We start from the raw sequence: 71445 nt of genomic DNA on the forward strand, positions 1-71445 counted from the left end.
AACCTAAACAGGGATTGTCGAATCATTGGCGCCTCACACACAAAACAATTTTCAAAGTACAGTGTTTGATTGATTGATATATTGTAGGGTTTAACACGCCGACGCTACGCAGGCGATGAGGCGCGCCTTAGTGGAGGGCTCCGGATTAAAAGTGACCACCTGGGGATTTTTATCGTACGCCGTAATCTCGTACACACGGGCGTTTTCGCGCTTCCCCTTCATCAGAAAAGCGGCCGCCGCGCCTCAAAGTCCAGTGCAACGCACAGTGATTTGGTAACATTAATAAAGAAATGATTAAATTCATCACAAAGCTCTTTTCCTGTTCGAACTATGCCATATTTTTCAATCGAGGGTACAGAAACCCTTGAGCGCAGATTCAACACTAATTTATCCTACTGATCCCGGGCAATATTTTCCGATTATATGGGAGTACAGGTTGTTAAAGTAATTAATTTAGCTGTTGTTAGTTCTTTGTTTAATTTATTGCGGCATTTTTTGTACGCGCACCGTTTATCGGGATTTCGGGATTTTATAAACTCTGCAAATAGCTTCCCCTTTATCTTACTGTTATGAATTAAATCTGCTGTTATCCAGGGTCTTTTATTTTTGCATTTACGCGGGCGAGTAAGTGAGAACGATTTTTGATGAAGGGCCTTCAGTTTTGCTAGAAGAGCATTGTACGCGGCGTTAGCATCTGTAAGCAACTTTATCTTCTCCCAGTCGGTAGAGAGAATGGGTTTCTGAAAGGTTTCGAACCTATTCGCGTCAATGCTTCGATAGCATGTCCGTTTCATATTATAAACAGCATGCGAGCAAACGTTCTGAAGGAATGCAAACGTAGGCACATGGTCACTGATGCCATAAGAACCAGTTCCTGTTTTTTTGTTATGCTTACTGGCGTCCGTTATAACAAGATCAAGAGTTGCCGTCGAGCAGGTTACTCGCGCTGGAAATCTTATATTATTGGTGAAACCTTACGCATCCTGTAAGGATAAGAACTCTGTTGCTCCTGGCGATGAAAACCATAACTCTAAGTTCATATCTACCAACAAGTACAGAATACGATCATTAGTGAATGCGTAATACAGGAGCGCTTCCATAATTTAAAAAAAAATGGTTTATTTGCCCGCTGGGAGATCGGTACACCACACTAAAAATATCTTTCACTTTCAACTGTTAGTATTTCGAAATATGCAGATGATAAAGTAAACGTTGTAATCCGTACAGCAGTTTTTGTGTTACGAATTTGCTAGGACACTACTCTACCTCGACGACCAAGCCTATTAAGAAAAAATGCGTGCGACCACTGAGCACGGAATTCTGAGATTCCTCACAATACCATGTTTCGGTGAGCATTATGACATCAGAGAAAAATTCTAAGGAATGAAAGAATATTTGCAAGTCATCAAACTTGTTACTAGGGGAACGTAAATTTACGCGGAAAATACCTAACGTATGTACATCAGCAAAGCTTCTAAGGGCTAAAAGTTGCTAATACCATAGCTCGTGACAGACCATGACATTGATTCACTCACTACGGCATTTTAGCCAGGTCTTCTGTGTTGACGAGTTTCAATGCTCTCCCTCCATAGTCTTTGCACGCAAAGATGTTAACACACCGTACCCACTCAAAGTTTTACTTGACTTCTCGTTTTCTGTTGATGGCTTACCCGAGCAGTTGCTTTCGTTGGGCAGAAGTGCTCATTAACGTAAATTACAACATCCTTCCGAGCGAATATGAACCCCAACTTTCATCCCATGCGCAGGGCCCCGCGCAGCTAAGCCCACGAACGGATAGGCGGTAATCCCTCTGAGGTGTCCTACACTGATGCGGCGACCAACACCGACAGCAAAACGACGGTAGCTGTGGCAATACCCGGAAGCCATTTAATTTTAATCCCATTCATCCAAAGGGCATCCCATTGAGACGCTATATAACTCGACTTTGCCTTATCCCGCTTTTATACCTTCAGCAAAGTCAGTATTGCTGATTCAATAGCTGCCTGCCACAATTTACTCTCAGGCCGCGTGGTACCAAAGGCACCCCGAGTAATTCACCGCTACCGTAGAAGTGACCAAGTGAATATCGTAGGGATGTCGTGTCGCCTATGTCACTGTAACAGGCTACAACTCCGCATATCAATGGGCTCGCGAACTGACCCACCGATTCCCTGTGATCACTGCAGCTCCGTCACTACTGCTCAGGTACCAAAACATTACTAACTTTTACCGGACCACTAGGAAAACATTCCCAGATTCTCACCCACATTCAGCAAAAATCTTAAAATCCCACTGAGCAAATTACAGAGAGCCACGTAAGTACACCCTGTCAGAATGCATTTATTTTTCCAATAGAGTACACTGCTCTGTGCTAATACAGTCAATTAGATGACCAAAATTTGCTGCTGGAGCACATACAATCCATCTCTACTTTATCTCTCAATACGTTTCTTTCCGGCGTTGTTGGATACACTGTTGACCAGTTGTCGACTTGAGGTTCAGACTCTTCTGGTGACACGGAGGATGACGACGAAAGCAACACATCGATCCCGGACTATGGATCCACTCTAACTTTCCAGCTTTTTAAAATGTTATCTCATTTTCTCGGTTTGGAACCATGTAGCAGTCTCTATCTTCGTCCCAGATTCATTCTAGGGGCGGGCACCTTCCACTTCATCCGGGATGCTTGCAATCTAACACGCTTGAAGCAATGTACCAATGTACGTTATCTAGTTCGCACAAGTACTCGAAACTTCATCCGAGTAGTCAGCGCAGTCGCGATAACCATCACATGTCCAGTTACGCGGTATGCAGTTTCCAGTCCTGCAAGCAAACTCGCCTTCCGTGCACGTCTGATCCACGCAGTTACGTTCATCTGAACCGCCAAGGCAATCCTCTTTTCTGTTGCATAGCCAACTTACGGGGGCACATATAGCGAAATCATCACGTAGCTGGCAGACAAATTTCTTTAAAGGACAGTTGCTCGTATCCTTCGAGCAAACAGCCGGGACTTCGTCCGAGCCATCAGCGCATTCAACTTCACCATCGCATGTCCAGTTGCGCTGTATACACGAGCCATTCTTGCAAGCAAACTGGTCTTCCGTGCACGTAAGACTCCCGCAGTTACGTTCGTCTAACCCGCCCAGGCAATCGCTTTTTCCGTCGCATAGCCAGCTTACGGGGGCACATATGCCGAAATCATTAAGCAGCGGGCAGAAAAACGTTTTTGGAGAGCAGTTGGTGGTGCTATTCTGGCACATAACCGCGTTTTCATCCGAGCCATCCGTGCAGTCGCGGTCACCGTTGCATCGCCGTTCGGTTGGGATGCACTCGTTGGACGTTACGCACTTGAACTGATCCGACGAGCAAGAATTGCGCGCACTTACTGTCCCCAGCAGCGCAGAGGCCGACGCAGCATGGATGACCAACGCCAGAAAGACCGTCATGACCAAGAAGCGCGAGAAGGAGCTCGAACAGTTCATGTTTGCCAGAGAACAGCTGCAGCACGTTCGATAACTTGATCCGCAGGTTTGCAGCTCACGATCGACAACTCACTTGTTTCGAGAACGGCAGTGCTTCCAGCCTTGCTCCACTGTGGGCCGAGGAATGCCGACGATCACAGGGATGAAGCTTTTATATCCTCACCCCCACTGAGAAGTATATTGAAACAACAGGAAATTCGTTATTTTTGTAGCTGGCGCGACGGAAAGGGTAATAGAGTGTTTTCTTGGGAAGTGCGCTAAGACGTGTGACGGGTCACAGGAAATATGGCGGAACAAACCAAGGCCAGTCATATGACCGGGCGTGCGCAAATTGCTCCCATGCCGCAGGAAATGCCAAGGACCTGAGCAACGCCGATAAGCGGCTGATCGAGGCACAAAGGTTAAAGTCCTCGCTTGTTTTGGTCGGGCCCTTCCCGTTCGATCGGTTTCGCACGAACCAAGGTCCTTTAGCTGTTGCCATAAATGGATGAAGACTCGTTGCGGTCCACGGGAAGAGAAATGAGCAGACAGAGGCATGCAATTTTTCTTCGCGCTCCTGACATCCGCTATGGTGTGCATTTCTTCACTTTTCTTTGGACAACAAATTATTGCCCTTATCGGGCACGTTTGAAGGCCTGCAGCAGACAGGCCGCAACCTACGGAGATGGTGAGTAGCGCGCGCGTTCGCTTGTGAGCAGTTGTACTTACCCCTAGAAAAAGCTGCAACAATATGCTTTTCAGTGCAGAGCACTTTAGGGGCTTGCCGTGTCGTCGTAGCTGGCTCGCTGGACCCACGTAGAGCCGCACGGCGTTCCGTTGTCATGGCGTAACCCAGAGGCTTCGAAAGCCAAGCGGTTTATATAGTTCGAAACTTCGAAACTCGTGAACCGCTGACGGTTGTCATACATCTCCCCGTTGTTTAGCGCAAAAAAAAAAACTATAGGTACATTTCAGGCATAGTATAAATAATTACCTGGCAGCGCCAGCGTTTATTTATTTAGGAACGCTCGTTAGGTTAGTTCTTACGATAGTAAGTGAAAAAATTGACTGGCGATTACGATACTCCCTAATGCGATATTTGGGCGCAGCATCAGTGCTCTTAGGCAGCACTCACTCGTGGGTTCTCTGGACGGCAGCGATGATGAGCCTCTGCGTCGGCGTCGCGAATTGGGTCTTAGGAAGGGACCGCGACCCGCGAGTTAGGCAGGGAAGGCACACCATAATCCCAAGCACGCCGCCTCACGTTTTCGCCACCGTCGCACGGACGAGCGCCTCGTGCGGGCACAGCATACTGACCCGCCCCCCCCCCACCTCACACTTTCGGAGAGTGCTGGCGCCGCCACGGCGAACCGCCCTCCCCTCAAAATTTTGCGACTCTCCTCCTTCCCTTTCTTTTACCACTCGGTCTTGTCATCGTTCACTCGGTTATGAAGGCGACGCGGCTTAGCCCAGCGACAGGCGCCAAAGGGCTGCGCCCTGAAAACGTGGCAGTGCAAAGCCGGCACAGGCGGGAGGAAAAGCAAGCATAAAAAGAACGTAACTGCCGCTGGCGCAGTTCCGGGCAGGGGGCGCCTGGGCACTGCGAAGGCGGGAAATTTGAATCACATTGAGTGGTAGCCGTCAGCGGATAATGGCGCTACAGCCCATTATGGCGAATCACTGCTCTGCACTTCCAACAGCTTTCACATTGAGTGGAACGGCTTTAATTTTTATATGCCAGTGTGGAACCCTTAACTGCAATTATGTCTCAGATGATTTAATAAGGGACGTTTTGTGGATGTTTGTGTTTGTTTCTAATTTTATTTTTTCTGATTATATTTTTCTTATTTTATTTTGGAACCCAGTAAGCACACAACTAATTGCTCATATGGTGTGGTAGAAAGTTAATGAGTGTATGTTTATAGTATGTTTAATGTTCCAAAACTGATAAATAAATTAAAGTATTAATTTAGAAAATAAATATGTACAACATGTAAATAGAACAGTCTTATATTAGGATAAAGATATTTCAATACATAGCAACAATTTATAGTTATATATTCTTATATCAAGCGTGGTCGTATTTGCTCTACGAGAATAAAACAATTGTTCAAAGTAGTTTCAGTGCCAGTCGCGCAATTCCTTTCCTTCAAACACAAGCTTCGAAGAGCAGCCGATCCAGCCTCAAGCAGAAAAGATCATAGGCGTCTGGTGTCAAGGTATACGGGACGCCTACAAAGCCGTGGGGCCTGTACACGTTACCACCAACGCCACCAGTGACATCTTGTGCAATCATCTCACCTTCAACGGGCTCTGCGCAAGGCTATTCAACCACCTTCTGCGCCTATAGTAGAGCCGGTATCTACATCCGTACGGAATGGTGACCACCGACAGAAACCAAGTTGGTCATAGCGCTGAGGGTGAGCGAATGCAGTAGGATGTGAAACAAACTGTATTAATCCCATGGTGTGGCGGTTGTAGCCGTTTCTCTGGTTCTTGGTGGAGCTCATCCCACGTACACCTGGTACCTGACTTCCATTTACGCCCGGGAAACCAGATTTTTCTGCTCCTCCTGCTGGGAGCTGTCTAGAGCACCCTTCTGCTACTCAACCGTGGACGAAAGTTTTGAGTGGTGGAATGGGGTCTTTCTGCATTCCAATGTCATGTCATCCAAAGAGGCTAAGTCACACGTTTCTTAATATTAAGTTACAACGTGGGGTAGATGCTTGTTCCGTGGAAATAAAGCTTTCATATGCATGAGGTGTCAAGTGAGACTGGGGTAGGGGAGGGCGAGTGTACCACTTGAAAGGCGGTAATGATGGAATGGCGTGGTAGGGTGTGGTGATAGCTTGTAGCGCCTGGTTCGGGCTGCTGCCCTCTTTAGGGAATACACGTGGCATGCGCGCTCGGGGAGCGACGTGAACTGCGTCATTCCCCTTCAAAGAATCTTGTCCGTGGGTCCAGAGGACGTTACTCTCTGGAAGCAGGTGAATCGTCTAGGAGATCTAGATTGCGGGTTGGGATATCTTGCCTTGAATGATGACGGCAGGCGGTTTGAGAGTCGATGATTACTCTGACGGATTCCGTGCTTGTAGATTCTGCTATGGACATTGCAATATTTTCGACTGTTGCGACGTTCCATTTGGGCATAGCGAGGTAGCTGAACAGTTCTCCCGATGAACTAACGGGAGTTAACGACAGCTAGGCTTTGTGGTGGCTGTAATAGAGTCGAGTCCGCTTATAACTATACCGTTTATAACAATATATCGGATATAACGATGAACAGCTATGGCACCGTCACGTTTTCTATTCTTTCTATGGCAAAATAAACCGCTTATTACAATGCTCAAGTGCCACGTTATCGGATATAACGATTGAATACGGTTATAATGTGCACCAGAAGTGCAATAGTGATGACTCTGATGACACGGTTGCGTAGCGTACTCAGGCAGTGTCTTCGTAGGAGGCCCAATGCGTGGCACAGTCCCTAGGGGACCTTGTTTCCGTCAAGGACATTTACCTCAGCTAGGTTCTCCTACAGATGCACCTACAGATGCTCTTGGAAAAGATTTGCGCTAGCTTCACACGCGGCAAACAAAGCTAACCGACTGTGGCTTCTTTTCCGCAAATTAGTAGTAGTACGACCTTGCTGACACGCGAATAAAATGTTTTGAGCTCTGGTCCGTCTTCTTATTTTGCAACCCGCTTATAACAATTATCGGTTATAACGATGGGATTTCCTGGCACTTGGATATTGTTTGGGTGGACTCTGGCGTCAGTGACACGTGTGTCGCGTCTTCTAGGATATTCAGTGAGGAGGCTTTGACTCTCTTCGTGTAGCAACCTTTTGCTGCAGCTTGTATGCATGTTAAGTTGTGCTGGAGATATGGTCAGTTGCATTCTGTGGGAATTCGTGGTAAAGTGTTGTGGCTGTGGATGGGGTTGCCGTGCGCGTGTATCACGGGGCCGCCGGTGGTGTTTAGCTTTACACGTTCGAGTTTGCTGGCTTGATGGGCATCAACGAGTCCACTTCTATTATTTAGAACATGTATTTGGAGGCGTTTGCGTGGAGGTGTGAACTGGGAGTTGTAAGGCCAGCTTGTTACACAGTTTGATAGACCTTTCATGTGCGGACACAGTGGCTCAAAAAGCTTTGAGGTAGAGTTAATGCGCGAAACCTGGAGCTTAGACGGAAAGGTCATTTGGTGATGGCATTCGTAACTTCGCAGAGTCCTATGTTTCACGCCGCTTCACCAGATGGCTGTACCAACGACTGTCCGACGCACGGTCGTTCATAGGCACCAAGAGCATGCGTGTTAAGCAATCCTATTTTGGCGATTCGCCGAATTTACTACGTACCTATTTGAAGCACGTGTGAACTCACCCATATTTTTATAACAGCTGCGAGAGTGCGCGTGGCCTAAGAAGATCTAGGCGAACGCGGAAGCTCCGCTACACATGAGGCAATGCTGGAGGCTTCGACAATGTCGCTTTATCTTTGGCAGCTTCGTGTATGAACTTACCCAATTTGCAGTCATTCATGACTAGATGCCAGAGCTTTAGGCACAAAAAATCACGGTTTTAAGCTCCTGTATTAGGCACTGCCAAGTGTCAGTTTGGCGTATATAGGCATAAAAACTCCAGTCAGGCATATATAGATCCAATTCATCTTTGCTTCAGCAGCGTATTTTAGGACAACTGTTTTACTAACAATTGAAACAGCGGACACATCTAGTGCTATGGGAAAGTAATTTTCTTTTGTTCCCAAAAATGGGCCATACACGGGTCACCATTTCGAGAGATTTACGCGAAAGTTGGGTGATTCGGCACTAAATTTACGGCTTAAAACCCAACCAAATCCAGCCGTGACAGTGTTTACCCCCATGAAGCTGTATGTCCTTTACGTCGATATTTTTCGTCAAAAAAATTATCAACCAGTCTAAATGGCAATGCATTTCATGTTAGACGGAACGCCATCGGTCCCAATAAGAAAGCTTTCGCTTCAAAAAGAACAGGCAACGTCCACTTACCGTAGAGTTCCGAAAGAACGCCCACCCAAAGTACGGAGATGCCAAGTGAGAAATACGGCATGGGCGATTTTTCGGGTCAGGTGCGAAAAATAAAAAAAGTGGCCGCACCGCCAACCAAAAGCGCGGAGATATCAAGAACAAATTCCAGATGGGCGATCTTTCGGCATAGGTGCAGAAAGGACAAATAAGTGACCACCTAAACACATGAATAGATGATTCGCGTTTACTTTGTTCACACATCGGTGCTAAAGCCATGAATTCTAGGGGTGGACGATCTTTGGAGTCTTTTAGCAAATTGAATATTTCACTCCTAAATGGGGGGGGGGGGCAGTTGTTTTGGGGGTGGACGTTCGCTCGGAACTTTAAGGTAAGTTGGTGGAGCGTACTTGTACTCTGCAACGCTGAATGTTCTAATTCCGCCTGGAATATCAATGTTTGCCGCACAGGACCTTCGGAAGTTCTTTTAGCACAAAGTGTCCAATAAATTCATGTGATATGCCCGAGAGAGATATATAAATTGAAATGGCTGTAGGTCCTTTGGGAATGGCGGCGGACCTGTCCCGTACATTTGAAATCAGCTTAGCCTTCTGATTTAGAGAAGTGCCCAAGTTTTCCGGTGCTGAATTCTTTCTGCTCAGAATGCGAAATAAACACACGAATGTGGTATGTTGCCCTGAAGTGTAGCTTGGTATAGCATAGCGTGGGCTGAGACGCTCTTGTCTACGTCAAAGCTGTGGATAATCCACAAGTGTTTGTTCTACAAGCCTCGTGTTTCCACGACGTATTAACAGGCTCTGTGGAAGAGGCCCTATCCGTCACTGCCCCTTGACAACAACACCAATGCATCGCATGGATAGCGCAGTAAAGTAACAGAACTCCTGGTTAAATTTCAGTCATCTCGTCCTCGAGAAGGATGCCCAGCAAAGCTGCTGAGAATCAAACCACTCAGTAGCTATGCTTTTCATGCCAAATAACCACATTAGACAGTACGCAAGAATGTTTTCAACTAACCTAGAACTATATTAAAGGCCTTCGAAGTTACCCTGCATGGCAGATGGCATTTGTTTGCGACCAGACTAAAGAAGTGGTCAGATTCTAGTTCTATAACCTCTTTCGCCCGATCGTCCCTAGTGCTATACCTTCTGCGTCTTGACGGCTCCCAATGTCCCAGTGATCGGCTGCTGATTGCGCACGTGTTTGCAGCGTCGCCGTAAAGCTTTCGTGTGGTAGATGTCCACGTGGTTTTCCTTGGACAGCATCCTTGACCTTGAGCGTTACATGCGTGGTTGTATCCACGGGTTGTATCATGTTCATTCCCTTCGTTGCAAGTTTTTATTGCGTCAGCAACGGACAGGGCATGTCGGCAATCTTTCTCCATTGGTACCGGTACACTGCGCGACAGAATAACACAGAATAAAGATTAGCAATGGCTTAGCTCGGCTATATCAGGATATTAGTAGCGTGAGCTAAGGTCCAGCTGGTTATTGTTAGGTTTCCTGGTTGTCTAGGATTAGCTGATTATCATGATTACTGCTGCTGAAACGATTTCCAATCCAATACAGTCCAGTTCAGTCCAATCCAGTCAGGTCCAGTCTAGTCCAGTCGCTGCTCCTCCAGCATGCGCAGCACAGCTCTCCAGGAGCTGCGCGAAACGGCTATCAAGTGGCTCCGGCGCAGTGTAAGATTTGGATACTGCGCAGCGGAGGCGCACAGCTAGGCACGCGCCGGCGCCAGTGCGTCTGCCGCGGCTACTCTGGAATGCGCAGACCGGCGAATGGGCAGACCCAACTCTCTAAACACCCGCACTCCAATTGTATTGGATTTCCAATCCCATACAATCCCATTTAATCCTATTGAATCCAATCGAAAACCTTCAAGGCCCACGGCCCTTCAAGGTCCACGCGAAACTGCTCAACCTCGGCCAGTGTAGCTTACGCTACAAAAAGCTCATGCTGACACCCGGCGGCTACGTTGGCTGTGTTGTCGCTGCGTTCTGGCCTCTGGCGGCCCATTTTAGTCGCTCCGTGCCACCTGAAGACGCAATGGCGGTGGCTCGAGCACAGAAGTCTGTGTTTCGCCGTGCTTGTAACAGCGCGTGAATTCTCCTCGCAAACAGGGTGAGCCAAACGGCGAGTTTCACACGCCGTGTTTCCGCAAAACATAGGCGCGAAAAAGCTTGAAAACGAATAAATAACCCAAAAAAGGCATTTCTAAGCGCTGTAAAGCTCATATAGGCACGAACCTTTAAATAGGCACTTATATGCACAAGAAAGTATTGTTTAAAGTGTTAATTTCAATTATTTAATGCTTAGATATCAAATAGGCTTTATACGGACTCAAGGAAAAGATATGCATTTTGTCGAAAGTTCCGGTCTCTATTCATGGCAATGAAGCATTAGCGTGCATTAACGTCCACCACAGCTTCAGCTACTTTTTTCTGCATATCGTGGTGACTGCTTCGCTGGCACTGAGACTCAGTGCAGGAGTACTTTGTCGACGAGAAAATCGATGGCACGGCATCGTCTGCAACCGTGCGCATCTTTTGCATGCGGTGAGCACGGTTAAGGTAAAATGGGAGATCATGGCTGCCGGTTTTATCAGGGGTGCTAACCCAGAAGCCCCGAGCTCGAGCGTAACTCACGAGACATGAGCTCTGGCAATGCCCCTGCAACATGATGGTAATCTTTTGAGGCGGAGTTGAAATGCTTTAAAAATGCGATTTATGAAATTTGTTAGTTATGGAGGTGACGTAACCCGTAGAGAGCAGCGCGCTCGAAGGAGGCAGGGCTAGGGCGTGTCGCCATTTTCAGTGCATTCTCTCGCTCCACTGTTGACTCTGGTGGACCGCAGTGCGCAACAGCTACAAAAAAAAAGTGCAGATAGGAATTTGTACAAATATTAGAGCCAAATGGGTTACTTTTGGGGAAATAAACCCAGAAAAGAAAGAAATAAAATAAATAAACCCACCAACCGATTTTGCCGCCCATAGCACAGCCGGGTCTCCGACGAAGAGAGGGGGGTGCCAGCTGTGCTGTTCATCCAGCCTGCCACCACTTGTGCAAGCTGAGCCAGTTTTTTTTTCTTCCTTGTGGTTACTGTTTCTGCACTTTATTTTGGTCATAAGATATCCAGACTCTGTCTTTTTCATAAATTCTCCCATTCCCTGTAACCTCGAAATGAGTACACGCAACAAGCTCACCACATCTTCCGAACGCAGCCATCCAGAGCGTGTCCCACTAAGAAAGTCCAACACTCACTTTTCCTCCGCACCTCCCAAAGCTTATATGACCTACCGCGAGCCGCTGCGACCGTCTCTGGCCAGTCCAACTTCAAGCAGGCCATTGAAGCCGCGCCCCATAGTTGCTGAAATTCCATCTGTTGCTGTTACGATATTTGGAGCGTGGTTCTCTCCAGAAACTTTTTAGTAGTGGACATTTCAAGAACAAGGTGGGCAATATAATAAATTGAAGAATTACAAATTTTTGTTGCACAACTTGAACAGCTATGACAGAATACCGGGTATGTGGTGCTGCGGCATGGTAAAGAGTGGAAGTTCTGAAAATACAAAAAGTGATAAGCACAAGCATTCACTCCAAGATTTTCATGGAGCTTCCAACCTTTTAGGCTTCAATGCCACTTCTTCATAATCCTTTTCTTGTCACCTGGTGGCGGGAGGTCCGGCGAGCTGCCGTTGGTTCGAACAGTGGCCGTGTTTAGTTCCTCAGGTGTGTCTTTCAAATGGGTCAACATAGCAATGGGTGGTCTAAAGGAAGAAGTGGGCGTTGCAGTGAATAAGTAGGCGGCATTTCAGCGCTGCCCACCACGGGTGGAACCCTGATTTGTAGTAACGCAAATTTAAACTGTCCTTTAGTTCCTACAACTCAATTAATATACCAATGACACCTTTGAAGAATAAATAAATAAATAAGAAGTAAAAACTGCTGATTTTACTGTTACCAAAATTCTCTAATCAAAGATCTCCGTCAGTTTGTTTTAATTTTTATTTAACCCGCTTCCGCAGTAATGAAGCTGTATGTGCGTGGTTAGCGATCTGTCTAACAAATATATTGTAAAAGTAGGAACACGTTTCTTGCTATTGACACCGCTGAACCCATTTTATATTCTTTTCTATGGGGTCTATGCCAAGACTATCACTTTTTTGTGAATATTTTGCAAAAGAGACTTCGTTTCATGATTTCGAAACATTCTGCAACAAATATTTGCATCCTAATAGTTCATAGAACACGCGATTCTATACGAATAAATGTTCACTTATGCCAACTCCTAAGGCGTTAACCTTAACCGAATGTTTCCACTTGGCTGGTGCAGACGAATAACAGTGCAAAACCCAAGCGTGCTAACTAACGTTTGGAGTACGCGTCGTGGACTACGGGGGAAATTAAGCTTCAACGCAGAAAACCACGAACCCCGCTTCGTAGAATGCTTCAAAAAATCCCCGTCTTTATATTTGGGATACCTCGTTACAGTGCAAACAACAGTGGTAACATTGCGCGCTAAGCCATTATTTTAAAGGGCAGTCATCAAACTCAGCATCGGCTTCGTCGCCCAACTGACCGCATGTGCCTGGTCTCTTCTGCTCCGTCTTCGTCGTTTGCGCCCCGTGTCTTCAACGTGCGATCAAAGGAAGATTGTGCGCGGTGCGTCGCAGCCATCCTCGTCAGAGCCATCGGGGCAATCCTTTTCTTCGTCACAGTGAAACCTCATAGGCAAGCACATGACGCTGCCATTCTGAGGATTGCAAGCAAACTGCTTCGGTAGACAGCCCGTCGGTCCTTTCAGGCAGATGGTCGTATCCTCGTCCGAGGCGTCGGAGCAGTCGCGGTCGCCATCACACAAGTGTTCGTCCGGAATGCACTGACCGCTCTTGCAACGAAACTCAGTCCCAGTGCACGTCGCACTTTCGCAGTCCCTTTCGTCGGATCCGTCGGTGCAGTCGTCATCTGCGTCGCATCGCCACTTACGCACTATACAATCTCCGTTCTGGCAAGCAAATTGATTCGCTGTACATGCTTCTTTTTCACAGTCTCCCTCGTCTGAGCCATCGGGGCAGTCCTTCTCTCCGTCGCACAGCCACGTGATTGGCAGAAACTTGACATCACCTTTCTGGAGAGTGCAGGCTATCACGTGTACACCGCAGCCGTTCGTCCTGTTCTTGCATTTAACCGGATCTTCATCAGAGCCATCCATGCAGTCGTGGTAACCGTCGCATTCCCAGCAGTACGGCACACAACGACCATCGTCGCAAGCAAACTGCTTTTGAGAACAACCCTTGGCGTCCGTGCAGTCGGCTTCATCGGAGCCGTCCGTGCAATCCCGGCCACCGTCGCATCTATATCTGCGCCCCACGCAAAAACCATTGTCGCACAGAAACTGTTCGTCTGTACAAGGAGCCGCGCAGTTATGTTCGTCTGAGCGATCACTGCAGTCGGGATCTCCATCACATCGCCACTCCTTTAGGATGCACTCTTTGGACGAGATGCACTGGAACTGCTCCGCCGAACAGGATTCCTGGCCGCTGATTGTTTCCAACAGCGCGAAGGACTCAGCAGTAGCCACAACTGCGGCGAACAAAACAGCTGTGCCCAGGAACCGCATGAAAGCGGAGGTGCTCGACGAGGTCATGTTGTCAGGAAGCACTTCCAGGACGTTCGGTAAACTTGACTCGTAGGCTGTCCACTCACGTTTCAGGAGTCGCTTGTACTGAGATGCAGTCGAAGCTTAGAGACGCCCGTTGGTTCTCCGGGTGACCTGCCAGCTTTTGACACGCTCTCGCTGCAAAAGAAGGCGACCTACGAGCCGCTAAATGACCGCGCGGTATGATGCCTGCGCCTCCTCTGCCGCGAACAGAGAAATGCCGCTAATCACCAGGCTGGGACGTTTATGGCCCTGTCACCACTGCGCAGTAGAGAGAAACAACAGGAAATTAATTATTTTTGTAGCTGGCGCGACGGATGGGAGTAATGGCGCGCCTTTTCTGGAGATAGCCTGCTCGTTGTGGAATAGAATGATAGCCTGGAACGGAGCTTCCGGGCCAATAAGTGCTAATCGAGGTGCGGAGCACGCGGTTCCCCTTTGCATCCCACGCGCAGTTGCCACTTCGTTGAGCATGCACTTAGGCGACTTTGATGTCCAGATGAATGCATCAATGTTAGTTGTTGGATGCCGGAAGGAAACTGAGCCAATTTTCAAATCATCTCCGATATCTTTGCATCAGTTTGTGACACACATTTCTTCAGTTTCATTCTGGCAACAGAGAATACTGTGCATATTATACCCGTCTGAAGGTCTGACGAGGATTTCGCTTCCAAGTGTTCCGCTGAAAACCTATTGAAATGTAGTTTTAGCTTTTTTTAACGTCAAGAGGTCTCTTAATACAACCAGTCTGTCAGCACCTCTCTTTTTGAGAATACGGTAACATGAATGCCTAGTTGAACGCTAGAAGCTACTTCCCTCTTCTTAGCGTTGTATAAGAGCTTTGTACTGTTGCCGTTTGAGACGCTTTGCTATCTGATCCGTCTTAATGATTTCGAATGACTTCGATCTGTTTCCTACTCTTTGCGCCGCTAATCATTCCTGCACCGTGTAATAGAAGAGTTCACGGCAACAGTGAATTCCGCTGCTTGTCTGTTCCGTCGTTAGGCTGCCTTCTTCCGCTCCCTTAATGTACGCTGTAGTGCGTTCACGGTCACCTCTCGGTACAACCTAGTTTAAGCTCGCGCTATGAAACGCACTGTGCTACGGAACGCGTTCACACGAGCAGTTTTTTAAGAGGCGTTATAGGCCTCACTGATCGTGTCCAAAACGGGAATGCATGGCAGGGAAGTCAGCTTTACACAGTGGGTTTCATAAAAAGGATGATGACGGTAAGCGAAGGCGGATCCGGAGTCTCAAGAAACACACGCTTCCCGTTGTCGGTATCAAGCACGTGTCCCTCGCGTTCCGGAGACAGCGTATATTCGACTGCGGCAATTCCGGCACGGTCGAAGCCGTTTGGATTCTGGACTTTTAATGAGGTTGATGGGGGCAGGCTACACGCTTTAAGCATAATTTTCTTATGCCAGGCTGAATACGCCGGTTCTCTCTCTCTCTCTCTCTCTCTCTCTCTCTCTCTCTCTCTCTCTCTCTCTCTCTCTCTCTCTCTCTCTCTCTCAGGACAGGGACCTTGATATTCCTGCCTCCGGTTTTTTTTTCTCCGCGCGTCCCGTGTCGATTTCGCAATAATAAGCAAGCTAAAGGCCCAAACCGCAAGGGCTCAGAATTGTGCACCCATGTACATTTGCGTATATCTGGTGACGCCCAAGGACGCTGACCTTGAAGCAGGGCGTATAACACCGCAAAAACAACGTGCAGGAAGCAATTACGCGGCGAACTCTGCCGCGTTTACACGCCCTCTAATTGTCGTTTCGCAGCTTCCCGCCCTTTCCTGTATCTTGGTAACTCCAGACGCGTCCGTGGCTTGTATCAGCACTTGCGAGGCCGCTATATATGGAACGGAATACCCTTAATTCAAGCCCTCACAACAACCTCTTTGTCACAACCCTCCTTTCTGTAGAGCGGCGAGGACATGTAATTCTCTTATCTACGCAAGCTTCTTGACCGCCATAACTAGGTGTCAGAAATGCAAACAAATAAAGGTAGAGGAAAGTCACAGAGTCTTCATTAGCGCTGCTCATTATAGGGAAGTGCCCACCGGCGTACGCGGGAAACCTAACGCGCTTCCGTGCTTGCCCAGAGCCGTTCACTTTGAGAGGCCACTTTGCAAGTGCGAGTTTGCGGCCTGTGGACGTTTGTCCGAAGATTTGAGCATTCCTTTTTGGTAACAGCCAAATTCTGAAGATACCCTTTATTCGGATGTTCTGGCTACCATGATGCTGTGGTGCACGTCTTTCGTCTTCGCTGCGGTTCTCGCGGAGGCTGAATCTCTCACCCTGCGGGATACCGTGACTACTAGCAGTTCCTGTTCGACGAAGGAATTCAAGTGCGCCGCTCACGACGAGTGCTTGCCTGTGAGGTTTCGATGTGATGGCGACAATGACTGCAAGGATGGTTCCGACGAAGAAAACTGCAAGGATTACAAGTGTCCAGAGGATGACTTTACCTGCAACAGCGGCCACTGCATATCGGCCCTTTGGAAGTGCGACGGTGACCCGGACTGCGAAGACGGTTCGGACGAAGGCGCGGAAACGTGCAAGGGCCAGCCCAGGTGCGCTACAGGTCTGTTCGCCTGCAATCCAGAAGCGGAAGCGAAGGACGTCAAGTGCGTGCCTACCAGGTGGCGATGCGACGGAGAACAGGATTGCGTCAGTGGTTTGGATGAGGACAACTGCGAAAGCACAACTTGAGCAGGCGCAGGCTCTTTCATTTCTTTGTTTTTCTTTTTGCAAGCTGGCTGTGTGTATTTTGCCGACAGAAGACATAGCACGATTATGAATTGCAGGATCCATACAGCACAAAAGAAACTATTGTTATCGCTCCTTTATGCGTGCCCAGTACATCTTAAGTTTGGTCATGCACATAGCGCAACCAAAATAGTGGTAAGAAATTGAAGACCTATCTCCAAGTCTCAGCTGACTCTCTGAACTTTTTGACGTTCAACAGTCGAGCAAAAAACCTGCATCATTTGTCTTACGGGAAATACTGTGAAACGCGCAATTACGAGCTGGCAGTTTTCACGCTGCAGGTATCGGCAGAGTGGCCCTGGAGAAATTTCAGGTGTGCACCTCCGCGTGTAAAGATGACTATTTAAAGATGACCATTAGTAAAGATGACTATTCGGATGAGAATGACGATGCCGGTTGAGAATGAGGTTATTGATGGGGCCCAGTTTCCTCAATTTCCTAGCCACTAATGGCACAAAACAATGAGCCGCCTTGAAACTTTCTTAGACAGGAATGCATATTGCTCCGTTGAGCTAGATAACACATTACTGCATCCACTTCATGAGGATGTGGAAAGTACTCTTCGGGCATGAAGATAACTCTTGGATGTCATAGTTTTGTGCCGCTGTCCATGCATTCCATTCGCTCAGAAGCATCTGACTCGTGCTTCAACTCTGAAAAACCATCACTCGAAGAATCCACCACTGTCATGAGACTGCAGACGTATACCAATCCACACAGTACCTTCGTCCATGCTATCTACTACACTTAATATCCCTCTTTTTGCAATTTCTCTCCCACGCCGGCACCCCGTACCATCTGATGCAATAAAACTTCGGACGAACCTTCATTCATCCCCTCCTTCTTTTATGTGTACTGGGTGGCTCGTCTAGCCGATCTGGACTTTGGATCTCATCAGGACTTGGTAAAGAAGGCCTGGACAGGAAGTTGCAGCCTGGCTATCCCGAGATAGATATGCTTTCCTCCTGGTGAGTGTCCTGACTAGAACAGTTCTCACGCTCATCAATAAATGTTTATTCTCTCTCTCTCTCTCTGTCTATATATATATATATATATATATATATATATATATCCCCCCTCGCTCTCTTGCTCTCCCTCTCTCTGTTCGCTCGTTCGATTGCGTTATTCCATTAACTATCTGTGTTGTGCTCGCGTAGACGCCACGTGGCACTACTGCAGAGATAAAGGCCCCGCCATGGAACGCTTGTGCTTTGGAACACCTCCGAAAAAGCTGTTTCTTTTCTGTTGCAAAACCATCCTTTTCACTCACTGGGACATCTCTGGCTGTCGCAAAAATAAGCCAAAGGCTCACACCACATTCCGTTAGAGTTCTACACCCACGCCCATAGCGTCAGCGAAAACAACGAGCAGGGAGCAATCAGGCCGGAACCTCCGGCGCTTTGTTACGCCCTCCAATCCTGTATTCACAGCTTTCTGCCGTTTCCTAGAGCTTTGCTACTCCGGACGGAACCAAGCTCGACATAGACACTCACCAGACGGCTAGGAATGGACCAGAATGCACTTATTTCAAGCTCTCACGACAACCCCTCTGTTATTACCTTTCCACCGGATATGCGGCCAGGCCACGCAAGTATTGTCTGCAAGCATGTTTCTTGGTGATCGTCTCCTTATCAGTCGTGGTGCACGAAAGAAGTTGGGAAAATAAGATCTTCATTCGCGGCTCTTATTATTAGGACCGGAAAAGTAATATTATTAGGATTATTATTATTATAGTATTATTATTAGGATAGTATTAGGATAGTATTATTAGGATTACGATAATATTAGGATAATATTATTAGTAGGACCGGGACCAGGAAAGTGCACAGTATTCCGTTGTTTTTGCTATGTTTGCGTTGGCTCTCGTAATGTTTACGGGTTGTTGTGATCGGATATGTCTGGTAAAACGATTGCTGTACATATGTGTTATGTTATTGGCCGCACTAACAACTACGGAAACTCGTGGCCGGTTCTAAGGTTTAGTGCACAAACCTCGCTGTTAAGACCAGCTCTACCTTTTTGGGGCTTCTATGCCTGGCTCCACCCGCCCTCACTACAAATATCAGTTTTAAGCATACATTTCCATCAGTTCAGTTAGAACGGTTTAGCCACCACACTGAAGGGCGGGATAGCTAGATACGGGATGGAGGAAAAGAGAGGCACTTAGGTACTGTGCGATTGCTGTGTGGTTGTGGAAACGTTGCGCCAGTTTACGCCCCCTCCACCCCCTTTTAAATTTTGGTTCGAAAGTATAGCAACCCCTTCCGTCGCAGGAAACTAAAATGCACATAAAAATAAAGAAAATATCTTCAAGAGTAGCGGGAGCTTTCACTAGAGATGTTACTGGCGTGTCCGAACGACATCTTTAATTTTGAAGAAAATTTTATATATAGCTCCTTGTGCCCAGGGGAAAACGTTTCTGAAGTTATTTTGTGGGAAAAAAAATCCCTTCCTCAAAAAATTCCCAAAGCAGGCTCGTGTCACTGGCTTGTAAGAGCCTAGCGGAAAATGTGAAGCTTATACCGCTGTAAAACAAGAACTACTGCAGCTGTCGCGATAGCTTTTTTCCTGTAAATACTTTGCATACTCCCGAATGATGCAACATATTCGTGTTTGGATTGCAGAGAGAATTCTTTTTATTAAAAATTCTCAAATTGCAAACATTTTTGACAGTCGCCCAAATGTGGGGCCTTTTTCCTGTGAATTTTAACAAGCTAGTTACCTCAAAATGTTTAGTGTTATTCGTCTATTTTGGTTCTGTCTGCATGCCAATTTTAGTTTTTGTGGTAAAGGTGCTTAAATTTGAAAAAAAAGCACTGTACTGCCGCTAGGTAACCAATTTCGGTATGTTTTGAGAGGGAACTAAAAAAATGACATCTTCGATTTTTTTTGCAAACTTACACAAAAAAGCCAAGTTTGCTCACTACGACCTATATCAAAATCCTGCTGCACTAATTCTGTTGTTTTGCAGCTACAAAGCGACAAATATGGCCTTATTAGCAGTGTTGCAGTAACGTACTCAAATGGTTTGTAAGAAGGTCATGACCGCAATGTAGCACGAGAAAGGGCCGATACAAAGAGAACATCTTTAAAGAAACATTACAACTAGCATGCTTTGTTGAATTCAGATGCGTATAGAGACATTGCATCTAAATTTCACGTTGAAACTTCAGCCTCGAGGCCGTGTTTGGTCATGTATATAATTATCGACTGGTCGTATCTCAACCGCGCAATTCGAGACCTGGCCTTTTTAAGACCGCTGGTATTTAAATGATTGCCCTAATAGATTGAATGAAACACATCGGAGCCTTAGAGTATTACAAAAATGTTTTAATGAACCGAGACCGCAAATTATGTTGTTTCAACTATGTGCATTTCAGTTGTATAATCTGTTAGCCGCGCTATCTTCAAACTGCGGGAATAGCATACGTTCGGATACGCAGTTTACTGAACATTTGGGTCCATCAGAACTGGTTCCCGAAGATTTCTGTGGCACCATGCATATGTTAGTGCAGAGCACTTAGCACCGACGAGGCCGCACGGATTCACTGTCGTTCGTTTGAGTATGAAGCAAGATGGCAGTGAGGCTGATCCAAGAGGCCAATTGCGGTCTAGCGGCAACCAAAGTGTTTTAGTTGTAACAGTTTCAGGGTGGCAGCCGTCTAGTGACCTTAAATGTAGGTCAGGATGTATATGCTGGTTAGTCGGCTGAACAGGATCTTTTGTTCCAGTGTCCGATCTTTAACGCTGCAGAAGTTTATTCTTGAACCAATTTGTTTCTTATGCCCTCTTAAATAATCAGCTCAAAGCACGCGCTCCTGAATACTCTATGGCCATTTAGCCTTCTGGGGCTTGTGGATGTGTGTGAACCGCTGCAGCCGATAATCACGCAGAAACTCTTCCTAGCTGGGGCGGTCTTTTCAAGCCGCCTCCTCTTATCGCTCAGGGCGACTAGGGCGACTAGTTATATGTTTTGTCTGATACTTTTCGCTTTTCTGGGAAGCATGCTACAAATATCTAACTGAAACTAAAAAGGTAGTTCAGCCACCGTCCTTCAATACTTATTTATTTCCGCAGGAATGCTTATTACAACGCTGCAAGTTAGGCTGGGTGCAGACTATTGCCACAGCTGTAGTAATACCTTAAAAGAATGACGTCATTTGACGTCTCAGACAAATGAACTGCGTGCCACGCCGTTTTCTGACCTCCATTGATCACGATATGGCTTTTGCGTCTGTAGTCTGAACATAGCCTTAGACTCAGCTCCCGCATACCCTATAGCTCCCGCATTGCCTATGCTCCTAGTTCGTTTCCCATAGGTCCGGATCTCATCTTATCACCTCTGTATATCGACGTAGGCCTACACAGCACACACACAAAAACAGTGAGCAGTGCATGAAGAGATGCATCCGGGAGAGCACGTGCGCTAGCTAGTACGATCCAGTTGGGATGCTTTTACACAACTTAGTTGAAATGCTGGGTACTATGTTCACACTTAATTTCAACAACAACGCATGCTCACAGCAGTGTTTCTTTAATGATGTTTCCACCGCCGCGGTGGCTCCGTGGTTAGGACGTTCTGCTGCTTAGCACAGGGACGCGGGTTCGATTTCCAGCCGCAGCGGCCGATTTTCTGGGGAAGGTGAAAAGCAAAAACACCCGTGTGTTCAAGATTTCGGCGCACGTAAAGATCCCCTGGTGGTCCAAATTAATCCGGAGCCCTTCACTACAGCGCGCAAAATAGTTTGCGTGCGTTAAACTCCGTAATGAGTCAATCAATCAATTTTATGATTTTCTCTTTGTAGAGGCCATTTCTCGCCCTACAATGCGGTCATAAGCTTCTTACAAACCACATGAGTGTGTCACCGGAATGCTGCTAAAAAGGTCATATTTGTAGGTTTGCAGCTGCGAAATAACAAAAAAAGTGCGTCATGTCTTTTATGTGAGGGCATAGAGCAACCTTGGCTTTAATTTGCAAAAGTTTGAAAAAAGTTGATCACGGCCTTTATCAATTGGCTTTCGAAATAGAGCAAAATGCGTTGCCTAGCTTTAGTACAGTCCATTTTTCAGATTCAGCCGTCTTGACCACACACAATAACTATGGCGTGAAGATTGCACAAAGATGGAATAATAAACATAATAATAATAATAATAGTAATAATAATAATAATATTAATCAATCGATCAATCAGTCATGTTTATTTACGTGCCCAGGAACAGCCAGAGGCCTGAGTGCTGGCGCACGGGTAGTTACATGAAAACAAACTACAAGAAACATATAGCAAGAAACAAACAAGCGACAAGACACACACAAATTGAAGTAGTGAAAATGACAGAAATAAATCACATGCGGAGCCTGAGTACAGGTAAAAAATAAAAAAAGAAGATGCCTACGTTGCTCTTCCTGTCGTAAAGGCCACACGACAGGCAGAGCAACAAACAGGCAGCGCAACAAAGTTTGACAGTAATACAACAAAAACAACGGCAAGAGTGTAGATACAAATGATAAGACGAACAAATGACAGACAACAGTTTCAAAAATAGGCAACTATCGGTTGGATAGACACAACCGCAGAGAAATCAAATTCCAGAAAAAAAAAGAACGACAGACATATCATAGGTGTTTAACGTATATCACACTAAACTTTTTACAGCCTTTTTGGCCGGAAAGGGTGTAAAAACCTTGTCCCATGGCTAACACCTTAACACCTTTAAAAGGTGTTTTCGCAAAAAAAGAGTGTATGGACGAAAAAAGGGTGTAAGAAAAAAAAGGGTGTTGAGCTCAACACCTTTAAAAAAGCGTGTTGAGGATGCTCAACACCCTTAGAAAGGGTGTTGAGGACGCTCAACACCCTAAATAAAGGGTGTTGAGCATCCTGTGTTTTCGCAAAAAAAGAGTGTATGGACTAAAAAAGGGTGTAAGAACAAAAAAAGGGTGTCGAGCTCAACACCTTTAAAAAAGCGTGTTGAGGATGCTCAACACCCTTAAAAAGGGTGTTGAGTACGCTCAACACCCTAAATAAAGGGTGTTGAGCATCCTCACACCGTTTTTTAAAGGGGATGGCATGCGCAGTACCATGGTGCTGCGCGTGTCATCACCAGTGCCTTGGAGGCTTGCGACCTATCACCATGGTGTCCTAATGCAATTCATGGCCACAGGTGTATGTCTGGAGGCTCTGTAAGTAAATGAAATGCAACAATATATGACTAATGGCACAATTTTAAGTTATATATACAGTGATCCCTCGTGGCGTCAAACTCGGATATCTTGAAATATCGGTTAACTTGACATGACACACAAAAAACGTAGTAGTCTCAACCAAAAAAGAAGAAATAATAGAACTTCACAATTTCATGCGTGACGATCACAACATTGGTGCACTAGAGGGACCACGGAAAACCGTTATGCATCGCATTACGCTGTGCTCACTGAGCATCAGTGTGCTCACTGCACATTAGCATTCAAGTGATACAACTAGACAGAACTGAACCCCCACTACAATTGCAATCATGTTTTCTGGTGGTAGCTTCCAAAAACAATATCCCATGTGATGTGCACCCGTAGAGAACTTGTATTGGTATTTGTCGTCAGAACTTTTTTAAAAGGCAGACAACCACATTTATAAGTTCAATTGACCATAAATTGCACAATTTCTTTTGTGTCAAAAATCTTAAGACTCAAGCCGAACGAAACCACGTTTTCCGAACAAACTTTTACAATCGACAGTAAATGTCGCAACATAAAAGAAAGAAACAAGAATGTTTGCAGAATTCTGTGAATGAATCCTGGGACTAAAACTAATTCACAACCATAAACTATGATTGAGGTGTCTATTAATAAACATTTTGCAACTTCCCTTAAACCTTTACAGCCAAGCACATACCAAATATCAAGATACAAGCAATTATGAACTTCCTTCCCTACGAATGCAATAAGGTGGACACAGCAGTCTGAACTATAAAGAACATTTATCTTTCACCCATCCTATAGCCGGTATTCATTGAAAGTTTAGCTGTCAATTTCTTCATTTGGCAACACTGAAATAGCCACAAACATGGCTGATTGCGCCACGGACATGGCGCGGCTCGTGCCACTGCGGCTGCACTCCGAAGAAAAATATTACACCGACGTGCATCGCCTGCTCCGTTTCAACCGATTCTCAACAGTGTTGTCATCAAAGTTGTTATTAAAAGCACTCGCATTGGAGTCAAGGCATTACTTTGCGTTCGGCGGGCTAGAGCTTGGAATGTCCAAACCATATCATGCTCTTAGCACGGACAAGTACCGCCATCTTGCGGAGCTCGACGTAACCACACACTAAACATTTTTACTCCCAAAAGGGTGAGTTCAGCTTGTCGCCGCAGGAGCACCCTCATAACACAATATTTTACACCCTTTAGAGTGCTTGAATTCTGTCGCCGCAGGCGCACCCTTTTCTGCCCAAAATATAATAGGGTGCTTACTTAGCACCCCAATCTGTAGGAGCTTTTCCTGCAAAAGCAGCCACCTAAAGGGGTACAAAAAGGGTGCATCGTCCTCGGTTCACAAATGGCGCTGCAGTTGTGCAGCCACATATGGCACAATATGACACACGATTATGGTATGAAACATTCGTGCTTTCCAAGCTCCGTTCTATGAGACATTCCATTGAAGCTCAATGTCAGCTGATAATTTACTTGAACTTTTTGTCCCACCGATTTTTAAAACATCCATTTATAAAGTTTAATATTACAGCCAAATCGCAGCACAGAAGTTGTATCATTAGAGGTTGTTGATTATTCAAAACGGTGTTAAAAATTCAATTTTATGTTCATTTTGCTGAACTGCAGCGCATATCCTTCGAGCTTCACTGCACAGCATAAACGTGTTATGCAGTGAAAGCTTGTAGGCGTGCAACACATCAACTGCACAAAAGTTCTTTGAACCTTAAAACCCTTGGCTTCTCAGCATTGCATCAAACTTCCAATTACGGTAGCTACCCGAAATGTTTAGTGCCTTATTCTTGAGCTGAGCAGAAAATCTCAATATTAAGGCAGACCAAATGCAATATGTATACTTCCCTCCGTACTGTGGCTTTATTCTACCCATAAAAGTTGGGTCCCCACTGCCACTTATTTTATTTTACATTTTTCTTTTTGCTTCATGAAAAATGACCCCACATAGCAATACCAAGAACTGCAAACATCACAGAACAATGCATATGGGTCCCTGGTGAAGCCCATGGTTGAAATGTGATGACATTGTTGCTGAAGCAGTATTTTATCATGAGTCTAGCTTGTGCATGGTGCCTTGCATTATGTCCCTGCTGGTAGATTTGGGGTCATTTTTCAATGTTGCAAATGAAAAGCCAACAGCCAGTGCCCATTAGTTTCGTCTAGTATTACGAGGTGCTTCATGGGAAGCATCAAACCCGTCTATAGCCCTTTTTAGAGTTGACTAGAAGTAAAATCAGCAAAATATGTGGGAGAACATGTTGTGAAAGTAATTAAACTTAGCGGTCGTTGATTTTTTGTTTAATTTATTCCGGTACTTTTTTTTGCACAGGATTTTATGAAGTGTGCAAATAGCATTCCTTTTATTTTATATTATGAATTAAATCTGCTGTTATCCAGGGTTTTTATTTTTGCATTTACGCGGGTGAGTAAGAGAAATGACTTTTCATAAAGGGCCTGCAGTTTTGCTAGAAGAACATTGTACGCGGCGTTAGCATCTGTAAGCATCGTTTTTTTCGCAGTCGGTGGAGAGGATGGCATTACGAAAGGTTTCCAACGTATTCGCGTCAATGCTTCGATAGCATGTGTGCGTCCTATTATCAACAGCAATGGAGCAAGCGTTCTGAACAAATGCAAACGTAGGCAAATGGTCACTGATATCACAAGCAACAGTTCCTGCGTTTATGTTATGATTAGTGGCGTTCGTCATAACAAGATCAAGAGTTGCCGTCGAGCAGGTTACTCGTGCTGGAACTCTTATAGTATTGCTGAAACCATATGCATCCAGTAAGGATAACAACTCTGTTGCTCCTTGAGCTGTACACTTAAAGTCTAAGCTCATATCTCCCAACAAATATAGAATACGTTCATTAGTCGATGCGTAATCCAGGAGCCCTTCCATAATTTCAAAAAACGTGTTTATTTGGCCGCTGGGAGGTCGATACACCCCACTAAAAATATCTCTTTCACTCTCAACTGTTCGTATTTCGAAATATGCGGATGATAAAGTTAACTTTGTAATCTGTACAGCAGTTTTTGGGTTACGAATTTGCAAGGACACTCCTCTACCTCAACGACCAAGCCTATTTGAAAAAAATGCGTGTAACCATTGATCACGAAATGCTGATATTCGTCACAATACTATGTTTCAGTGAGCATTATGACATCAAAGGAAAATTCTAAGAATGAAAGAATATTTGCAAGTCATCAAATTTCTTACTAGGGAAACGAAAATTTACGAGGAAAACACCTAACTTATTTATATCGGCAAAGTTACTAAGAGCTAAAAGTTACTAAGACCATAGCTCGTGGCAGAACATAATATTGATTCACTCACTACGTCATTTTAGCCAAGTCTTCTGTGTTGACCAGTTTCAATGCCCTCCCTCCTTAGTCTTTGCACGCAAAGATGTTACCACCCCGTACCCACACAACTTCCACTTCTCGTTTTCTGTTGATGGCTTGCCCTAGTAGTCGCTTTCCTTCTGGGCATAAGTGCTCATTAATGGAAATAGGCGTGAACGCCTTGATACCAAGTTCGTCGCTTGACAGCCTCTTTTTCCTTGCTTTCTGTAGAACAGCCTCACGTTTCTGGTGACGTACAAACTGAACAACGGTGTTCGTGCTGTCCGAGTTGCCTGGGATGGGCACCCTGTGGCAGGCTTAAATTGCAGAGGGAAGAATGGGTTCGTGAATTGTCTCGCCAAGTTTACCGATGACCTCAAGCAAGTTCTCTCCGTGGCTACTGGGATACCATTGATTTCCAAATTTGCGTTACCAGAGTACTGTTCACAATCCGTGATCCTTCCTTCGTTACGCTTCACTTGTTCAGCTAGTTGATTGCACCGTTCCTCCAAACTTGCGTTTTCTGCTTGCAAGCGCTTTCTCTCCTCGAGAACAGTCTTAAGGTCAGCGGTCATTTCTTCAAACTTTCGGTCAGTAAGAGAGAGGCTGTTTTTTATCTCTCTAAGTTCCTTTCGAATGTCCTGGTCAAATGACTCCAGAAAAATCCTGAAATCGGTCTTAAGTTCGTTTTTCAGGTCTTCAAAGAGCGGTTGCCAACTATTTGCTTAGTTTCGCCATAGTGAAAAAGCAAAATAAAATACGGAACAGATATACCAGCAAGACCAGTTCAAATTCAAATTTTCAAATTCAAATTTATTCAAAAAGTACAAGGTTGTATTGACATAGTGGGAATTTACAGGAGGAGGTCCCAAGGTTTCCGAACCGCAGGCGGGACTTCCTTGTGGTAAGAATATACCAATGCGTTGAGATTACAGCAGTTACACACACCAACCAGCAGCAACCAAGGTAACACAGTCGATTGGTGCACAGTCCCACCTGCACCGCGCACACCCCCGCTGGTATGTGAAGAAACCGTCAGCGCCTCTGATCTTGTAGCTGGGATGTTGATAACGACCCCTGCTACGAGAGGCAACTGTTGGTACTTCGTCAGGCATGACGTGAGTGTACGGCAACAGACAGCCGCAGACGGTGCTGTCGCTTCCAATACTGCAGTGTTGAATCCACGTGAATGTCAAGTTGTAGTTAGGGTAAGCACAAGAGCGACCAGCATTTTTCCACACATGCACTGCTGTTGCTGCGAAGTGATAGGCCTTTTTGTTCGTCGGAGCTCGGAGCCAGATCACAGAACTGTCCGGCTCGGGTGCAGGAGCTTGATCTTCAGTGTCGGGAACCAGTCAGCGCAGACGGCAGGTATTTGGCGCAGCAGCGTAGTTGACGAATGAGAAATCCGAAATCCCGTCAAGGTTAGGAGAATCGGTAAGGTGGTCCGGCAGCGTTGGGACCAAGATGGCTGCACGTATGGATAAACTGGCTTTGGTGTGTTTTGGTCTCTTCTGACTTCTTCCTGGCCGAATTCGATGTGGTTTTTATCTCGAATCTACGAAAGTTTCGATGCAGATCTGCACCGTTGAGTTACCGTAAAAAGTACGTTTTACAGCGTACTCGGTCCAGACTCCGTCCTTAGGCCTTGCGGCCACCTAACTTGATTTCTTAACTGATTAAATGTTTCACGCGGGCTCATATTCCAAATTGTTCCTTGTTCCAGAATACCGGTGGCTTCATGGGCCCCGGGCGTGTATATTCAGTATCTGTAGCACAATGATTTTTTAAAAAGAACTCATCTTCCGGATCTGAGGTGAAGGCCACCCGCCACTGCTGCTACCAATGTTACCGCAAGCGCTGGCTCGTACAAAAACTGGAAGGGCAGCCGAAAGCCGCTGCCGCCGCCGTTGCCGCCTCACGTTCTTCGTCCTCGAGTATTTCGAAATCTCTCCGGAATGAACCGCAGTTTGCCTGCTTAAAACTCCAACGTGAGCAACAACACTCTAAGAAATCGGGGCAGTAGTTGAAGAGTCCAACAGTCATTGTACTCCTGCAAGCGTTGGCGCGCTCCCCTCGAAAGCTGCGGGGAGTTGGATGTAATGTTCGCTCCCATGAGGAGGAAGAGCAAAACTGACAGCGTACTCTTCTCGTGCGCGGCGGAGTGCAGCCCCAGTTCCGCTCCCGCACCAGTGAAGAGTAAAGCTGCACATCGTCTCCTCTCTCCAGTACGAAGAGTAAAATTGCAATTTCATTCTTGTCAAGTGCGGGAGTAAGCATGGAGAGGCACTCCTACCATTTACGCACACCAACTCATCAGCGATGTTTTATTTGCATACGTATATATTATATAAAGCAGTTGTGTAAAAAGCGCCCGAGTACTTCCGTCGCACATTCTAAACGTGCAAGAATATGAATTCATGTAACGATTGCTCGCAGCGTTCAGTGACATGAATGGAGCAAGCTTAACAAAACTAGAAAAACGCATGTCTCGATTTGGTTTCGTTTCTTTGTTTTGTTTTTTCCTCTGTCATGGCTTAGTTATCGACATTTAAAAAGTTGTCAGACTATGCATCATAAAAGGTGCGCACCACGGAGGAAAGAATACTGCGCGCCGATTTCAGCGATTACGCCGATTACACCGAGGGCATCCCAGCGGCGGCGGCGCGGCGGTGGACGCCGCGTCTCCGTAGCTCAGCCCGACGAATATACGGCGTACTACCACGGCGGATTTTCCGCCACGCGATCTCGCGTCTACGGTGAAAACCGACACAGGCGGTGCACCCGCAAGAACCGGGCGAGCGACGACTGATCGCGCCAGACCGTGATGTCCCGCCAGCGCGGAACACAGGGCTGCGCTTTGTAAACCATGTGCTACGCACGAAGTGGACTTTCAAACAGACGCGTCATCCAACATGGGAAGTTCGACCTGCCCTTATCGTCATGCTTGCTTGAACACAGTACGACGCGTGCTCCCATCGAATAGGAGAAACTAGGTTTTGAGAATTAAAGGTATAGTTATTGAGAAAACTGAGGTTACAGTGGATCAGGACAGAAGAGCACGGGGAGAAAACGTCTCACGCGGTGCGCAGGCGTGGGGCGACTCTCCTCGGCGAACAGCACACACACGTGACACGCCCCAGGCAAGACTCCAAAGCTCTCACTCGTTGGTATAAACATCCGGCCGCGTTCGCTGCGACGGTGGCGGTTTCAGGTGTTTCGTGCTCCGGGCTTGGCCCCTCGGCAGGCTGCCGGTGTCTGTTTTCGTTTTCGCCTTCTCGGCGCCAGCATTCTCGGCGCGAGAATTATCCGAAGCTTCGGAGACGGCTTGCTCAACATGGGAAGTTTGACCTGCCCTTATCGTCATACTTGCTTGAACGCAGTGTGACGTGTGCTCGCTAACTGCTTGCATGCCTGTGCGTCAGCGTTAGATCACGAACACGTAAGCAAGCCGTATACGCCTCGAGCGCGGCCTGTAGGGGCGCCACTGAAATCCCCCTAGCGGCCCGTTTCGAAAGCAGGCGCGGGAGTCGGCGTCCCGCTCCCCAGTGCCGCCGCTGCTTTTGCGGCACGTCCACGACTGAGATTTACGGTGTGCGGGCGTTTGAAATCCATGTTTATGTGGAACAGTCACACTGTTCGCAAATGAGGTGTGTTTTCGAGGGTGTAAATGTTTCTGACGCGATCTTAGTGTTGTATATTCGGTCTGTATAAGCGCCAGGTGTGTGTCACAGGCCAGCGTCGCGGAACCGGCGTGTGATGGAGCCGATTGTAGTTACACTGACCTGAATTTACTAGCAGTGTCTCTGTAACCACCGGTTCATCAGATGTTCATGCTACGGCTATACACTACGATTTAAATTGGTTTTGTGCGCTTACATAATCAGCGGGGCTCTCACACCTGACAGCACGCCAGTTACGTTTGATAATATTATAACTTTGATATTGATCACCACCATTTACAAGCCAGTCTGTGTTAATTTCGGGAATATTCAACAAAAGTACAATGGGCAATGCATAATTATACTCGGGGACCAGCACACACAAAGTCTTCTTGTCGTGAGGTGAGCGCCCGCAAACATTCATCTGCTCCTGTACGAGCAGCGCGGAGACGGGCTTAGAATATAATCCGCGTCCGCGACTAATGCTTCTTCGAAATATCGTCATATGGCACAGGAAGCCAGCAGAATAAAGCAGAAACTGAAATCAGAGGGCCTTATCACATGCCACTCTCTTCCAACGACACCTTTCATCGCTTGTTGAACAGCCTACCCTGTATACTTCCAAAAATGCGGCCGCCGTATGATCAGCTGTTCGTTGAAGTAGAAAAACAAAAGGAAAGTACACGCGAGATTTGTGTGTGTGTGTGTGATTACTAAAACGTTCATTGCTTGATTCCGCTCCGCATTTGTACACAGCGTCCCCCTCCTCCCCCCCCCCCTAACGATGTCTCGCGAAATAGCAGTGCATATCGCGTATAGTTGGTCCAGTGAACCCTACCTGGCTTAAGTTTCGATGAACGTCTTTAGCATGTCAGAAGCTGCACTGTTTTCTTTATTTCAGTTAGAGAATTATGTTTCTTAATTCCGCACTTGCACAGCATTTATTTTTCCGTGGTTTCATTAACTTGCCTTGGTTTGTGGGCACATATTTAACGACGCACAGCTAGGCTTGGAATATACTTAACATTTTCGCATGGTATATATGCTTATAAAAGGCATAAGTTATTGTCCGGGATTGGGTAATCACATCCCCGAAACACATTTTTCTGCGACGTATATATTCGAAACGAAGCCGCATTCGTTGTCGACGCTGCAAAATGAAGCCAACCTCTCATTGTGCCAGTATCAGGTCTAAACGAGGCGACAGTAGGATTCATTTGTGCCTGATGTTTTGGAGGTGACAGGGGTGATATGCTGCTACCGTCGCCGACGCCCGGAGGAGCGCCGACGAAGCGCGCAGCACCGCGTCCACCGCGTCTCCGGGTAGCTCTTGCAGGCGGTCGCGTACTCTACGAAGACACAGCTGCTTTTTAAGTGACCTAAACGTACTCTTTGCCTATAGACGTCACCATAACAAGTTTTTTACAGGGCGCGGAAAGGCGAAAAGAAGCGAAACAGAACCTAAACACTGCACGCGGCCCTCTCAGCAACGCAGCGCAAATCCCGTCAACGCCGCGGAGAAGCGGCGGCAGGCGGCGCAGCGATCGCGAAGCTCGAGGCGTATATTAGTTCGTTCGTGCGTGCGTGCATGCGTGGAACTAGTTTTTATTTCGGACGGACATCACAGCTGCGGCGGCGCAGAGACCGATACCGGAACTATATGCACTGTGTAGCAATGCGCGCGCAAGCCGCCGGACCAGCCGGTGTGCAGTCGCTGCCTTTGCAGGCTTCGCGCCTTAAGCTTGGGATCTTGGGATGACGACCATGGATTTATCTACCGGACGAAGAAATGCTGGCTGGAAGTGGAGGTAAGCCATTAGTTAACCTGGTATTCTTATCTTGTGTATTTAGCGAAGGAGAGTTGCTCTCTAGCTTCGTTCCGCGGAAGCGGCTAACCCTAATGTTTTCGTCACTCATTTTGACCGTTGCTTAGATTTGAAGGGCGGCTTTTGTACCCGTGTGCAAACAGCGTCGAGTCTTGCACCGTTTCAATCCCTTTGATTCGTGAAGTGTTGGTATCCTAGCCGAATGTTTTCGCAGGTAAGAAGCACGGTCGCGCGAGTAGTCGCAGCGCTACCCTGTATTATTAACTCGGCGGCTAGGGTTAGACTGGCTGCCGTGCAGTAGCTGTGGCTACCTGCGCGGTTCCAAAGAATTTCGTACAATAGGCTGAGTGATAGGAGCGCGTCTAGCGCGTAGAAGTCACTAAAGTTACAATGATTTTAGTTACCGCCGCGCGTGCTGCAGCAGACTGAAATCCTGTCCAGACAGGTTTTTTGCGTTTTGATTTGTACTCTTAGCTCGGCGGCTAGGGTTAGAGTGGCTGCCGTGCAGTAGCTGTGGCTACCTGCGCGGCTCCAAAGAATTTCGTACAATAGGCTGAGTAATAGGAGCGCGTCTAGCGCGTGGCAGTCACTAAAATTACAATGATTTTAGTTACCACCGCGCGTACTGCAGCAGACTGAAATCCTGTCCAGATAGGTTTTTTGCGTTTTGATTTGTACTCTGAGCTCGGCGGCTAGGGTTAGAGTGGCTGCCGTGCAGTAGCTGTGGCCTGCGCGGCTCCAAAGAATTTCGTCCAATAGGCTGAGTGATAGGAGCGCGTCTAGCGCGTGGCAGTCACTAAAATTACAATAATTTTAGTGACCGCCGCGCGTACAGCAGCAGACTGAAATGCTGTCCTGACAGGGTTTAGGTTTTTTGCGTTTTGAGGGCAGGCTGGCCGGAGATGGGACTGTTAAGGGGTACCTACATGCGTCTAAGCCGATGAGCGACGCGAGAAAACTCACTCATTGGGTACGGCAAACAGGTATTGTGGGCGACACAGACAAAAATTTTTTACACAGGCCGCTGACGGCGGCAACTGCGGCAGGCGACGGGCCGTCGCCGTCGCCGGCTTATACCGGCCAGAAGCAGCCCACGAGCGAGCGGCAGCAACGACGACGAATGGCATTGGCAGCAATGCATTTTTTTTTTCGTTTGTCGCTGTCGCCCATAGTGTTTGTTGTACCCATTACGGTACTTTTTTCGCGTCGGTTGTCGCCGTCGCTGCGTGTGGTTTAATGTTCGAGCGTTCTGATCGTTCAATAACGAGCCTATTGGTTCTCATCAGGTGTTGCGATCTGCAGCGTGCATGCAACGAAGAGTACTCGAGAATGAAGAAAACAGTAGCTATATGCCCCATAGCAACTTTTACACGCTGTACTTGTGAACGTATAATGGGCCGTACGTTGCAGTCGGCTGAGGGCAAAATCCTATGCAAATTAATCAGGGATTATAACGTTACAAAAAGAGTTCTCTTTACTTAAATTTTGTTAAATGTTTTTATACCGGGAACGATAGCGGGGTAAACAATAGAAGCTGCGGACACGTAAGCACTAATGGGTTTGGGGCGCATTGCGTAGGCAGACAGCTGTAGGGCGCGCTGTCTGACATTACATTGGCCAAGTGGCACAATGAGCGTGGCTGCATCCAAGGTCACCGCACATTCGCATGACTGCGCCAAGCAGTATTGCATTCCAATACGGGTTCAATGCGTTCTCTCGGGGCAAAAACTAATCTATCACGTCGTCAAACTCGTCAATTTTTTTTCATTGTAGAACTTATCTTTGCTGTCCCCCTCTTTCTTCCTGTGCAGGAACCACGGGAAGACGGTACTTGCCCGAAGATTTTTTTTTTTCCTGAGAGAGAACGAGATCTCCGAGGCGTCAGCAGGAGTGGCCGTCGCATTCAAGACACTTCTGCTCCCATCCTTGGACATCGTGGATGAGTTCCCATTGCTGCTGTCTGTTTTCAAAGGGGAAGCGCACCTTGGTTCTGTAGACGTTACTTCGGCTCAAGCACGGTGCCCTGGTCGGTGCTGTTCTGAAGGCCGCCACCAACATTATGAAGCATTCAGCTAGAACGTGTTTGTTTTTAATAGCAAGTTATGCCTTTTTTAAATCTTACTAGCGCATCCTTATTTGAGAACCACCCGCCTAAAAAACCCAGTGGGAATGTTTCCGGTGGTTTCCTATTGTCCCACCAACATATATCTGTTGCAAAGTTTCCGTGTCAGTGGCTTTGTATCTTTGTGTTGATTGCACCTTGTAATGCGCTAATAGTAATTCACGCTGAATAGTTTTAGTCCAAGATTTTTGTTTCGCAAAATTTATTTGTAAATGTTTTTGATGTGTCCTAAATAAGAGCTGGCTTTCCAGTCCATGTGAAGCACACTGATGTACTAAGGCCACTTTGTTTTATGTTAATACTGTTAACTATTTTCCCACTGCTGTATTTCTACTGACGTTTTCGTGCTAATGCCAGTACCTTTTTATTTGTGGGTGTTAATGTCATTTTTATTGACTTAATTTAATGTTTGTATTTCAGTGTTATCAATTCCTTTGCTGCATTTTTATTTGTGAATTTTTCTTGGATGTATCCTCAATAGGCGTTACGTCTCGTGTGTGCATGTGGAGTAAGAACCGTTTTTATGCTGTGATATTTTAATTCAAAATAAATTGCTTTTTTTGTGAAATTGCAGAATGAACCGATTGTTGTATTTTTTTGAAAAATAAAGTCTGACCTTGTTTTTTCTTCTTTTCCATGTTTCAAAATGGCTTGTCCTGTTTTGTTTGCTTGTAACTGCCTATAGTACCATCGTGGGGATGGGGGGGGGGGGGGGGGGGCTAGTAGCAGGCGGAGCGAAAACACGCTGTCTCGCGGGGAATAGCAGAACGCTCTTGAGGCGTAACGAGATGCTTTACAAGAGAGAGTAGTAGTACCCGTCTGCAGTATCCGGGAACGCCGAAACCAATAGAGCTTATTCACGCCTAAAGGGAGTGACGGAACGCTGCCTTGTACATGGCATAGCAATTCCCACACAGGGTTCAAGTACTCCGCTTCGACAGCAGCAAGTAAATCCCACGAGGAGTGTTTCGCCTCTCGTTTGGCCGCCACGCACTACTCCTCGGAAGAGTCGCCCAATGCTGCCAAAGGGAGTGAAATATGGGACAAAAGTTTTTACTCCTAGACAGAGTGCCCAGCACTCCTCGTCTTCTTAGAGTGAATTACCTGTTCGCCTAAAGGGCCATAAGAGCAACATTTTCCACTGGGTCTTTCACTTCTAAGCAAGTGTACGTAACCGGTGGCCGGTTGACGCGCGCACGGGTTGGGAGTAAGCGGACGGGGGACGTGCACGCAGAGCTATTGGTTTCTTGCCCTTATAATTGATGTGGTGTAATTCGACACGGCAAGGACTATCCTGACCGTAGTGTTCAGTGGTCAGGCCCGTCCTGCCTGGACTCATCAGCAGAGACGCACGGTCGCCCCTGCTTGGCCGGCGGCTTAATTGCTGCAACGTGGGGGCCCGCCTGCACCACCAGGGCCTCCAGGTGTCCCCCACCAGCGCCGACTGCCCAGAGCCCGAAACCGTCGAGCACTTACTGTGCTCTTGCCGACACCATGACACCGTAAGGGAGGAACTACGGGCTGCACTCGAGCGACTCGGTGCACCACGCCATAAGCTGGAACACTTCCTTTCCCCCACGGGACTGGACGCCTTCCGACGGGAGCTCTTCCAGCACCTCCTCAACTTCCTGGTTGTGACAGCACTGGTGCAGCGTTTGTAGCCGTAAAGCCTTGGACGAGACTAACGCGACATAGACTGTCCCCCACTCACCTCGTTCTTCCCTTTTGTTCTCTCTTTCTATCCTTTCAAACCCCCCTTTCCTTCCCTGAACTGGGTTGTATGAGGGTGAACTCCCCGATGAGTTCTACAATATTCCCAGTTCTTTTCTCTTCTCTGCTTTCTTAATAAATCACCATCACCACCATTGTGCTGGAGGGTGGTTCAAACATGGACGTCAAGTTGCCCAAGGCGACTTGTCAGGTGTCCTCAGGGGTCTTGCGGATTAGGATTCTGTGTTACGCAGACAGTAAGATGCCTACGACGCGGGAAAGAAACAGACAGCCCAATATTTGGCCGCTAGACAGAATCTCGGGTTATTTCATGTTTCCTTCTCCTAATTGCTGCCTAGGAAGTGCCCTCAACCACAACTTATAAACAAACGTGGTTTGTTTGGTGCATCCCGTAGACTGCATCCAGCTTCGCAGGTAATCATCCTTCACTGAGTGGAAGGACACTAATTTTTTTGTTCCTCTCAACGCAATTTAACAACCCCCCCCCCCCCCCGACGAATATGGACCCCAACCTCCATCCCATGCGCAGGGCCACCCACAGCTAAGCCCGCGAACAGATATGCAATAATCGCTCTGACGTGTGCTACACTGATGCAGCGACGAACATTCACAGCAAAACGACGGTAGCGGTGGCAATACCCAGAAGCCATTTAATTTCATACTCATTCGTCCAAACGACATTCCATTGAGACGCTGAAGATTTCGACTTTGCCTTAGCCCGCTTTATTTCTTCAGCAAAGTCAGCATTGCTGATTCTCCAGCTGCCTGCCACAGTTTACTCCCAGGTCGCGTGGAACCAAAGTCACTCCGAGTAATTCAGCACTAAAGTAGAAATCACCGAGTGAATATCGTAGGGATGTCGTGTCGCCTATGCCACTGTAATAGGCTGCAACTTCACGTATCAATGGGTTCACGAACTGACCCACCAATCCCCTGCGGTCACTGCCGCTAGGACACCACTGCTCACGTACCAAAACATTACTAACGTTTATCAGACCACTAAAAAACATTCCCGGACTCTCACCTTCATTCAGCGAAAATCCTGAAATCACATTGAGAAAATTACAGGTAGCCACGTACTACAGCCTGTCCGAATGCATTTATTTTTCCCAAATAGTACAGTGATCTGCGCTAATACAGTCACCAATTAGGTGACCAACATTTACTACTGGAGCGCGTATACAATCCATCTGTACTTTATCTCTCAATTCGTTTCTTTCCGGTGCTGTTGGATACACTGTTGACCAGTTGTCGACTCTAGGTTCAGACTCTTCTAGTGACACGGAGGATGACGACGAAAGCAACACATCGATCCCGGACTGTGGATCCACTCTAACTTTTCAGCTTTTTAAAATGTTGTGTCATTTTCTCGGTTTGGAACCATGTAGCAGTCTCTATCTCCGTCCCAGATTCATTGTAGGGGCAGGTACCTTCCACTTCATCCGTGTTGCTTGCAATATAACACGCCTTGAAGCAATGCACGTTGTCCAGTTCTAACAAGTACCCGCAACTTCATCCGAGTAATCAGCGCAGTCGCGATAACCATCACATGTCCAGCTACGCGGTATGCAGTTTCCGCTCCCGCAAGCAAACTCGCCTTCCGTGCACGTCTGATCCACGCAGTTACGTTCATCTGAACCGCCAAGGCAATCCTCTTTTCTGTTGCATAGCCAACTTACGGGAGCACATATGCCGAAATCATCACGTAGCTGGCAGACAAACCTCTTGGAGGGGCAGTTGGTAGTGTCATTCTGGCAAACAGCCGGGACTTCATCCGAGCCATCGGCGCATTCAAGTTCACCATCGCATGTCCAGTTCCGCTGTATACACGTGCCATTCTTGCAAGCGAACTGGTCTTCCGTGCATGTATGATTCCCGCAGTTACGTTCGTCTACACCACCCAGGCAGTCGCTTTTTCCGTCGCATACCCAGCTTATGGGAGCACAAAAGCCGAACTCATTATGCAGCAGGCAGAAAAATGTTTTTGAAGGGCATTTGGTGGTCTTATTCTGGCATGTAGCCGCGTGTTCGTCCGAGCCATCTGTGCAGTCGCGGTCACCGTTGCATCGTCGTTCCATTGGGATGCACTCGTTGGACGTCATGCACTTGAACTGATCCAACGAGCAAGAATTGCGCGCACTTGCTGCCCCAAGCAGCGCAGAGGCCGACGCAGCATGGATGACCAATGCCAGAAGGACCGTCATGCCCAAGAAGCGCAAGAAGGAGCTCGAACAGTCCATGTTTGCCAGAGAACAGCTGCAGCACGTTTGATAGCTTGATCCGCTGGTTTGCAGCTCACGATCGACAACTCACTTGCTTCGAGAACGGCCGTGCTTCCAGCCTTTCTCCACAGGTCTCGAGGAATGCCGACGATTACAGGGATGAAGCTTTTATATCCTCACCCCCACTAAGCCAGGAATAGAAACAACAGGAAATTCGTTATTTTTGTAGCTGGCGTGAGGGAAAGGGTGATAGAGTGTTTTCTTGATAATTGCGCTAAGACGTGTGGCGGGTCACAGGAAATATGGCGGAACAAACCAAGGCCAGGCATATGACCAGGCGTGCGCAACTTGCTCCCATGCCGCAGGAAATGCCAAGGACCTGAGCAAGGCCGATAAGCGGCTGATCGAGGCAGAAAGGTTAAAGTCCTCGCTTGTTTTTGTCGGGCATTTCCCGCTCGACTGGTTTCGCACTTGCCAAAGGCCTTTAGCTGTTGCCATATATGCATGAACACTCGTTGCGGCCAACGGGAAGAGAAATGAGCAGACAGATGCTTGCAAGACTTCTTCGCGGTCCGTGCATCTGTTATGGTGCAAATTTCTTCAGTTTGTTTGGACAAAAAATTATTGGACAAAAAATTTGGACCAAAATTCGCCTCACGCTTGGGCGAATTACCACACAGCCGAAAAATAATATACCACCGCTATTAGTAACACGAAATATACGTTTTTGAACAATGATTTACCAGGCATGCTAACCGATAGCACACGAAAATTCTGGCAAATCGTGAACCCTCGGTGTACCAGCACCATCCACCTTACTAATGACTCCGGTCACGTGCTTTCAGATAATCAATGCGCTGATGTTTTTAACACCGCATTTTCATCTGTATTTACTAACGAATCTAGCGTACATTCCCCTCCTTCGCCGGTGCTGTTGACATCCTGTATGTGTTCAATTGTTTTTTGCGCAGATGGTATTTCATGTGTTATTCAAAACATGAAACTGTCCTCATCAGGTAGCGTCGACGATATCAATTCAAAAGTGTTAAAAAACATCCCTGACACCATCGCCCCATTTCTGTGCTTGATGTATGCGCAGTCGCTCTCCAGAGGCATTCTTCCAGATGACTGGAACATGGGCAAGGTCGTTGCCATCTACAAATCAGGTGATAATAACTGTCCATGGAACTACCGTCCCATTTCTTTAACAAGCGTCCCGTGCAAAATCATGGAACATGTCATCTACTCTCAGATTGTAAGCTTTCTAGATTCTAACAACTTTTCTCACCCCAGCCAGCATGGTTTTAGGAAAGGATTATCCTGCGAAACACAACTAGCAATATTTCTTCATGATCTGCATGCTAACCTTGACAACAACTTACAAACTGACGCAATCTTTCTAGATTACGCAAAGGCATTCGACACAGTACCCCACCAAAGATTTATGCTAAAACTATCCCAGTTAAACTTAGACCCAAATGTACTAAATTGGATAAAAGCATTTCTAACTAACCGTTCTCAGTTCGTGCATGTTAATAATAAATCTTCCGCTATCTCAAAGTAATAACAGGTGTACCTCAAGGTTCAGTTCTTGGCCCCCTCCTGTTTCTAATATATGTTAACGACTTGCCCCTCACCGTATCCTGCAAATTCCGCATGTTTGCAGATGACTGTGTAATCTATCGGACAGTAACTAACACTCACGACCAAACTCTTCTCCAGAAATATCATAACCACATTCACTAATGGTGCGATAATTGGCTTTTGTCTCTTAACCCTAACAAATGCAAACTTTTTACGTTTTCCCGCCATAAAAATCCTTTCATTTTTTCATATCATATCGCCAACGTCCCTGTACAGTCACAATCATCCTTCAAGTATCTAGGTGTCACATCGCATCGCGATCTTACTTGGAATGCGCATATTAATAACGTCATTTCATCGGCAAATAAAACTCTGGGATCTTGAAGCGTCACCTACGTTATGCACCAAAACATGTGAAGTTGCTGGCATATCAGTCCCTCATCAGATCAAAACTCGAATATGCCTCCCCCATATGGAACCCGCCCAAACATACCTCATTAACGACCCCGTATTAACGACCCCAGTACTCGTACGACATCAGCGTTTCATCCTTGACAGCACAATCCGGTTTATCACCCCTCTCTGTTCGCCGCCGTATCGCCACCCTTTCCCTCTTTCATAATTTTTTTCATTCTTCCCTCAATGCAGCTCCTTAAATCCTCCCCCCGACATACATTTCACACCGCACAAGCCATCCACTTCAAGTGTCCCGTTATCGCAACAGAACTGTCACTTTTTCCGCTTCTTTTTTTTCCCGCGCCGTCAAGGATTGGAACGACCTTCCCTGCTCCATTGTTTCAACCACCTGCCCATCATCCTTCATTGCAAATGTTACAAATCACCTGTGTTGCGAAAATTAATGTGTTCAAATGTTTTCTTTTCCTGTGTATCCACCCCTTATGTAATACCCCCAGTGGGGTCCTTAAGGAAATAAAAATGAAATGAAATGAAATTGCTGTTATTTGGCATGTTTGAAGGCATGCAGCCGACAGGCCGCAACGTATGTAGATGGTGGGTAGCGCTCACGTCCGCTTGGGAGCAGTGGTGCTTGCCGCTGGAACAAGCTGCAACAATGTGCTTTTACTGCAGAGCACTTCAGGAACTTGCCTTGTCGTCGTATCTGGCTCGCTGGACCCAAGTAGAGCAGCACGGCGTTCCGTCGTCGCGGAGTAACCCAGAGGCTTCGAAAGCCAAGCGGTTTCATAAGTGTTCGAAACTCGGAACCGCTGGCGCTTGTCATACATCTCGACGTTTTTTAGTGCAAACAAAACTATAGGTACATTTGGGGCAAAGTATAAGTAATTAACAGCCCGCCCGAGTTCATTTAGTTAGGAACGCTCGTTGAATTGGTTCTTACGATAGTAAGTGAAAACATTGGCTGGCGATTACGATACTCCCTAATGCGATATTTGGGCGCAGCAGCAGTACGCTTAGGCAGCACTCACTGTGGGTTTTCTGGACGGCAGCGATGATGAGCCCCTGAGTCGGCGGCGCCAAGTGGGTCTCAGGAAGGGACCGCGACCCACGTGTTAGGCAGGGAACGCACACCATAGTCCCACGCAGGCCCGCTCACGTTTTCGCCAGCGTCGCACAGACGAATGCCTGGTGCAATATTAAGTCACTACGTGCGGTAGATGCTTGTTCTGTGGGGAAAAGCTTTCATATGCACGAGGTGCCAAGTTGGACGGGCAGGAGAGGGCGAGTGTACCACTTGAAAAGCGGTGATGATCGAATGGCGTGGTAGCGGGGGGGGATAGCTTGTAGCGCCTGGTTTGGGCTGCTGCCGTCTTTAGGGAATACACGTGGCATGAGCACTCGGGGAGCGACGGGAACTGCGTCATTCCCCTTCAAGGAATCTTGTCTGTGGGTCCAGACGACGTTACTCTCTGGGAGCAGGTGAATTGTCTGGAGATCCGGATTGCGGGTTGGGATATCTTGCCTTGAATGATATGACGGCAGGCGGTTTGACAGTCGGTGATTACTCTGACAGATTTCGTGCTTGTTGATTCTTCCACAGACATTGCGTTATTTTCGGTTGTTGCGACGTTCCATTTGGGAATAGCGAGGTAGCTGAGCAGTTCTCCCGATGAACTAACGAGTTTTCACTACAGCTAGGCTTTGTGGTGGCTGTATTAGCTGGCGTCTGTGAAACGTGTGTCGCATCTTCTGGGATATTCAGTGCAGAGGGCTTTGACTATCTTGGTGTAGCAACCTTTTGTTGCAGCTTGTATGCATGTTTAGTTATGCTGGACAAATGATAAGTTGCATTCTGGGGGAATTCGTTGTAAAGTTTTGTGGGTGTAAGGATGGGGTTGCCGTGCGCCTGTATCACCTGTCCGCCGGTGATGGTTAGCTTTACACGTTCCAGTTTGCTGGCTTGGTGGGCCTCAATGAGTCCACTTCTATTATTTAGAACATGTATTTGGAGGCGTTTGCGTGGCTATGTGAACTGGGAGTTGTAAGGTCAGCTTGCTACACAATTTAATCGACCTTTCATGTGTGGACACAGTGGCTCAAAGAGCTTTCAGATAGAGTTGCTGCGCGGAGCCTGGAGCTTTGACGAAAGGGTCATCTGGTGACGGCATTAGTAACTTCGCAGCGTCTTAGGTTTCACGCCATTTCACCAGATGGCTGCACTAACGACTGTCCGGCGCACGGGGGTTCACAGGCACCAAGAGCATGTGTGTTAAACAATCTTATTTTACTTTACTTTACTTTACTACCTACTTTACTACGTACCTATTTGAAGCACGTGTGAGCTCACCCGTATTTTTAAAACAGCTGCGAGAGTGCGTGTGGCCTAACTAGATCTAGGCGCACGCCGAAGCTCCGCTACACATGGGGCACTGCTGGGGACTTCGAAAACGTCGCTTTGTCTTGGCAGCTTCGTGTATGAACTGAACCGATTTGCAGTCATTCATGAATAGATACCAGAGCTTTAGGCACAAACAATCACGGTTTTAGGCACCATTATTAGTCACTGCCAAGTGTCAATTTCGCGTATATAGGCATGAAAACTCCAGTCAGGTCCAATTTACCTTTGCTTCAGCAACCTATTTTAGATCAAATTTTTCTCTAGCAATGGAAACAGCGGACAAATCTTGTGTTATGGGAAACTAATTTTCTTTTGTTCACAAAAATAGGCCATACATATTTCACCGTTTCGACAGATTTACGTAAAATTTGGGTGATACGGCAATAAATGTAAGGCTTAAAACCCACCCAAATCCAGCCGTGACAATGTTTAACGGCATGAAGCTGTACGTCCTTTACGCGATATTTGTCGTCAAAAAAATTATCATTTCTTTCTAAAGAAAGCTGAGTGAAGCGCGAAAGTCAAATATATGTACCACGTTCGCTGAAACTGCGCCTCGATCGTCAAATCTTCAAAGACCCAAACTGCAAATGAAGAACAAACCCATGCGAGATTTTTTTTCTTTTCGCGCACTAAGTAAACGCATCGATGAACGATCTAAATGTATGCCGATACGTTGTTTATGAGATAAAGGTATACTATTGTACTTCTTCAGGATCGATGTATTATTTTCTTATTTAGGAGCGTTTCTTTATCACGAATTCGAGGTAACCGTTAGGACACAATACAAGCCCGGCTTCACGCACGCAACTTGTTTCCAGAGATTTCATCAGGGATTTCCGGTCGACCAACTAGTCTACGGGGAAATGCATTGTTTGTTTGACAGAACGCATTGGGTCCCAATAACAACGCGTCCGTTTCAAAAAGAACAGTCAAGGTCAACTTACCGTTAAGTTCCGAAAGAATGCCCACCCAAAATACGCAGATGTCAAATTAGAAACACGCTATGGGTGATTTTTCGGGTCAGGTGCGAAAACAAAAAAAGTGGCCGCACGGACAACCAAAATTGTTGATATATCAAGAAAAAATGCCAAATGGGAAACTTTCAGCACAAGTGCCAGAAAGGACAAATAAGTGACCGCATAAACACATGAATAGATGATTCGCGTTTATTTTGTTCACACATCGGTGATAAAGCCACGAATTTTATGGGTGGGCGATCTTTGGAGTCTTTTAGTAAATTGAATATTTCGCACCTAAAGGTGGGTGGGCGATGTTTTAGGGGTGGACATTCGCTCGGAACTTTACGGTAAGTTGGCGGAGCATACTTGTACTCTGAAATGCTCAATGGTCTAATTCCATCTGGAACATCAATGTCTGCCGCTCAGAACCTTCGGACGTTCTTGTAGCACGAAGTGTCCAATACATTTATGTGATATGCCAGAGACAAATATATAATTTGAACTGTCTCTAGGTCCTTTGGGAATGGATACGGGCCTGTCCCGTACATTCGAAATGAGCTCAGCCTTCTGATTTAGAGTGGTGCCCAAGTTTCCCGGGGCTGAATGCCTTCTGCTGAGAATGTGAAATAAGCACACGAATGTGCCAAGTTGCACTGCAGTGTAGCGTGGTATAGAATAGGGTGGGCCGCGAAGCTCTTGTCTGCGGCAAAGCTGTAAATAATCCACAAGTGTTTGTTGTAGAAGTCTCGCATTCTTAGCCGTGTTCCAACCAGGTAGTAACAGGTTCCTGTGGAAGAGGCCCAATCGGTAACTGCCCCTTGACGACAACACCGATGCATCGCATGGATAGCGCAGTAAAGTGCCAGGACGCCGGGTTAAATTTGAGTCGTCTCGTCCTCTATAAGAATGCCCAGCAAATCTACTGGGAATCAAACCACTTAGTAGTTATGCTCTTTATGCCGAATAACAACATTACAAAGCACGCAAGAATGTTTTCAACTAACCCTTAGACCTAGATTGGAAAGGCCTTCGAAGTTACCTGGCACGACAGATGACATTTTGTGCGACGAGACTAAAGAAGGGGTCAGATTGAAGTTCTATAACTTATTTCTCCCGTTCATCCCTCGTGCTGTACTTTCTGCGTCTTGACGGTTCCCAATATCCCAGGGATCGGCTGCTGACTGTGTACGTTTTTGTAGCGTCACCGTAAAGCTTTCATATGACAGATGTCCACGTGGCTTTCCTTGGACAGCATTCTTGACCTTGAGCGGTACATCCGCGGTTGTGTCATGTTCATTCCCTTCGTTGCGTGTTCTTACTGCGTTAGCAATGGACAAGGCATGTCGGCAATTCTTCTCCATTGGTACCAGTACACTGCGGGACAGAATAACATAGCTCATGCTGACACCTGGCGGCTTCTTTGGCTGTGTTGTCGCTGCGTTCTGGCCTCTGGCCGCCCATTTTAGTCGCTCCGTGCCACCTGAAGACGCAATGGCGGTGGCTCGAGCACAGGAGTCTGTGTTTCGCCGTGTTTGTAACAGCGCATGAATTCTCCTCGCGAACAGGGTGAGTCAAACGACTAGTTTCGGAGTTCTGAAAAAATAACAGTTTTAGCGGAACATAGGCGTGAAAAACCCCGAAAACGAATAAATAACCCAAAAAGACATTTCTAGGCGCTAAAAAGCTCATATAGGCACGAACCTTTAAATAGGCACTTATATGCACCAGAAAGTATTGTTTAAAGTGTTAATTTTCAATTATTTAATGCTTAGATATCAAATAGGCTTTATACGGACTCAAGGCAGCAGCATTTGGCAGCAGCATTTGCAGCAGCATTTGCGGCGACAGCATTTGCGGCGACAGCATTGGCAGCAGCATTTTGGCAGCAGCATTTGCGGCGACAGGACACACTCGCTGAGTCACTTCTGCTCTGTTTGCAGCCTGGTTGCCTGAACATCGTTGGATTCTGCTGCTTCGCCTGCCTCCGTGGGCTGATCCACGCGCGCCTGCGCCACTGCCCTGCACGTGTGCGTCTGAGCGTTGGCTCTACAGGCACCCTTCTGAGTCTGCGCTGCCTGCAGCCTGCTGCACATGCGCTGTTCTCTTGACCACCAGGAGGCGTCTTAAAGCAGCATCCACGGCAACCCCGGCTTCATTTGGCAGCAGCATTTGCGGCGACAGGACACACTCGCTGAGTCACTTCTGCTCTGTTTGCAGGTGGTTGGTTGTTGTCAATATTCCCACTATTACTTCTTGTTGAGCCGCGAGTGCTGCTGCCCAGCATCTTGTTGTTCTTGTGTACATTTTCTGCTGTGCTATGCCTAAAACTTCCGAGCTAGCTCAGAAGATTGCGGCGCTTGAGGCGTTGCTTGACGAGAACCTGGACGGTATGATCGAGGCCCTTTCTGAGAAGCTTAAAACGAAGCTAGAAAACATGGGGCTCGGTGAACATGTTCAGCTGTGTGAAAGTGTCACCTTTCTGAGCAAAGAGTATGACTCGATGAAGGCCAAACAGGCTGAGCTGACAGCGTCGAACAACGATCTTTTGGCACGCAACGCAGCACTTGAAAAGAGGGTGGCCGAGCTAGAGCAATACTCTAGACTCAACAACATTGAAATTAAGGGAGTGCCTGTAACGGAAGGCGAAGACTGCCATGCCATTTTGCAATGCATGGCAAATGCTGTCGAGTGCCCAGTTGAGCCAACTGACATTGACATCGTACACCGGGTACCTACTATGTCAAAAAATCAGAATGAAAAAAACATAATCGTTCGTTTTTGCTCACGTGAAAAGAAAAATGACTTTCTTCGGAAAGCACGGAAGGCAAAGCTGTGTACGAGCAACATTGGGTTCTCTGGGAAAACCGATGTCCCTGTGTTTGTCAACGAGCATTTGACCTTCGATAACAAGAAATTGTTTGCTAAGGCTTTAGCGCTCAAGAAAGAACATCGCTGGCAATTCCTGTGGACAGACAACTGTCGCATTAAGGCTCGCAAAACAGAAGACAGCAAAGTATTTCGCATCGCGTCTGAGCGTGACTTGCGGGTTTTCACATAATTCTGAGTCATGTACCCTTCTGAAAAACTGCAAACACCTTGCAGCCGATGGCTTTGCTGTCCCCCGAAGATGCGAAATTCCGTCTTTCTAGCAACAACCACTCCTTAATTCACTTTAATGCACGAAGCCTTAAAAGAAATCTTGACACCATCGATAGTTTCATCGCTGCGCTAAACCATTCATTTTCATTCATATGCATATCTGAAACTTGGCTCTCTGATTCTGACAGTAATTTGTACAGTTTCCCATCTTATCAAGCAGAGTACTGCCATCGAACTTCTGATAGCCACGGAGGTACAGCAGTTTTCGTTTCGCCTGATATTCCCTACAGACGCAGACATGATCTATCGTTTACCGCAAACCTTTGTGAATCGGCGTGGATTGAAACTAATCAATCACTTATTCCACATAACAAAATTTTAGTCATTGGTTGCATTTATCGTTCCCCTTCATCTTCTTTGACTGAATTCCTACTGAACCTTGATACCATTCTAAACCAGTTATCACTTGAAAATAAGGACGTTCTGTTAGTAGGCGACTTCAACATTAACTTACTTGACACCGAATCTAAATCGTACTCTGCATACACAGATTGTTTTACTGGATTCGGACTTGAATCTTTGATACATGCGCCCACGAGATGTGTGCTCAATGGTCCACGTACATTAATAGACCATGCGCTATCTAACATATCTCCCCAACCCTTTTCTGCCGTCCTTGAAACAGATATCACCGATCATTTTCCCATTTTGCTTATTTTTGACGCGTGCATCCCGGAAAAACGTAATTCACACTTCACATCTGTTTTTGATGAAGTTCAATTTAGAGAAGTGATCCGGGCGACTGATTGGTCTATCATTAATTCAATGGATGACGCAGAGGCAGCACTGCATAACTTTTCTTCTGCAATTTTAAAAGCCGTATCATCAAGTACTACCACGCTTAAATGTAAAAAGAGATTTAGCTATCCGAACAATCCATGGATGACTAAAGGGTTATTAGAAAGCATGCGGAAAAAGGAAAATATGTACAAAAAAACCAAAAGACAGCCCTTTAATTCTAATCTAGCGAAGCGATATAAGAAATACTGCTGCCTCCTAAACATCCTCTTAAAACAGGCTAAAAAACGCTATTATGAAAATGAATTTGCTAAACACCATAACAACCCAAAAAAACAATGGAATCTTTTTAATACCTTCCTTAATAGAACTGCAGCTAACGCCTCTATATCAAAAATTATATACAATGGAGTAAGCCTGATGGAACCACCTCATATTGCTGGAGCCTTTTGCGAATATTTTTCATCCGTTTATCACAATACCCCTCAGCCTTTAAATGCGCAACTTGGTTTGCCCCGTGCTTCCCAATCTTTCTTTTTGTTCCCGGTTACACCAGAAGAAGTGTTCGCTACCCTTGCCTCATTGAAAAATACCAGCCCAGGTCTAGATAACATTTCTATCCGCCATTTGAAGTTAGTTGCTGATTTAATCATAAATACTCTTAGCCATATAATAAATCTTGTCTTTAGATCTGGTACTTTTCCATCTTTTCTAAAGAAAGCTAAAATAATACCTGTTTTTAAAAAAGGTGACCGACTATTAATATCTAATTACCGCCCAATTTCCATTCTCTCTTGTCTTAGTAAACTAATAGAACAGATATTTTCCAAACGACTGAACAGTTACCTCAATAAATTCAATCTACTTAATCCATGTCAATTCGGTTTTCGGTCTGGACGTTCCACCAACCTAGCATTGCTTTCACTAACCGACTTCATTAAAAAATCAATTGACGCTGGAAATTTTGTGGGTTCAGTCTTTCTAGATTTTACTAAGGCGTTTGATACGATTAATCATAATATCTTATTTAAAAAATTAGAAGCTTACGGCATTACCGGTCCACCACTAACATTTTTGAAAAGCTATTTACTTAACCGACAATATACCGTACACGTGGCTGACACTTTTTCTGAAACAAGAACATTTGACCAAGGTGTACCTCAGGGATCTATCCTCGGCCCTTTACTTTTCATATTGTATATTAATGACCTTCCGTATTGTCTTAATTCTTCTCACTGTGTCTTGTATGCGGACGATACTACCATTTCTTTATCTAATAAATCGATAATTTGCCTTACCGCTAACTTGAATGCAGTACTTAACAACGTTGTAAAATGGTGCCGCGTAAACAATTTAGTTATTAACCCGGAAAAAACTAAATTTGTGGTCTTTAGATCTCATCAGAAAACCATCGGTTTTCTTCCCGAATTACATCTTGGGTCTCATTTAATCACACCTTGCGACCACGTTACATTTCTTGGCATTCACCTCGACCCGCACCTTACATTTAGTTCTCACTTTTCCCATTTAAAGCAGAAAACATCTTTTGGGATTCGAGCTTTAATCAAGGCTCGGCGCTTTTTCCCTCATTTAGCCCTGTTGTCTTTATATTTTGCTTTTGTTCACAGTCATTTTCATTACGGTATTGTTTCATGGGGCAACACTTACTCCTCTCACGTTTCATCTGTTCAACATATACAAAACCAGTGTATTCGCATTATAACATTCAGTCCATGTCGTTCCTCCGCCTCACGACTTCTACGTCAGAATAATATACTATCAATTAATGGGCTATTTCAATATAACTTAGGTATTCTTTTTTACAAATTATTGCACTATAACCTCTCTTATGATCTCTTTGATGTAAGTGTTTTACGCAGTAAAAGCGTAACCAGGTTTTCAAGTAATAACAATTTGTTACTACCACCTGTTCATACTAATTACGGTAAGAAAACTACTTCTTTTTCAGCTGTGAAATTTTGGAATAATTTGCCTACTGCTGTCAAATCATCCCCATCACTTGGTTGCTTTAAAAAAAACCTTAGAGGATTTCTTTTGCTGTTATTAGGATCTTGTTCTGTGTTTTTCCTTACGGTATACCAAATGTTCTCATGTGCCTTTGCTTCATTTGTGTCATTCACGAACTGATTTGCTTCATTTGTGTCATTCACGAACTGATTTTTTTACTTTTTTTATATCTACAATTATAGCTACCTTTCGTATGTTTGTACATAAAATGCTAATTTCTTGTGTGTTTTATAATGCATATTGATTTGTTGGGCTCTTTCGCCCCTTTGCTGCATCTACACAATTTGGTTGATGTATTTGTAATCGAGGGTCCCCTTTCAGTCAGTTGACTCTGGGACCCTCGTCTGCATACTAATATGTTTGTAATCCTTCCTTGTAATAAACTTTCTCTTTCAAAAAAAAAAAAAAAGGAAAAGATATGCATTTTGTCTAAAGTTCCGGTCTCTATTCATGGCAATGAAACATTAGCGTGCATTAAAGGGACACTGAAGTGATATGTAAACATTGCGGGATTACTAGCGCAAATTGTAGTCCGGAGTCCCCAGGCCATGTTTCGACCACTCTAGGCGCGTTTAGGCGATTTTATTTAGTAGAAAAACTAATTCGAAAACGCTGTCCTCCTCTCTTTACGCTCGCCCATTTTCTGTGGCGTTTTCGTGTGACGTCAGGAGGGGATGAGCTGGCAATTGGCTACTGCACGGCTCCCCGGCCGACAGAGTCAGTCGGCCCAGCGTTTCGTCCGCCGGCCGCCGGCGGGTCGTCGCAGTCAAGGAGGTTAAAAAAATTGCTTGGTCGCAATTCGTTCGCTTAGTTGAAACGAAGCCAGGACACGTTTGTGAATGGAAGAATGTGCCTTTCTTTACTTGGTTTGTTTGTACACTGTATCTAGCTCCAAGTCAAGGTCGCTTCACACAAGCGCTGCACAAGCGCACAAGCGACGCTTCGCTGACTGGTACGCCAGTAGGAAAATATAAGGCCTCTTGAAGGCAGGAGAAGAGTCAGCGAAGTCAATATAGGTACTAAGCAAATAAAATCAACTGATATTTTTACCGTACAGCGTAAAACTAGGGCGCGGGAAGGACGTTTTTGCGCTGGGCGAACAAGCACAGCGGTCAGCAGCACGACTACGCATCTGCGAACGCTTTTCCGTCTACGAAATGCAATTGCTAGACGTGAGCTACTGTGGAAACTCGGGCGACGCTTACTGCACGAGCGCAGTACAACAAATAGTCACCTAAGCTGCTTGAAATGCCAAAACTAAATAAAAGTGTAAACCGGTTGTATAATATATACCGTATATTAGTGTGGCCTTCGCGTCCCGCTCCGTGGCTCAGTGGTCTGGGGCGCTAGATGTGTCACCGCAAATGTTTTGCAAGTCACGAGTTCGAATCCCCGCGGCTACGTGCGTTTTTTTTTTGTAAGTTAACTTTTTTGTTTTCCGCCGATGTTTTCTATGTTGAGTTCACCTTTTTTTGGGCCGCAACGTTCATGGCTACACGAACTAGTTCACAAAACGCGCGCAGGCTGGCACTGGCGCGCTAGCGAGTTCTCGTTCGCGTGCTGTTGCCATAAGCACCGACTGCTTGCAGGCAGTGGGCACAGGCCAGAATGAACAGACCCTTGGCCTGGTGCGAACACGCTTTTTACGATACAGGCATGAGGGAGGCAAGCTCCAAATATGGGGGAAAAGCGCATGACATTTGGGCGTCTGCGGGTACGCGGAGGGCGTTCATGCACTGCGTAGGTCTCGGCTAGTGAATTCTACGACTACAAGCCGTCCTGGGAGGCTTATCTTGTGCATTTTACAGCCGACAACATGGCAGAAGCGCGGTACGATGATTACTGAGATATTGAGAATGCCCATCCAAGAACGCCATTGGTTATGTTTTACAGAACCGAAACCGAAACCGAAACTTGTTTGATTGCTAACCTTGGGCATCGTCCAATCACGGCGCCCCTCCTCCCAACGTCACAGCCTTAGTTGGCTGTGACGTTGTGACCGCCGTTGTGACCGCCGTGGCTGTGACCGCCGCAAACCGCGCATGGTAGTTTTTCTTCTTTCGCGCTTTGTAAAATAATTACCGATTTGTCAACCGGATAAACGATGAAAAGTGTGCTAATTTGAGCCAGTCTACGCAGTGCAAGCAAAAACGGGAGCTTGACAAATTCACTTCAGTGTCCCTTTAACGTCCACCACAGCTTCAGCTACTTTTTTCTGCATATCGTGGTGACTGCTTCACTGCCACTGAGACTCAGTGCAGGGGTGCTTTGTCGACAGGAAAATCGATGGCACGGTGTCGTCTGCAACCGTGCACATCTTTTACGTGTGGTAAGCATGGATAACGTTAAGTGGCCACCGGTTTTATCAGGGGTACTATTCCAGAAGGCCCTAGCTTGAGCGAAACTCCGGAGACGCGAGCTCTGGCGTTGCCCCCGTAACATGGTGGTAATGTTTTGAGGAGAAGTTAACATGCTTTAAAAATGTGATTTATGCAATTTGTTGTTTATGGAGATTACGTAACCCGTCCAGGGCAGCGCGCTCCAAAGAGGCATGGCTAGGGCTTTTCGCCATTTTTCAGTGCGTTCTCTCGCTCCACTGTTGACTGTGGTGTCACGCAGTGCGCGACAGCTACCAAAAAAAGTGCAGATAGGAATTTTTACAAGTATTAAAGCCAAATGGGTTACTTTTGGGGCGAAAAAAGAAAAAAAGCCTACAAAACATTTTGCCCCCACAGCACAACAGGGTCTCCGACGAAAATAGAGGGGCTGCCAGCTTTGCTGTTCATCCAGCCTGCCACCACTTGTGCAAGCTGCGACAGTTTTTTTATTTTCTTCCTTTTGCTTACTGTTTCTGCACTTCATTTTGCTCATGAGATATCCCGAATCTGTCTCTCGCATAAACTCTCCCACTCCCTGTCACCTCGAAATGAGTACACGCAACAAGCTCACCACATCTTCCGCACTGGTCTTTATAACGCAGTCATCCAGAGCGTGTCCTACTAAGAAGTTTCAACAGTCATTTTTCCTCCGCACCTCTCGAGGCTTCGATGACCTACCGAGAGCCGCTGTGACTGTCTCTGGCCAGCCGAACTTCAATCAGGCCATTGCATCGGCACCCCGTAGTTGCTGAAATACCATCTATTGCTGTTGCTATATTTGGAGCGGGGTTCTCTCCAGAAACTTTTTAGTATATGACATTTCAAGAACAAGGTGGGAAAATATGTTAAAGAAAAGAATTACAAATTTTCGTCGCACAAAATGAACAGCTCTGATAGAATACCGGGTATTGTGGTGCTGCGGTATGGTAAAGAGTGGAAGCTCTTAAAATACAAAAAAGTGATAAGCAAAAGCATTGACTCCAAGATTTGCATGGAGCGGACAACCTTTGAGACTTCAATGCCACTCGTTCATCCTCTTTTCTTGTAATCAGGTGGCGGGAGGTCCAGCGAGCTACCGTTGGTTCGCACAGTGGCCGTGTTTAGTTCCCCACGTGCGCGTTTCAAATGTGTCAACATAGGCTTGGGTGGTCTATAGAAAGAAGTGGGCGTTGCATTGGATAGGTTGGCGGTATTTCAGCGCCGCCCACCGCGCGTAGAACCCTGACTTGAACTAAAGCAAGTTTTAACTGTCCTTTAGTTCCCACTCTTCACTTAAGATACCGATGACACCTTTGAGGAATAAATAAATAAGTAAAAACTGTTAATTTTACCGTCACCAACTTTCTCTAATCAAAGATCTCCGTCAATTCGTTTTAATTTTTATTTCCCTCGTTTCCGCAGTAATGAAGCTGTATGTGCGTGGTTAGCAATCTGTCTAAAAATCATATTGTAAAAGTTGAAACACGTTTCTTGCTATTGACACCGCAGAAACCATTTCATATTCTTTTCTATGGGGTCTATGCCAAGACTCACTTTTGTGAATACTTTACAAAAGAAACTTCGTTTTATGATTTGGAAACATTCTGCAACAAATATTTGCATCCTTATAATTCATGGGGCACGCCATTTCATACTCCTGCGACCTACACACGCATGTTAACCTTACCCCAGTGTTTCCAGTTGGCTGGTGCCGACGAATAACTGTGGAAATCCCGAGCGTGCTAACTGCCGTTTCGAGTACGCGTCGCGGACTACGGGGAATATCAAGCTTCAACGCAGAAAACCAGAAACCCCGGTTCGTAGAATGCTTAAAAAATATATATATTTGGGATACCTCGTTACAGTACAAACAACAATGGTAACATTGCACGCTAAGCCATTATTTTAAAGGGCAGACAGCAGACTTAGCATCGGCTTAGTCGCCCAACTTATAACTCTACTGCACCTGCCCTGGTCTCTTCTGCTCCGTCTTCGCCGTCTGGCCCCGTGTCTTCAACGTGCGATCAAAGGAAGATTGTGCGCGGTGCGTCGCAGTCATGCTCGTCAGATCCATCGGGGCAATCATTTTCTTCGTCACAGCGAAACCTCATAGGCAAGCACATGACGCTGCCATTCTGAGGATTGCAAGCAAACTGCTTCGATAGACAGCCCGTCGGTCCTTTCGGGCAAATTGTCGTGTCCTCGTCCGAGGCGTCGGAGCAGTCGCGGCCACCATCGCACAAGCGTTCGTCCGGAATGCACTGACCACTCTTGCAACGAAACTCAGTCCCAAAGCACGTCGCAGTTTCGCAGTCCTTTTCGTCGGAACCGTCGGTGCAGTCGTCATCTCCATCACATCGCCACTTCCGCAGTATACAATTTCTGTTCTTGCATGCAAACTGAGCCGTCGTACATTCATCCTTTTCACAGTCCTCCTCGTCTGAGCCATCAGGGCAGTCCTTCTCTCCGTCGCATCGCCACTTGCTTGGCAGCCACTTGAAATCCCCTTTCTGGATAGCGCAGGCCATCACCTCTGCACCGCAGCCATTCGTCCTGTTCTTGCATTTAACCGGATCTTCATCCGAGCCATCCATGCAGTCGTGGTAACCGTCGCATTCCCAGCAGTACGGCACACAACGACCATCGTCGCAAGCAAACTGCTTTTGAGAACAATCCTTCGTGTCCGTACAGTCGGCTTCATCGGAGCCGTCCGTGCAATCCCGACTACCATCGCATCTATATCTGCGCCCCACACAAAGGCCGTCGCCACATAGAAACTGTCCTTCGGTACAGGGAGCCGTGCAGTCATTCTCGTCCGAGTGATCACTGCAGTCACGATCTCCATCGCATCGCCAATCCTTGTCGATGCACAGGTTGGACGAGACGCAGTGGAACTGCTCCGCCGAGCAGGATTCTTGGCCACTGAATGCTCCCAACAGCGCGAAGGACTGCGCAGTAGCGACAACTGAGGCGAAAATAACCTCTTTGATTAGGAGTCGCATCAAAGCGGAAGTGCTCGACGAGGTCATGTTGTCAGTAAACAGTTGCAGGACGTTGAATAACTTGATTCGCAGGCTTTCCACTCACGTATGAGGAGTCGCTTGTACTGAGATGCCGTCGAAGATGAGACGCCCGTTGGTTCTTTGGGTGACGTGCCAGCTTTTGACACGCTCTCGCTGCAAAAGAAGGTGGCCTACGAGCCTCCAGGCTAAATGAGTGCTCCGTATGATGCGTGCGCCTCCTCTGCCGCGAACAGAGAAATGCCGCTAATCACCAGGCTGAGACTTTTATAGCACGTCACCAGTGCACAGTAGAGAGAAACAACAGGAAATTAATTATTTTTGTGGCATGCATGGCGAATAGGAGTAAAGGCGCCTGTTATGGAGATAGCCCGCTCGTAGGGGCGTGGAACAATGGCGTAGAACAGAACAATGGCGTCGGCCGCGCAAAATACATAGCTGAGCAAGGCCGATAAGTACTAATCGAGGTGCGGAGGTCACTGTTCTCCTTTGCGTCCCGTGCGCAGTTGCCACATTGTTGAGCACGCACTTACGCCTCTTTGATGTCAAGATGAATGCATCAATGTTAGTTGCTGAATGCGGGAAGGAAACTAAGCCAATTGTTAAGTAATCTCCGGAATCTGTGCATCAGTTGCTGATATACATTTATTCAGTTTTTATCTGTCAACACAAAAATATTGCGGATATTAGATCCGTCCGAATGCCTGACAATTATTTCACTTGCAAATATTGCGCTGACAACCTACAGCAATATAGCTTCCGCTTTTTGAATGTGAAGGCGTGTTTTAATAGAAGCATTATGTCAGCACTTCTTTCTTTGTAGATAAGGCAACATGAATGTCCAGTTGAATGCCAGAGGTGAGTTCCTTTTTACCAGCGTTGTCTAAGGGCAGTGTAATTTTGTTGTTCGAGACGCTTTCCTTTCTAGCCTACCACAACACTTTTGCATGGTTTGGATCTGTTTCCTATTCCTTGCGCCACTACGTTTTCCTGCACCATGTAATAGAAGAGTTCATGGCAACGCTGAATTGAGCTGCTTGTCTGTTCCATGGTTACGCTGCCTTTTTCCACTCCCTTCATCCGCGCTGTGCTGGTGTTAACGGCTAACTCTCTTTACTCCCGAGTTGAAGGTCGCGCTATGGAACGCCTCGTGCTAAGGAACGCTTTCTAAATGCCAGTTTTTTAAGCGAAACTTGCTATGAATCCCTAATGGCGGAATCGAACCTGGGTCCCTCGCGTTATCGAGGCGACGTATTTATGATTTCTTTCATTCCGACACGGTCGACGCAGTTACAATTTTGGACATTTCATGAGGTTGCACGGGAACAACGTTCGCCTTTTAACCATCTTTCTTTTAAGAAAGAGGCTTTGGTTTTTCGGTTACCGACACTGGACTCTGGGTTTTCCCCTATATGGGCCGTGTGTTGTTTTTGTAATAATAAGCAAACCAAAGGCCCAAGTGGTAACCGATCAGGGTTGTGCATCCACATGCATTTGCGTATGTCTGGTAACGCCCAAGTACGCTGACCTTGAAGCGGGGCGTATAACACCGCAAAAGAAAGTTCAGGAAGCAATTACGCGGGGACCTCTGGTGCTTTTACACGCCCCCTTGTCGTTGCTTCCCAGCTTCCCGCCCTTTCCTGTAGCTTGGTGTCGCCGAACGCGACCATGATTTATATAAGCCCTCGCTAGACCGCTATATATAGAACGGAATATGCTTATTTTAGGACTTCACGAAAACCTTTTTGTCATTACCATTCTTCCTGGCATGTGGCGAGGGCATCAAATTTTTTCATCTACACAAGCTTCTTGGCGACCATAACTATTTTTCAGAAGTGGCAAAAAAATAAAGGTGGGGGAAGGTATTAGATTCTGCATTAGCTCTGCTCATTATATGAAACTGCCCACCGGCATATGGTGTGCAGCCTAACGTGCTAATGTGCTTGCCCAGAACAGTTCACTTTAGGAGGCCACTTTGCAAGTGCGAGTTTACGGCCTGTGGACATTCGTGCAGAGATTTGAGTTTTCCTAGTTGGTAACAGCAAAGTTGTGAAGCCAGTCATCATTCGTTTGTTCCGGCTTCCATGATGCTGTGGTGTATGTCTTTCGTCTTCGCTGCAGTTCTCGCAGGGGCTGACTCTCTCACCCTGAGGGAGACAGTGAATACTAGCAGTTCCTGTTCGACGAAGGAATTCAAGTGCGCCACTCAAGACGAGCGCTTCCCTGTGAGGTTTCGATGTGATGGCGACAAGGACTGCCAAGATGGCTCCGACGAGGATAACTGCAAGGATTACATTTGTCCAGAGGGTGACTTTAGTCGCAAGAGCGGCCACTGCATATCGGGTCTTTGGAAATGTGACGGTGACCCGGACTGCAAAGACGGTTCGGACGAAGGCACGGAAACGTGCAAGGGCCAGCCCAGGTGCGCTACAGGTCTGTTCGCCTGCAATCCAGAAGCGGGAGCGAAGGACGTGGAGTGCGTCCCTACCCGGTGGCGGTGCGACGGAGAGAAGGATTGCGCGAGTGGTCTGGACGAGGAGAACTGTGAAAGTACAACTTAGGAAAACACGGACTTTTTTATTCCTCTGGTTCTCTTTTTGCAAGCTTATTGTGTGCAAAGTCTGCCGACAGAAGACCTAGCACGATTCAAAATGGCAGGATTCATAGTGCATGATAGAAAATATAGTTATTGCTCCTTTATGTGTGCCAAGTACATCTCGAATTTGGTCGGGCACATACCGCAACCAAAGTAGTGGCCGAAACTTTGAGACACATCTCCGAGTTTCACCTGATTCTCTGAACCTCGAATTGTCCATAGCCGAGCAAAAGAACTGCACATTTTGCCGTAAGGGTAAATACAGTGAAACGCGCAATGTGCAACTGGGAGTTCTAACGGTGCAGGTATCGGGAGGTCACCCCAGAAAAAATTTCATATCTGAACATCCGCGTGCGTTGCCTTTAGTCAAGATGACGATACGAATGTGAGTGATGATGCCGGTTGAGGATGAAAATATTGATGGGACCCTATTTCCGCAATTTCCTGCTCACTAACGCACGAAACAATGAGGCCCCATTGTACCTTTAGGAAGAGGAAGGTGTATCGCCCCGTGAAGCCAGATAACATATTACTGCATGCACTTCACGAATGCCGATCGTACACCTCGTACTCCTCCCCGTACTCCTCGTGCACAACTCTGGCATGTAATTAATTTGAGCCCGCTCTCTACCCATCACTGCCTCTCGCAAGCATCCCACTCCCGCTTCCACCATGAAAAGCCGTCCCTCTAAGAAGCCAGCACTCTCAAGAGACTTCAGACGTAGTCTATCTCTATAGCACCCTCGTCCATGCTATCTCCCCGCTCAATGTGTTTACGCTTTCAATTCGGCACCATATTCTGTCAGATGTAGACGAGCAATGAAACTACAGACCACAGGTGATCAATTAAAAAAACCGAATTTATGACCTCCGCCTGTTATGAGCACTGGGTGGCTCGTCTGGCCCATTCGGACCTTGGATCACATCAATACTTCGTAAAGACGGCTTGGACATGAAGTCGTATTCTGAGTATCCTGAAATAGGTATTCTTTCTATCGGGTGAGTGCCCTGATAAGAACAGTCCTCATGCTCATCCATAAAAGTTTTTTTTCTCTCTCTTTCTTCGCTTGTTTGGCTCCTTTAATCCGCAACCTTCATCTGTGGTGCACTGGCGTGGGGGCCACTTTTCGCTGCTGCCGAGATAAAGCTACCGCAATGAACGGCCAGCTTTGCGGAATGCTTCCGAAAATGCCGTTTATTCTGTTACAAACTCCGTCCTTTTCCCTCAATGGGCTGTGACTTTCGCAATAATAAGCAAGAGGGAGAAGCTTCACGGCACAACCGCTTAGAATCCACCCCCGCCCCTATCATTCGCGTGTATTTATTGAGTTCCAAACAGGGTGACTTTGAAGGGGGCATATTTTGAAGCGCAATAATAAGCGAGCCAAAGGCCCAACCCGCAAGGGCTCAGAATTGTGCACCCATGTACATTTGCGTATATCTGGTGACGCCCAAGGACGCTGACCTTGAAACAGGGCGTATAACACCGCACAAACAACGTGCAGGAAGCCATTCCGCGGCGAACTCTGGCACGTTTATACGCCCTCTAATTGTCGTTTCCCAGCTTCCCGCCCTTTCCTGTAGCCTGGTAACTCCAGACGCGCCCGTGGCTTGTATCAGCACTCGCGAGGCCGCTATATATAGAACGGAATACCCTTAATTCAAGCCCTCACAACAACCCCTTTGTCACAACCCTCCTTTCTCTAGTGCGGCGAGGACGTGTAATTCTCTTATCTACGCAATCTTCTTGACCGCCATAACTAGGTGTCAGAAATGGCAAACAAATAAAGGTAGGGGAAAGTCACAGAGTCTCCATTAGCGCTGCTCATTATAGTGGACTGCCCACCGGCGTACGGCGGGCAACCTAACGCGCTTCCGTGCGTGCCCAGAGCAGTTCACTCTGAGAGGCCACTTTGCAAGTGCGAGTTTACGGCCTGTGGATGTTTGTTCAAAGATTTGAGCGTTCCTATTTGGTAACAGCTGAGTTCTGAGGATATCCATTATTCGGTTGTTCCGGCTACCATGATGCTGTGGTGCACGTCATTCGTCTTCGCTGCGGTTCTCACGGGGGCTGAATCTCTCACCCTGCGGGAGACAGTGAATGCTAGCACTTCCTGTTCGCCGAAGGAATTCAAGTGCGCCACTCATGACGAGTGCTTGCCTGTGAGGTTTCGATGTGATGGCGACAATGACTGCCAGGATGGTTCCGACGAAGAAAACTGCAAGGATTACAAGTGTCCAGCGGATGACTTTACCTGCAACAACGGCCACTGCATATCGGCCCTTTGGAAGTGCGACGGTGACCCGGACTGCGAAGACGGTTCCGATGAAGGCGCGGAAACGTGCAAGGGCCAGCCCAGGTGCGCTACAGGTCTGTTCGCCTGCAATCCAGAAGCGGAAGCGAAGGACGTCAAGTGCGTGCCTACTAGGTGGCGGTGCGATGGAGAACAGGATTGCGTCAGTGGTTTCGATGAGGACAACTGCGAAAGCACAACTTGAAAAGGCGCAGATATTTTCATTTCTTTCTTTTTCTTTTTGCAAACTGGCTGTGTGTATTTTGCCGACAGAAGAGATAGCACGATTCTGAATGGCAGGATCCATACAGTACAAAAGAAACTATAGTTATCCCTCCTTTATGCGTGCCCAGTACATCTTAAATTTGGTCGTGCACATAGCGCAACCAAAATAGTGGTAAGAAATTGAAGACCTATCTCCGAGCCTCAGCTGACTCTCTGAACTTTTTAATGTTCAACAGTCGAGCAAAAAAACTGCATCATTTGCCCTAAGGGAAATACTGTGAAACGCGCAATGAAGAGGTGGCAGTTTTCACGCTGCAGGTATCGCCAGAGTGGCCCTGAAGAAATTTCAGGTGTGCACCTTCGCGTGTGTTACCATTAGTAAATATGACTATCCGGATGCGGATGACGATGCCGGTTGAGAATGAGACTATTGATAGGGCCCTTTTTTCTCAATTTCCTAACCGCTAACGGCACAAAACAATGAGCCACGATTGACCCTTTCTTAGAAAGAAATGCATATTGCGTCGTGGAGCTAGATAGCACATTACTGCATGCACTTCATGAGGATGTGGAAAGTACTCTTCGTGGACGAAGAGAACTCTGGCATGTCATATGTTTGTCCCCGCTGTCCATCCATTACATTCGCTCACAAGCATCTGACTCGTGCTTCAACTTTGACAAACCATCCCTCGAAAAACCCACCACTGTCATGAGACTGCAGACGTATGTCAATCCACACAGCACCCGTGCTACCCATGCTATCTGCTCCACTCAATTTCCCTGGTTTTACAATTTTTGTCCCACGCCGGCACTCCGTACCACCTGATACAATAAAACTTCAGACGAACCTTCATTCTTCCCCTCCTTCTTTTATGTGTATACTGGGTGGGTCGCCTGGCTGATCTGGATCTTGGATCCCATCAGGACGACTTGGTAAAGAAGGCCTGGACAGGAAGTTGCAGCCTGGGTATCGCGGGATAGATATTATTTCCACAGGGTGAGTGCCCTGACTAGTACAGTTCTCACGCTCATCAATAAATGTTTATTCTCTCTCTCTCTCTCTCTCTCTCTCTCTCTCTCTCTCTCTCTCTCTCTCTCTCTCTCTCTCTCTCTCTCTCGCTCGTTCGGCTGCGTTATTAGATTAACTTAATCTGTGTTGTGCTCGCGTAGACGTCACCTGGCACTACTGCTGAGATAAAGCTCCCGCTATGGAACGCCTGTGCTTTGGAACGCTTCCGAAAACGCTGTTCGTTTTCTGTTACGAAGGCGTCCTTTTCATTCACTGGGACATATTTGGCTGTCGCAAAAATAGGCCAAAGGCTCACCCCACATTCCGTTAGAGTTCTACACCCACGCCCATAGCGTCAGCGAAAACAACGAGCAGGGAGCAATTAGGCCGGCACATCCGGCTCTTTGTTCACAGCTTTCACAGATTCACAGCTTTCTGCCATTTCCTAGAGCTTGGCTACTCCGGATGGAACCATGCTTGACATAGACGCTCGCCAGACGGCTATGAATGGAACGGAATGCACTTATTTCAAGCTCTCACGACAACCCCTCTGTCATTACCTTTCCATCGAATATGCGGCCAGGCCACGCAGGTATTGTACGCACACAAGTTTCTTGGTGATCGCCTCTTGTATCAGTCGTGGTGCACGAAAGAAGTGGGGAAAATGAGATCTTCATTCGCGCCCCTTATTATTAAGCCCGGGCTAGCTCCGGTGTTCCTCTTGCACTGGAATGGGCCACCGCATTGTAATGCACTGTATTCCGTTGTTTTTGCTGTGTTTGCGTGGGCTCTCGTAATGTTTGCCTGTTGTTGTGATCGGACATGTCTGGTAATACGATGGCTGTACATATGTGTTTTGTTATTGGCCGCACTACCAACTACGGAAACTCGTGGCCGGTTCTAAGGTTTAGTGCACAAACCTCGCTGGTATGACCAGTTGTGCCTTTTGCGGGCTCGTATGCCTGGCTCCACCCGCCCTCAGTACGAATATCAGTTTTAAGCATTCATTCCCATCAGTTCTGCACAAGTGAACTGAGACGGGCTAGTTGGTGCATGATGCCAATTAGAAAAAACATCAGTTCATTTATAACGGTTTACTCACCACACTGAAGGCCGGGATAGATACGGGTTCGAGGAAAAGAGAGGCACTTACGTATTGCGCGATTGCTGTCTGGTTGTGGAAACGTTGCGACATTTTACGCCCCCTCCACCCCCTTTTAAATGTTGATACGAAAACATAGCAACCCCATCCGTCGCAGGAAACTAAAATACACATAAAAATAAAGAAAATGTCTTCAAACGTAGCGGGAGTTTTCCCGAGAGATGTTACTGGCGTGTCCGATCGACATCTTTAATTTTGAAGAAAATGTTATATATAGCTCCTTGTGCCCAGGGGAAAACATATCTGAAGTTATTTTGTGAAAAAAAAACCCTTCCTCGAAAAATTCCCAAGCCGGCTGGCTTGCACGGCTTGTATGAGCCTAGCGGAAGATTTGAAACTTATACCGCTGTAAAACAAGAACTACTGCAACTGTCGCGCTAGCTGTTTTCGTTAAATACTTTACATACTCTCAAATGATTGAACATATTCGTGTTTGCATTGCAGAGAGAATTCCTTTTATTAAAAATTCCCTAATGGAAAACGTTTTTGACAGTCGCCCAAATTTGGGGCCTTTTTTCTCTTCATCTGAACAAGCTAGTTACTTCAAAATTTTTAGTGTTATCCTTCTATTTTTGTTCAGCCTTCATGCCAATTTTAGTTTTTGTGGTCAAGATGGTTCAATTTAAAAAAGCCCTGTACTGCCGTTAAGTAACCCATTTTGGTGTGTTTTGAGAGATATTAAAAAAAAGGACATCTTCAATTTTTTTTTGCAAACTTATACAAAGCCAAGGTTGCTCTCTATGACCTACATCAAAAACCTGCTGCACTATGTTTGCTCTTGTGCAGCTACAAAGCGCCAAATATGGCCTTATTATCAGTATTGCAGTAACATACTCAAATGGTTTGTAAGAAGGTCATGACCGCAATGTAGGGCGAGAAAGGGCCGTTAAAAAGAGCAAATCTTTAAAGAAACATTACAATTAGCATGCTTTGTTGAATTTTGACGTGTATGGATCACATTCTAGTACATAGAGTAAAGCCTATACCTGACCAAACGAAATTCACGCTCTTTGCCGCACGCCTTCTGCTTAGTGCGACCCGCCTTTAGTCGCGAACGTGCCGCAAAGCAACTCATCTCGAGGACAAATAAGTGCAGCTGAGGACCTGCGAATGCCAAAGCATTCGTTTTCAATTGCACGGCGCTGAATGTTTTTCGAAGTTTTTGGCTGCGCAGCAAGCGATTTTTTCTTTGCTTATGTGCCACGTCTAGCATTTGTGGGATCGATTAGCTGTGGATTCCTTTTAGTGTTTACGGTAGGTAGTGAACGTAGACTGGAAATATTCGGACCGCCATGTTGACGAATCAAAATCGTTTGTTATAACACGGCTTTTAGCAGCTCCCATGGCAGATTCAATTCGGCATATACTCTTCGGCAACCTAACGAACTCATATATGCTTCTAGCAAACCTTAACACTGGACCAAGGATGAAAGGACGAAACACACGCTGGACTTCAACTTGGCTTATGCCAAAAGGGACCAAGAAAATGTGCTTACATGTACATGATTCGAAAAAAAGCAAGCACATTCTTGAGTGAAAATAAAACTCCACAATCTTTGCACTCCCTCTTATAACTAGTTACATTCAACCTCAAATGATACCTGGTCACATTACAGGGCATGTTCTTTACCGACAAGTGTGCACGCCAGTCCCTGATTACGCATGGTCAAGGGATACCACTTCTCTCACCAAAAAGTAGATTTCTTTGGCTGAAAGTGCCAAAGATCGTGCACTGATGCAGTTCCCTTTTGGCCTAAACTAAGTTGAAATCTAGCGTGTGTTTTGTCTTTTCCGTCTTCGTCCAGTGTTAAAGTTCGCTAAAAGTAGGAATTCATTAGTCAGTAACCAACTCGCCCAACTCTCCGCTTTAACTGTTGGGTGGTTTAGGTATGCGACACTTTAGGCTGGTTTTGTTTTTGGTGTAACCGAATAATGGTTGTGAGCTTATGGCGACAGCTGTTATCCTGACTGGCTAATCCAATTCTGCGGGTACGGTGGACTTTCGGCTGGGTTCGCAATCAAAAGATAGCTAATTAAAAGGCCATTAGCTACTGAAGGCACCTGCCATCTGTTCTGGTCAATCCACACGAATGGATAGCTTCTCGTGCCTATATTCAGCGTTAATGGACGGTTACCCTAATAGTGAGAAAAATGACGAGTTATGAAGCACCGAAGTTACTGCAAGTCAGCTGCATGTACTGGTTGACGGTTTCTAAGTCGAAGGTCGCAAACGCATGCCGACCATCGAGCGAGAATAGAGCTGCAACGGAAGCGACGGAAGATCGAACACCGCTCGATCGACCCTGAAGTCATCGCCGACTGCTGGCACCGAGCTGTACAAGAACATCATGAGGCTGGGGCAATTGCCCCAGCCTCATGATGTTCTTGTACAGCTCGGTGCCAGCAGTCGGCGATGACTCGTTACCTCGAGTCTCCCGTTACCTCGAGGCTCCCGAAGAACATGCTAGGCTGCCTGCGACGAAGGGTGTGCGTGAGACCAGTGAGCATAGTTTAGAAACTGGAGAACTCCGTGAATCCCGTTTTGGAAGCCTATCGCAGCGTCTTGCGCGAAGCCCGGAACCACAAGGGCGAACATTTGACCGTATATTTGGAGCTACATACAAAATTAGAGACGTGCGTTAATTTTACGTTTGCTTTATAGACCACAAGACTCTAGTGGCACTGCTAAGTGACTAAAGGGAATGCACTTTGGAGCAAGCGATTGAATGAGGTAGATGCAGCCACGTTTAGATAATTGTCGGTAATGGGCAGACTCAGAATTTAGGAATCAAAAGCGCCAGAGAAGAAGAAATTGAGAAAGAATAAGACAAAGGCAAAAAAATAGGATTGGAAGAGGAAAACAGGGTAAGAAGAAAAACGATGAATGAGCGTAGAAAGATGTAGACGCGAAGAGGATAAAACAGTAGACGAGAGTATAAAGAAGGGAAACAGGAAGAAAATGATGAAGTGGAATATAAATAATATGAAGGTCACGAAGAACGGGAGGATACGAAAATATTACGCCCACCTCCCCTTGCGGGAACCCTGGTGTGATGCGACGCTGAGGGGGGGTTCAAGCGCAAACGGAGAGCAACCGTCGACCGAAAGGCCACCGGAGAGCGGCACACCGGTTATATGCGCAGCGCGCCCGAAGGAGAGGAGACCGCGGAGAGAGAGTGTTCCGCCGCTATGACGCAACACAGTCCAACACAATCCACTTTAATCCAGTCCAATCCAAATCCAATCCAATCGAAGTCAAGTCAAGCCAATTCAATCGAATCCAATCCAATGCCCCTCGCGAGAGAGTGTTCGCTATCGTAGAGGAGAGGGGGAGAGTGGCTGCGGACAACAACGGACGCACGCGGACAACAACGGACGCAAGCAGGAAGGACAGGGCCGCCGACACGAGATGCTCTGAGCGTCGCATCTAAAACATAAGCGAAGAAAGGGGCAGAATAAGAACATAGGAATAAGACGAAGATGAGGAGGGTGATGAGCAAATTGGTTAGGTTGAATAGTGACGACCAAACTCAAATAATAAGCACGGTGCTTTTCTTTACACGTACTTACCATCTTTATTCGGTGCCTATCACTTCCTAAAAATGCCCGCAGTGGTGGGTCAGTGGCTAAGGCGTTGCGCTGCTGAGCACGACGTCGCGGCTTCGATTCCCGGCCGCGGCGGTCGCTTTTCTGATGGAAGCGAAAAGCAAAAACGCCCGTGTGTACGATATTTCGGCGCACGTTAAAGATCCCCATGTGGTCAAAATTATTCAGGAGTCCTCCACTACGGACCGCCTCATCGCCTGAGTTGCGTCGGCGCGTTAAACCCTACAATCAATCAATAACTTCTTAAAAATAATTCATGGACGTCATTCACACTAAACTAAGATAACTGTATAAAACGGTATGACTTACACACAATCAAACTTTTGACCCTGCGCAGGAGGTATTTTCGTCTTTGCCTGTTCCACAAAGTATACACTAATAACTTGCTGCGCAGTTTGTTCACACCACAACTATTCTATCGTGCGTGCCGTGTTGATCACATGCATAAAGTGGGAATCACACATTGTCAAACTAGCACAGCTTTTCATTCTTTCCTACCCCGCACATCATTTGATTGGAACCACCTTCGTGCAGATCTAGCGTAAATAACAGGTCATGCACGTTTTCGACGCTCGTTATATGCGTGTTTGGTTCCAGATGACCCATAATATTTCGTTTATTCTGATTTTGGTGCAGAGTTTCCCTTGTATCTGCATTTATCTCTTTATTTTGTATGCTTCGTTCAGCGTATACCGCTCGGTGTCAATGTTTCTGTCTCTGACTGGCAGAATTGCTACCTTCCGTTTCTTTTTCCTTTGCTACTCAGTGTGCGTATATTTTGATGATTTTTCGACATGCATATATTTGAGCTCACTAATTCTTCTTTATTCTGTTATTTATGTTGCGACCAAGTATACGTAGCCAATTTTTAAGAGATTTTGTGTCTTTCGCCGCATCTGTAATCTTTTGTGTACTCTGTAAAGTACTCTGAGTACTCTCTACAATGCTTCGGTGATTGCGAGTACTTACAATAAATAAATAAATAAATAAATAAATAAATAAATAAGGCATTTATAAAACATTTCACGAGCTTGCGAGTGACCTGCTTTGAGGGACTGAAACGTCACTGTTATGTTGTTTACACAAATTAGGCTCAGAAGCAAAATAAACCGGGAGATACTACTAACCGTAGGTATTAAGGTTTAGTTCCCGCTTCAAAAGAATACAGTTGCATCCCTTAACGCTAAATTTGAACTATTGAACATTGCAGTACAGGTCAGTCACTCTGACGTCACAAACCCTTTTGTTAAAATCAAGTGACCTGTTAAGCCACTCTTCGTTCCTATATCTACTTCGTTGCAACCTCCATAAACGTTGTTCGTCACGCGACTGCCAGCCCACTTACAAACATCATCTGCAATAATTGTTCCGGAGTAACAGTATCTTTCCGAGATAAATCTGCAGCTCCAACAAATAAGCGAACTTAAAAATGGGAATGCAGACAAAATACAAATTTGGTTCAGTAGAAGGGTTGCCTCGCTAGAATCATACTGACACCCCTTTTAACGTAAACGTCGCTTAAAGAAGCTACATAATTAGGAAAAATGAGAATGGTCGTGTGACCCACTAGCTCATTTCCTGCAACAAAACCTATGAAGGCCCTGCTGTGCGATTGGCTGAGGCCGGCAAAAGGAAACTCAAATTAAGCAGGGCTTATAAGCTTGCCGAACGAGCTATTGGTGCTCAAATGTCATTTTGTCATCAAATGTCAAGTCATCATTAAAAACCAATATTCCCCCCTTTGCTGTGCTAAAATATAACCCCAGTTCACTGGCTTTTTCCTCGTATATATCTGAGCTGCTGCAGTCGCTGCTCGCTATCTGCTAGTACGTAGTAGTACGTCATCTGCATATATCAATCCCGGGGTATCTTGTTGCACTCCCTGACATTTGCAGCTATAACACAGATGGAAACCTGTTTTACTGTCGTCACACTTTCTTTCTAGTCTTGCCATGTGCAGGCTGAACAGCAATGGCAACAGAGAGCAACCCTGCTTTATACCTCTATTTGTGACTACCGGTTCTTTGCACTTTAGATCCTCCAAGTTAATTTGCACCTCGCTCTCATTGTAAACACCCTGCAACAGCTGTATACAATCCGGGCTTAATACCTCCCGCTGAAGTATACTACACAGAAGTTCTCCATCTACGTAGTTGTAGGCTGTTGGGAATGAGCATCCCACCGCTGGTACCACTGTTGGGAATGACTATCCCAGGGCGGTCGCCAAGGTTGTGACTCGCCTTCCTGCTCGTAACCGAGGTTGGGAATCAGCCATCCCGACGCTGTCTCCGCTGTTGCGACTGGCCACCCGAGCGCAGTCACCGGTGTAGCGACGTTGCCTCGCTCCGTCCGCTATCGACGCGGTACAGAGCCGAGCGAAGAAGTTCTCGAGCCGACGAAAACTTGAAGTAACATTTATATACAGTATGTACAAGGTAAGCAAACGTTACATAACTCGCACAAAGGCGACAGCGCCCTTTCACTCGGTGCTTCCGAAGAGACTGGTGCCGGAGAGAAGCCGCCGAGGAAAGCCGACGAAGAGAGCCTCCGGGCTTCTTTTATAGCCCGGGAGTTCGTTGTGGCCCCAAGAAGTTCGAAATGCTCCAATCAGGGCTCTCGCTGCCTGAAGTTTGAATTCCGACGAATGGTAGCGAAGCGGTGAGTCAGCTGCGCCGCCAATGGGGAAAGGGAGAGCGATGCCGCCGCCGTCTCCGTGACCTCGCCTCCGGGCTTAGCGACATGCCCTTGTTTGGGTCGTTCTCCGCTGAGAGATTCGGCCGCGCCGCAGCGTTTCGAGATGCAGGATTCGGCCGCGCCGCAGCGACAAATGGAGAGGCGTGACTCAGCCTCGCAGTCGGCGCGTCGCCTCGTGCAACGCCTTTGGGCCAGGCGCTCTGGCACAACAAGGCTCCCTTTATATCGAGAAATTCTATCCATAGTGGTCGCTTTTGAGCCATTGACAACTCCATACATAAGGTTAGGACCCTTCAGCAGTTAGGACGCTTCAGCAGTATTGCAGCGCCATCTACGAACGTGGGCGAAAAAAATACAATCAAACATTGGCACGTCAGCGGTATTGCAGCGCCACCTATGAAAGTGGGGGATAAAAAGGATAATCAACGCGTGCGTGTGAGATGGGACCAGATCTAGTCAGCAGGATACATTTAGGCCTTGCTCTTAATACGTCATTGTCGACGTTACGAAAACACACAATTTAGCGGGAGAATTGAAATTTTGGTCTAAAGTAGTTCATTTCTAAGTGAATAAAGCATCATTTGCTGCCGAACAAGTGCTTATGGCCCTATAAAACACTGAATCTTTTTAATAAAACAAACTTGTATTTAGTCTGCATTACAACTTTAAGTCATTTGTGATTTTGATAGCACTCCAAGCTTCAATACCTAGCTGGATGGCCCACACTTGGAACCAATTGTTCTGTTATCTCTACGCCTCTATTTCAAAATTGTGTTACTTATGTTCGATTTGGTCCTTAACACTGCAAAGCCACTAGTGATGTATATTTGTGGCATTGTGAGGGTTATAACTTTTTGTGGTGTTTACCGTTTTGTCTCCTTCAGTTTTTTTGTAGTTTTCGATTGTCTCTTTCCTCTAAGCTTGTCCTTATTTTATTCCCTTTATATTTTTGTGATAATATTTTTCGCGTGTTTTTTTCTTCTTCTCAATCTCGCCGAAAAGACCCACATCTCTCCCGATTATCCTATCATTTTCACAGTCAAAAACATTCCTTACTACGTAGTCAGCCCGACCTGCTCTAGCAATCCCGGACGTTGCCGGGGTCGCCACTCTCCACTTTTCACCAAAGGGCACTCTCTCTTTCTCTCTCACTCGCCCTGCCTGCTGTCGTCACTAGCGACTTGATACTAAACACTGAGCAACATCGCAGAATCAACCAGTTTGTTTTCTACCATCAAGATGAGCTATAAGAAACCTAGGAAACGCCATTCTCAAATAACATTTGTAGCGTTTTACTCATATACCCATTTAAACAAATCTAAGGCGTTGGTACAGGCGTAGGAATTTTTTAGACGGTTTTTTTTTCTGTACTTAGATCCCCGATCGGAAGTGTCGGGAGACGATTCAAATGCGCCGAGTCTCGGTCTTGAATTTTAGAGTTAAAAGAGAAGCTTGTAGATGGCGCCACGTACTCAGCAATCGTAGGAAAGTGTTCTGAACAGGTTTTTGAGGCGGCTCGCGCGGTCCCGCAGGCAGCCACCTGTAACAATCACCTTCCCATACCTCTAGCGGTGCCCGCCAACTTTGAACAGAAGACACGTGCAAGTTGTAGAGCTGCAGGCTCAGACCCTGTTTCTGCTGCTCTGTGGTCCACTTCTACCCGTTTCATAGCCTTCAAAGTGATCCATGGCATGTCCTCTGCGGACCAAACGCTCCCCTTAATGGTATTCACTCCTTCCTTGCCCCGATTTGCTTATCTCGTAGCTGCATTCAATTCCCCAGCCTCCCTACTGGTATTTCTGCCTCACCCATCTATTGACCGCCCTTCGCCATACGTGTCGAGCTTTACTGAACTTCTTGTCATAATTTAAGGCGGCTGAACGTTATCGAATTTTTATTCCAGTTTATTCTCGTGTCATGCTAGGACCATGACAAACAGCTTGCTTTCCCTTCTCTTTGACATGATCCGAGGTTCCTTTCAAGGTGCTTCCTCTGAAATTCAACGCAGAAATCTGCGCTAGTTGGTGATGCGACTTCGACATGGTAAAGGGCGCGCCAAGACGGGGACGCAAGAAGGGCCACTTACACCGGACGAGCGCTAGTCCCGTGGAAGTGTCTCTTGTTGTGTCCCCGCCTTGTCGCGCCTTTTACCATGTCGAAGTTCATCTGAGGCTTTATAAACAAAAATTATCTTCGTATAATGCCATTTTCTATTTCTCGACCGCTTTTCATTTCAGTGGTAAAGGGAAATTACCTTGCCTTTTTTCCCAGTATTTTGAGGCAAATAACCTCGCATATATTTAATTTTAGCAAAAACCTCAGCATTAGGCAGCTTTAGTTTCACGTGCGCACAGAATTAATGTACGCAAACGGAAAAAGTATGCGTAGCCCACCCGCATAAAGTTTGAAACACTTACAGTTACACGTACGCGCGCACACCGCGAGTAGGGCGCCTGGATGCAAGCGTCCTCGTTGATGATGATGTTATTTGGAGTGTACCCTTTGAAACAGGTGGGTGTGCCCACACACACTATCCAGGACAAACAGCGAGAGAAGGGAATGACAAACATAACACATGACAATAACGTGGCACGAACCAGACACAAACATCTGGCAAACCAAAAGGGAACACCTGACAACACTCAGGCACATAAGAGAAACAAACTAAAAAAACCCGCATAACAGAACGAAGATTCTGAAACTAACGTCCCTGGGCTGCCGTCACACACCAGCGTTCCAGGCGGCGCTTTGTACGTGCTACGGCGCGCACGTTCACCACCCCGTCGGTGTCCCCGAAGCCGAGAGTTTCTTGCAGGGTTGGAGGCGGACCTTTTTCGCGGATATTGTCATGGTGTCCGAGACATGCACAGCTTAAAATCAAGTATTCGGCGGACTCGTAATCCTCCCCACAAGCACGGCACATTACACTTGCCACCTGGTCGCCGAACTTTTAGGGGCGAAGCTCCTCTTGCTCGGGCGCTGTCCAGGCCGTACACGGCACATTGCACACGGCACAGTTATGATGATTGTGGCAGGATCCACCAAGGGATTGGCCAACCAAAGATTGGCCGAAGAAGTCATAACGGTCAACGCGTTCCTTGCTACCCAACAAGGAGGAGAGGAAGAAGAAGAGGTTGTCGTTCGGCGCCTGCGAGCTCAAGACT

The 71445-nt window shown here is 46.6% G+C and overlaps 5 protein-coding genes across 5 annotated transcripts; 1 reads left to right on the plus strand and 4 right to left on the minus strand.

The window, feature by feature from the left end:
- Positions 1-2330: 2330 nt before the first annotated feature.
- On the minus strand, positions 2331-3588 carry LOC144158787 (uncharacterized). The gene has a single exon (XM_077689924.1). It carries the CDS (start codon positions 3480-3482, stop codon positions 2730-2732), a length of 753 nt encoding a protein of 250 aa, XP_077546050.1. The 5' UTR covers positions 3483-3588; the 3' UTR covers positions 2331-2729.
- Positions 3589-12927: 9339 nt separating this feature from the next.
- LOC144158784 (uncharacterized) lies at positions 12928-54928 on the minus strand. Its single transcript, XM_077689921.1, has 2 exons — positions 54869-54928; positions 12928-14301 (listed from the first exon to the last, which is right to left on the minus strand). The coding sequence occupies exon 2, from the start codon at positions 14132-14134 to the stop codon at positions 13130-13132; it is 1005 nt and encodes a 334-aa protein (XP_077546047.1). The 5' UTR covers positions 14135-14301; positions 54869-54928; the 3' UTR covers positions 12928-13129.
- LOC144159900 (SCO-spondin-like) lies at positions 16201-57256 on the plus strand. The gene is made up of 2 exons (XM_077691555.1): positions 16201-16850; positions 56755-57256. Exons 1-2 carry the CDS (start codon positions 16378-16380, stop codon positions 57254-57256), a joined length of 975 nt encoding a protein of 324 aa, XP_077547681.1. The 5' UTR covers positions 16201-16377.
- On the minus strand, positions 36891-38158 carry LOC144158788 (uncharacterized). Its single transcript, XM_077689925.1, has one exon. It carries the CDS (start codon positions 38048-38050, stop codon positions 37304-37306), a length of 747 nt encoding a protein of 248 aa, XP_077546051.1. The 5' UTR covers positions 38051-38158; the 3' UTR covers positions 36891-37303.
- LOC144158785 (uncharacterized) lies at positions 53574-54902 on the minus strand. Its single transcript, XM_077689922.1, has one exon. The coding sequence runs from the start codon at positions 54702-54704 to the stop codon at positions 53700-53702; it is 1005 nt and encodes a 334-aa protein (XP_077546048.1). The 5' UTR covers positions 54705-54902; the 3' UTR covers positions 53574-53699.
- Positions 57257-71445: the final 14189 nt, after the last annotated feature.

The sequence above is a fragment of the Haemaphysalis longicornis genome, unplaced genomic scaffold (genome assembly GCF_048455015.1).
Source record: "Haemaphysalis longicornis isolate Haplotype H1 unplaced genomic scaffold, Haemaphysalis longicornis Haplotype H1 scaffold_10, whole genome shotgun sequence".
In the NCBI taxonomy this organism is placed as follows: domain Eukaryota; kingdom Metazoa; phylum Arthropoda; class Arachnida; order Ixodida; family Ixodidae; genus Haemaphysalis; species Haemaphysalis longicornis.

Excerpts from the sequence above, each read along its gene's own strand:
- LOC144158787 (XM_077689924.1), bottom strand. The coding sequence starts at position 3,482 with ATGAACTGTTCGAGCTCCTTCTCGCGCTTCTTGGTCATGACGGTCTTT.
- LOC144158784 (XM_077689921.1), bottom strand. The coding sequence starts at position 14,134 with ATGACCTCGTCGAGCACCTCCGCTTTCATGCGGTTCCTGGGCACAGCT.
- LOC144159900 (XM_077691555.1), top strand. The coding sequence starts at position 16,378 with ATGATGCTGTGGTGCACGTCTTTCGTCTTCGCTGCGGTTCTCGCGGAG. Across the intron at positions 16,851-56,754 it reads GACAACTGCGAAAGCACAAC|TCATCATTCGTTTGTTCCGG; the intron begins TTGAGCAGGCGC and ends TTGTGAAGCCAG.
- LOC144158788 (XM_077689925.1), bottom strand. The coding sequence starts at position 38,050 with ATGGACTGTTCGAGCTCCTTCTTGCGCTTCTTGGGCATGACGGTCCTT.
- LOC144158785 (XM_077689922.1), bottom strand. The coding sequence starts at position 54,704 with ATGACCTCGTCGAGCACTTCCGCTTTGATGCGACTCCTAATCAAAGAG.